Below are 72,089 nucleotides of genomic sequence, written 5' to 3'. Positions count from 1 at the left end.
CAGGCTTGCTACTTTTTCTGGCAACTTTATATGACTCCTCTTTGGATCTAATACTATCCTTAATTTCTTTTGTTAGTCATGGTTGGGCCGCTTTTCCTTTTGTGTTTTTGCGCCAGAAAGGAATGTATAACTGTTGCAATTCATGCATTCGTTCCTTAAATGTTAGCCATTGCCTATCCACCATCATGCCTTTTAATGAAGCTTCCCAATCTATCATAGCCAACTCCCTCCTCATACCTTCATAGTTTCCTTTGTTTAGATTTAGGACCCTAGTTTCAGATTGCACTACAGGAAACTTTGTGCTATCCGGAGGTTGAATTTCCGGCAACTTCGATCTAACGGCAGAAATCAGCAGCCGTTTTGGTCAGGTTTTTTTTCTTCTCCTAGCATTCTTTTCACAGGCAGGCTCTGGAAAGCGTCTCTGTATCTTAGCAACAGCTTCAGAGCCGCTTCCAAGCCACTGGCCGAGTGCGGACAAGCTGTTGCTAAGCAACAGTCTTTGTTGTCAGATACGGAGATGAAAAGCTCCTATCTGATAACATTGACGCTGGTCTATCCGGAAGTTTTGAGGCAACGGCAGCAGCTCGGTCCCATGGGTGCCGGATAGCACAAAGTTTCCTGTACTTCACTTTCCATCTTAATGAAGAATTCCATCATGTTATAGTCACGCTTCGCTAAAGGACCCCGCACAACAAGATTATTAATTAACCTTGGAAAATTGAGGCTCATGGGATAAAGGGGAAAGTTTTGGCGTGGATAGGGAACTGGCTGTCAGATAGAAAACAGAGAGTTGGAATAAACGGCTCATTTTCTGAATGGCAGGCAGTAACAAGTGGGGTACCACAGGGATCTGTCCTGGGCCCCCAGCTGTTCACAATTTACATTAATGACCTGGATCAGGGAGTCGGATGCAGCATTTCCAAATTTGCAGACGACACTAAACTAGGAGGGGGGGTGGGCTCAGAGGAAGAGACCAGGAAGCTCCAGAGCGATTTGGACAGACTGGGCGATTGGGCGGATAAATGGCAGATGCACTATAATGTGGACAAGTGCGAAGTTATCCACCTTGGGTGCAGGAACGGGAGGGCAAATTATTATTTAAATGGCAATAGATTGGGAGAGGGGGAAGTACAGAGAGACCTGGGTGTTCTTGTACACCAGTCACTGAAGGCGAGCATGCAGGTGCAACAGGCGGTCAAGAAGGCAAACGGTATGCTGGCCTTCATAGCAAAAGGGTTAGAATACAGGAACAGGGATACCTTGCTGCAGCTGTACAGGGCACTGGTGAGACCACACCTCGAGTACTGTGTACAGTTTTGGTCGCCTCATCTGAGGAAGGATGTTCTTGCCATGGAGGGGGTGCAGCGGCGATTCACCAGGCTGATACCAGGAATGGCGGGAATGACCTATGAGGAGAGACTATGTAGTTTAGGGATGTACACACTGGAGTTTAGAAGATTGAGAGGGGACCTCATAGAAGTGTATAAAATTCTGACAGGTCTAGACAGACTGGATGCAGAAGGAATGTTTCCCTTGGCGGGTGAGAACAGAACTAGAGGACATAATTTAAGGATAAGGGCTAAACCATTTAGGACAGAGATGAGGGGGAATTTCTTCACTCAGAGAGTGGTGAACCTGTGGAACTCATTGCCACAGAGGGCAGTGTACGCCAGCTCATTAAATATATTTAAGAGGGAATTAGATATATTTCTACGGGCAAAAGGGGTTAAGGGTTACGGAGAGAAGGCGGGGACGGGATACTGAATTAAAGGATCAGCCATGATCTCATCGAATGGCGGAGCAGGCACGAAGGGCCGAATGGCCTACTCCTGCTCCTATCTTCTATGTATCTATGTATCTAACCCCTTCTCATTGCTCAACACCCAATCTAGGATAGCCTGTTCCCCAGTTGGCTCCTCAACGTACTGGTCTAAAAAACCATCTCGTACACACTCCACGAATTCATCCTCCACAGTATTATTGCTAATTTGGTTTGGCCAGTCTATATGTAGATTAAAGTCACCCATGATTACTGTGGTACCCTTGTTACATGCATCTCTAATTTCCTGTTTGATGCCATCCCCTACCTTACCACTACTGTTTGGAGGCCTATAGACCACTCCCACCAACGTTTTCTGCCCCTTGGTGCTTCTTAGCTCCACCCAGACTGATTCTACATCTTGATTTTCTGAACCAATATCCTTTCTCACTATTGCTCTGATTTCATCCTTTACTAACAATGCCATCCCACCTCCTTTTCCTTTTTGCCTGTCCTTCCTAAATATCGAATATCCTTGGATATTCAGCTCCCAGCCTTGGTCACCCTGCAGCCATGTCTTCGTAATCGTAATTATATCGTACCCGTTTACATCTATTTGCGCTGTTAATTCATCTACCTTATTAAGAATGCTTTGTGCGTTCAGATACAGTGCCTTTAGATTTGTCTTTTTAACATTACTAGACATCTTAACATTTTTTGTACTATAGCCCTATTTGTCTTATTACCATTTTTTCTTACCCAGACCCTATTTGTTAGTGAACTCCTTTGTTTGTACGCTCTGTCCCTTCCTGACACAATCTGGTTATCCTTACCCCAATCACTTTCCTGCGCTGCATCCTTGTCTTTTCTCTTTAGCATTCTAGATTTCTCTCCACCGGGGCCCTCCCCTCCACCACCACCACCCCCCCCCGCCCTCCTTATTTAGTTTAAAGCCCTGTCTACCTCCCTAGTTATTCGATATTTGGCAGAAGATCGTCGGAAATCCTGGAGAAACGGCGTAAATAACTATTTCTCCAGGGTTATCACGAATCTAGCAATGTTACAACAGGAGATCGGAACAACTCAGTGGCAATTCAACCTCCTGTATTTTAATGTACGAGGTACTGATCTTTGCATGCAAGAATGGCAGAATGTCACATTTCAGGATTTTTGAACATTTTCCACAAAAAGAATTTGGGAAAAAGACTCAATATTTAAGTTCTGATGAAAGGTCATCGACCTGAAACGTTAACTCTGTTTTTCTCTCCACAGATGCTGCCTGACCTGCTGAGTATTTCCAGCATTTTCAGTTTTTATTTTATATTGAAGAGTGCATTTTAAAGCAAAATGTATTCACATGTTTAAAAGACAGATGAAAGTTGGTTAAAATGCTAATGAGCTAGGTTTTGAAATTATTTCCCCAAAGACTGTAAAGAATAAGCAATTAGTTAATCTGTCTTGGTAATTAATTAAACATCTCACACTCACTGCGTTGGGAAGTCCGTGGTGCCGGGCACTCAACAGGAGAATGTCTGTTTTCGGCCCTCCCCTCGGGTTATGACACGGAGATAAAACACAGAGACAGAAAGACACGGCCCGTGCAGTTTTTAAACAGGTGGCTGAGAGGGAAAACTTTCACCATACTCAGAAGATTAGGATACAAGTTGGTAGTTAGAAGCAATGCAATTCATTAATGTGGGGAAACACAGTAGCTTCATTACTTTGTATTGTTAAGTAGAGACCAGTTATACAGATTGAGTGAGTCGTGTTTGTCTATAGGAGGAGCAGGGGAAGTTCTCCCGATGTCCTAGCCAAAGTTGGTCCCGCTGTAGCATTGCTGGGATTTTGAGGATGGGCACTGGCAAGTTCCCTCTTGGCAGGGGAATCTTAAATGAAGCCCAACCCAAGAAAATGAGTCGGGATTTGGGCAGAGTTGGAGTGACGGACGGAAGCCCCGCCCTGCTACTCTGCCCCAAAGAGAAGAATCCAGCCCAGAGTGTCCGTTACCCTAAATGATCTTAGCAATCACACTTTAAGAAAAAGAAAGCCAGTCACTTATCATTGGCGGGGGGGGGGGGGGGGGGGGTTTGAATTGAAACCTAAAACCTCCCAGCATTTTCCAATCTGCACAATTCACTAACCATTTCCTCTGACTGACTTTCAAAGGAGGGCGGGCAGAAAATTGGCGCGAAAAAGCACACTTGTACGGTAGGAACACAAACAGGAGTGGATCATTTAGCCCACCTTGGGTAATACCATTTTGTTAGCCTTGACAGTTCAATCGTTTTAATCCCAACTCCCCCTCTTTCTCCATATCAATGTACTTAATTATTATGCTTGACAATTGTACCTTTGCAACAATTTGTTACATTGGCCTTTCCTGTCTATCAAACAGCATATCATCTGACTTACCACATGCAACACTGCGGGAGATCCGCTAATACTGTATTATAATGTAGATAATTGAAAATAAGAGGTCGGTAAGCAAGAACAAAGTTCCATCTTAAGCAAGTTTTAAGACAACGTGGACCACTTTCCATACCTCGGGAGCCTACTGTCAACAAGGGCAGACATCGACGAGGAAGTCCAACACCGCCTTACATAGAAGATAGGAGCAGGAGTAGGCCATTCGGCCCTTCGAGCCTGCTCCGCCATTCAACGAGATCATGGCTGATCATCCAAATTCAGTACCCTGTCCCTGCCTTCTCCCCATATCCCTTGAGCCTTAAGAAATATATCCAACTCCTTCTTGAATATATTTAAATAAACTGGCCTCCACCGCCCTCTGTGGCAGAGAATTCCACAGGTTCACCACTCTCTGGGTGAAGAAGTTCCTCCTCATTTCAGTCCGAAATGGCTTACCCCTTATCCTTAGACTATGACCCCTGGTTCTGGACTCCCCGGCCATTGGAAACATCCTTCCTGCATCTAGTCTGTCCAGGCCTGACAGAATTTTATAGGTTTCGATGAGATCCCCTCTCAATCTTCTAAACTCCAGTGAGTATAAGCCCAATCGACACAAACTGTCCTCATACATAGAAACATAGAAACATAGAGATAGGAACAGGAGTAGGCCATTCGGCCCTTCGAGCCTGCTCCGCCATTCAATGAGATCATGGCTGATCTTCGTCTGAGATCATAGCTGATCTTACCAGTTCAGTACCCCGTCCCTGCCTTTTCTCCGTAACCCTTAATCCCCTTAGCCTTCAGAAATATATCCAATTCTCTCTTGAAAATATTTATTGAATTAGCCTTCACAGCCCTCTGTGGCAGGGAATTCCACAGGCCCACCACTCTTTGAGTGAAGAAATTCTTCCTCATCTCTGTTTTAAATGATTTGCCTGCTATTTTTAGACTGTGGCCCCTGGTTCTGTGCTCCCCGGCCATTGGAAACATTCTCTCTGAATTCAGCCTGTCCAGGCCTGCCATAATTTTATATGTTTCGATGAGATCCCCTCTCAATCTTCTAAACTCCAGTGAGTACACGCCCAAACTATTTAATCTCTCTTCGTAGGTCATTCCCGCCATCAGCCTGGTGAATCGCCGTTGCACTCTTTCCATGGCAAGAACATCCTTCCGCAGATGGGGCGACCAAAACTGTACACAATACTCCAGATGCGGTCTCACCAGCACCTTGTACAGCTGTAGTAAGGTATCCCTATTCCTGTACTCAAACCCCCTTGATATGAAGGCCAACATACCATTTGCCTTCTTAATCGCCTGTTGCACCTGCATGCTCTCCTTCAGTGACTGGTGCACAAGAACACCCAGGTCCCTCTGCACTTCCCCATCTCCCAATCTATTGCCATTTAGATAATAATCTACCCTCCTGTTTTTACCCCCAAAGTGGATAACCTCGCATTTATCCACATTATAGTGCATCTGCCACGTATCCGCCCATTCCCCCAACCTGTCCAAATCGCACTGTAGCCTCCTGACATCCTCATCAGAGCCCACCCCTCCTCCTAGTTTAGTGCCGTCAGCGAATTTGGAAATATTGCATCCAATTCCCTGATCCAGATCATTTATATATATTGTGAACAGCTGGGGTCCCAGGACAGATCCTTGCGGCACCCCGCTGGTCACTGCCTGCCACTCCGAAAACGAGCCGTTTATTCCAACTCTCTGTTTTCTATCCGCCAGCCAGTTCTCTATCCACGTTAATACTTTGCCCCCAATCCCATGAGCCTTAATTTTGCATGATAATCTTTTGTGTGGAACCTTATCGAAGGCTTTCTGGAAGTCAAGGTACACCACATCCACTGGCTCTCCCCCATCTATTTTACCAGTTACTTCCTCAAAAAATTCCAGCAGATTAGTCAAACACGATTTACCCTTTGTAAATCCATGTTGACTCTGTCCGATCCTTTCCCCATTTGTCAAGTGCTCCGCTATTTTATCCTTAATAATGGACTCTAGCATTTTGCCCACAACCGATGTAAGGCTTACTGGTCTATAATTCCCTGCTTTCTCTCTACCCCCCTTTTTAAATATTGGGGTAACATTAGCTACCCTCCAATCCACGGGTACTGTTCCCGAGTCAATGGAGTTCCGGAAGATGATCCTTAGAGCATCTGCTATCTCCAGGGCCACCTCCTTAAGTACCCTAGGATGTAGTTTATCAGGCCCCGGGGATTTGTCGGCCTTCAGTCCCCTCAACTTACCCAACACCATATCCCTAGAGATACTAATTTCTGTCAGCTCCTCCCTCTCATTAGTCCCTATGTTTGCCGATATTCCTGGGAGGTTATTTGTGTCCTCCTTTGTGAATACAGAACCAAAGTATGAGTTTAATTGGTCTGCCATTTCCTTATTCTCCATTATATATTCTCCCGAATCGGACTGCAAGGGACCGACTTGGGATTTTACCAGTCTTTTCCTCCTGATATACCGATAAAAGCTTTTGCAGTCTGTCTTTATGTTTGCTGCAAGTTTACTTTCGTATTCTATTTTCCCCTTCCTGATTAATCCCTTTGTCCTCTTTTGCTGTATCCTGTACTGCCCCCAATCTTCCGGTCTGGTGCTTTTTTTTGCCAGTTGATATGCCCTTTTTTTTGATTTTATGCTGTCCCTAATTTCCCTCGTTATCCACGGTTGAGTCACCTTTTTAGGTTTATTTTTATGCCAAACCGGTATAAACATGTTCTGGAATTCTTCCATTCTATCTTTGAATGCTTGCCATTGTCTATCCACTGTCAATCCCCCCAGAAACACCACCCAATCAATCTTACCCAATTCCCGTCTCATACCCTCGTAATTCCCTTTATTTAAGTTCTGGACCTTAGTCTCTGATTCAATTTCCTCACTCTCCATCTCGACTGAGAGCTCGATCATATTATGATCGCTCTGACCCAAGGGGCCTCGTACAAGAAGATTGCTGATAAGTCCCTTCTCATTGCACAATACCCAGTCTAAAACGGCCTGATCTCGAGTCGGCTCCTCGACATATTGGTCCAGATAACCGTCCCGAAAACATTCCAGGAATTCCTCCTCCTCAGAATTTTTACTAATTTGGGTAGTCCAATCAATATGTAAATTAAAGTCACCCATGATGACAGCTGTGCTCTTATCGCACGCTTCTCTAATTTCCCTTTTTATGCCTTCCCTCACCTCCATATTACTATTTGGAGGCCTATATATCACACCCACTAACGTTTTCCTCCCCTTGCTATTTCTCATTTCTACCCATACAGATTCCGTTTCATCCGAGTTAATATCCTTCCTTTCCATTGCATTAATCCCCTCCTTTACCAGCAATGCTACCCCACCTCCCCTACCTTTTTGCCGATCCTTCCTAAATATTGTATATCCCTGGATGTTAAGTTCCCCGCCTTGCCCACCCTGCAGCCACGTTTCTGTAATCCCAATCAAATCATACTTGTTTACCTCTATTTCCACAACTAATTCATCCACCTTGTTCCTAATGCTTCTAGCATTAAGATACAAAGCCTTCAGGCTTGCTTTTTTCACACTCTCATTATGAATTAGTTTGGCCCTTTGTGTTTCTCTCCTTTGCTTATTGCTTCTCACCTTTCTACCATCTATTTCTGACTTCATATGACTTCCCTCTTTTCCACTACCTAGGTTCCCATCCCCCTGCCAAATTAGTTTAAATCCTCCCGAACCGCCCTAGAAAATATTACCCCGAGGACATCGGCTCCCTCACAGTTCAGGTGTAGACCGTCCCCTTGGTACAGGTCACTCCTCCCCAAGAACTGGTTCCAATGCCTCAAGAATTTAAATCCCTCTCCCTTGCACCACTGCTCAAGCCACGTATTTAGCTTATCTATCTTACTCTCTCTAAACTTATTAGCTCGTGGCACTGGTAGCAATCCAGAGATTACTACCTTTGAGGTCCTACTTTTCAATTTAGCTCCTAACTCCCTAAATTCAGCTTGTAGGACCTCCTCCCTCTTTTTACCTACATCGTTGGTACCTACATGTACCACGACAACTGGCTGATCCCCCTCCCCCTTCAGAATGCTCTGCACCCGCTCCGAGACATCCTTGACCCTTGCACCAGGGAGGCAACATACCATCTTGGAGTCTCGGTCTCGGCCACAGAAACTCCTATCTATCCCCCTTACAATTGAATCCCCTATCACTATAGCCCTATCCCTCTTTTTCCCGCCCTTCTGTGCAGCAGAGCCAGTCATGGTGCCCTGAACCTGGCTGCTGGTGCCTTCCCCTGATAAGTCATCTCCCCCAACAGTACCCAAAACGGTAAACCTGTTTTGGAGGGAGATGACCGCAGGTGACTCCTGCACTACCTTCCTGCCTTTACCCTGCCTTTTGGTCACCCATTTACTGTCTGAGCTAGCCTTTACCTGCGGTGTGACCAACTCACTGAATGTGCTATCCACAACATCCACATACATCATACGTCATTCCAGGTATCAGCCTGATGAATCTTCGCTGCACTCCTTCCATGGCAAGAACATCCTTCCTCAGATAAGGCGACCAAAACTGCACACAATACTCAAGGTGTGGCCTCACCAAGGCCCTGTGCAACTGCAGTAAGACATCCTTGTTCTTGTACTCGAACCCTCTCGCTATGAAGGCCAACATACCATTTGCCTTCTTAACCGCCTGCTGCACCTGCATGCTTACCTTCAGCGACTGGTACACAAGAGCACCCAGGTCTCTTTGCACTTCCCCTTCTCCCAATCTATTGCCATTCAAATAATAATCTGCCTTCCTGTTTTTGCCACCAAAGTGGATAACCTCACATTTATCCACATTATATAGTGCATTTGCCATGTTTCTGCCCAATCACCCAACCTGTCCAAATCGTACTGGAGTTTCACGACATCCTCCTCACAGCATACCCTCCCACCCAGCTTTGTGTCATCTGCAAATTTGGAGATGTTACATCCAATTCCCTCATCCAGATCATTAATATATATTGTGAACAGCTGGGGTCCTAGGACCGATCCTTGCGGTACCCCACTAGTCACTGCCTGCCACTCGGAAAACGACCCATTTATTCCAACTCTCTGCTTTCTATCCGCCAACCAGTTCTCTATCCAAGTCAATACCTTGCCCCCAATCCCATGTGCCTTAATTTTGCACGCTAATCTCTTATGCGGGACCTTATCGAAAGCCTTCTGAAAGTCCAAATACACTACATCCACTGGTTCTCCCTTATCTATTCTACCAGTTACATCCTCAAAAAATTCCAGTAGTCAAGCACAATTTAACTTTTGTAAATCCATGTTGACTTTGTCCAATCCTGTCGCTGCTTTCCAAGTGCTCTGCTATTACATCTTTTATAATGGACTCTAGCATTTTCCCCACTGCTGATGTCAGGCTTATAATTCCCCGCTTTTTCTCTACCACCTTTTTTGAATAGTGGGGTAACATTAGCTACCCTCCAATCCAGGGGTACTGTTCCAGAGTCTATCGAGTTCTGGAAGATGACCAGCAATGCATCTACTATTTCTAGGGCCACTTCCTTAAGTACCCTAGGATGTAGATTATCAGGCCCTGGGGATTTATCAGCCTTCAGTCCCATCAATTTTCCTAACACCATTTCCCTACAAATACTGATTTCTTTCAGTGTGCCAGTGCAGCCTTCGGTTGCCTGAGGAAAAGTGTGTTTGAAGACCAGGACCTCAAACCCGGCACTAAGCTCATGGTCTACAGGGCAGCTGTGATACCTGCCCTGCTGTATGCCTCAGAGACATGGACCATGTACAGCAGGCACCTCAAAGCACTGGAGAGGTACCACCAACGCTGCCTCCGCAAGATCCTGCAAATCCATTGGCAGGATATGCGCACCAATGTCAGGGTTCTTGCTTATGCCAACATCCCCAGCATCGAAGCTCTGACCACACTCAATCAGCTCCAATGGACGGGTCACATTGTCCGCATGCCCGATACGAGACTCCCAAAACAAGCGCTCTACTCGGAGTCCCGGCACGGCAAGAGAGCCCCAGGTGGGCAGAGGAAACACTTCAAGGACACCCTCAAAGCCTCCTTGAAAAAGTGCAACATCCCCACCGACACCTGGGAATCCCTGGCCCAAGACCGCACAAAGTGGAGGAGAAGCATCCGGGAAGGCGCCGAACACCTCGAGTCTCTTTGCCGGGAGCAAGCAGAAGCCAAGCGCAAGCAGCACACGTCAACCCAAGCACCCCACCCACCCACCCCTTCAACCACTGTCTGCCCCACCTGTGACAGAGACTGTAGGTCCCGCATTGGACTAATTAGTCACCTACGAGCTCATTTTTAATGTGGAAGCAAGTCATCCTCAGTTCTGAGGGATTGCCTAAGAAGACTTCCATCTTAAGCAAGTTTTAACCAAGGTAAATCACTGTCAATGTTTTCATGTGAATGTTTATTTTAATGAAGGTATTAACCTGAATATTTAAATGGATTGCTGTCTCTGTTAAACCAGTTAAGTAATTGCATGAAATATTTAAATCCTATCCCAGTGAAACCCTGTATCTTTCCCCAGCAGTAATATCTTTACTTCATGTGGGTGATATTTGTATAACATCATTTGCTGTATTACAGGGATGAACTCCTACTTCATACAATTTACACTTCATCTAGAGCCATCCTTTGTTTCTTAACCTGTTCCATTACCATCTCCGTTTGCCTTGAATGTCTCTTAATCTCTTCCGCCTTCCATCCTATCACAGACCTTCCCTTTTGATCTTTCATCCCCTTTCCCAGCCTCTTGCTTAAAAATCTGTTCCATTTCCTGCTTTTTTCCAGTTCTGACTAAAGGTCATCGACCTGAAACGTTAACTCTGTTTCTCTCTTCACAGATGCTGCCTGACCTGCTGAGTTTCTCCAGCATTTTGTTTTTATTCCTGCTGCATATAGTTTGCCACAAAACTCAATTGCCTTCTCAAAGGCAATTAGGGTTGAGCAATAAATGCTGGCCTTGCCAGCGACGCCCACTTCCCATGAACGAATATTAAAAGAATCAGGAACCACACACCTTGTCCAGACACATGGAGCAATGTCACAGGTATTACACCAGCACAACTATCTTGATCTGTGCCCTGCAGCAGCCTGCATCAATGACAATGTTAAGCCCCCTCCTTTGTGAATATAAACGAGTTACCTGAGACCAGCGGCTCCAGTGGGGCTCCGGCATTCGCAGGGTCTTTAACTCTCTCGATCCAGAAGTTACCAGAGGGCATCAGTTCCTGCAGCCTGGTCTTGAGTTCTTGGAGGAATAGATTGAATGTGTCTTCGCTCAGTGGGTTTCTTTCCTCAAACTCAACTACGGTGCTCCCTGGTTTTATTGCCCTCAAGAACAGACCAAAAGGTTCAGCCACTTTTGCGAGGACACCGGATAAAGCCATTGAGTGCAATTCCCTCAGACCAAGAACACTCGCTCCTGCAATAGCGATCGGGCAGATAATCCCGCCAACAGTCCGAGTGAAGCTATCGCTGATTCTGATAGATATGATCCCATTTCTTAAATTAATTGAAAAGTTAGAATGTGCGTCCTCGCCAAGCCTTACTCTTCTGGCAGGTGGTGAATCTGAAGCTGAACCCACCATCGCCATCTTCACCCAATACAATCGGGCAGATCAAGATTGGTGATTTACTGTCGGAACTCAACAACCAATTTACACTCTGCCTTTCTCCCAACCCAAGAGACTATTTCCTGATTTAATCACTGCAATGCAGGAAGTGGTTTTGCCGCCACACCTCATATCCCGGTGACTCAGAAAATATTTACCTTGATAACATCACCAAAGAGACAGCACCAGAGCCATGGATTTTTTGCCAAAAGTTAACACTAATCACTAATAATACAAAATATAAACATATACAATCCCCTAAAAAACTTTCTGCACACCAACTTGCCTTTGTAGTTAAACATCCCAAGGCGTTTCACAGGAGTGATTATCAAACAAAATTTGACACAGAGCCACATAAGGAGATATTAGGACAAATGAACAAAAGCTTGGTCAAAGAGGTAGGTTTTAAGGATCGTCTTAAAGGAGGAAAGAGAGGTAGAGAGATTTACTGAGCTTTAAGCCTAAACAGCTGGTTGAGCGATTAAAATCAGGGATGCGCAACAGACCAGAATTGGATGAACGCAGAGATCTCGAAGGGTTGGAGGGCAGGAAGGGGTGACAGAGATAGGGAGGGGCAAGGCCATGGAGGGATTTGAAAACAAGGATGAAAGTTTTAAAATTGAGATGTTGCCAGACCAAAGCCAATGTCGGTCAGCAAGCACAGGGGTGATGGGTGAACAGGACTCGGTACAAATTAGGACGAGTACAGGTCATAAACAAAGTTCAAGATTTTGAGGTAGATTATTTCAAATGGTGTTCGCATTGGTACATCTCATTATTACATGTCAAAGAATGCTGTATTTACATTAAGGCTTACAATTAATGTTGACATGGGTACATTCATTTTTTTCCCCACTTCATTACACTTGAAAGTATGTTGCATTTACATTTGAGTTAAACAGTTTCCATTGGTGTTGGCACTGCTACATTTGTTTCTATTCAAAGCAGGTACATTTGAAGTACACAATCTTCTGGGATCTTTGTTCCACTTAATATATTTGGTTCTTTTAAAACATTCAGACTGAGAGGATGTTGCATAGGATTCAACCTCTCAGTACACAAAGATAAACACAATGGCGGGAGGACCTTTGTGACCATTCCCCACTTAACTTTTGTTGCTGCACCAAGTTTAGTTCCACCCTCAACACGTATTCCTGGACCATGAAATGTGCCAGTCTGCAACACTCGGTCTCAGATAGCTCCATGCTCTGGAAAACCAGCAAGCTTTGGGCAGACCTAAGGACGTCTTTCACCGAGTTGATGGCCCTCCAACAGCAATTGATTTTGTCTTGGTGTGTGTCCTTGGGAGCAGTCGGTAGAGCACAGAGTCTTGTTTTCTTGAGCTGCTCGAGTTGAATCTTCACAAAAAACACTGCCTCTTTCAACAAGAAATTGCATTTTTATAGTGCCTTTAACATCATAAAACATCCCAGGTGCTTTCTCCAGACTTTCTTTGCAAATGCACATTCTAGAAGGGGATGGGCAATAGTTTCTTCCCTACCACAACCGTCCTGAGGACTGCATTCAGTGGCTGAGGCTCCAGGTGTTGATAAAAGATCTAACGGGAAGGGCCCTTCCTTGCTGCTTGTTTGACAGCTCTGGTGATGACGCATTCTGACAAATAACTTTGCCAGTCTGCTGGGTGAGACCTTCTGACAGGATCCACCATCTCCTTTTTCTGCTGGACCCTGAGGATGTTCCACATCCACACTGTCTGATCAATTTGTGGTAAAACTTGTTCTACTGTAAAGCTTTTCCACAAGGCAGAGGTGGTACAGTAGTGCAAATGAATGGAACGTCCCATGACAGTGTGGTCAGATCCATCTTTCACAACATCGGTAGCAGAGAGAACCTCAGTATATAGTGACACTTGCATACTGAGGGTCTCTGCACAGCTTGATTCAGCTGCACACAAAGGCCACCATCAGGATGAGAGTAACATTGGGTACGTTCTTTCTGCCTTTATCTGTAGATTTGTACATTGTCCTGGCAGAAATAGTCCATTTACAATCTCCACATAAAGTGGAAGATCGCAAGATGATCACCGCAGCACAGGGTATGGGCCAGACTTGTGCCATGAACAGCAACACCGAGAGCACCTCACACCTGATGACGAGATTCTTAGCTATGCCCCAGAGGAAGCACCGCACCTGCACTCCCAGCTTTCATTTTCCTCCCAGTTCTTGCTGCACAGTCCAGGTCCTCCTTCAAGAAAGGAGGGAGAGAGAAAACAGAACTACAGACCGGTTAGCCTGACCAGTCATTGGGAAAATGTTGGAATCCATTAAGGAAGTGGTAACAGGGCACTTAGAAAATCAAAATGTGATTAGGCAGAGTCAGCATGGATTTATGAAAGGGAAATTGTGCTTGGCAAATTTATTATAGTTTTTGAGGATGTAACTTGCAGGGTAGATAAAGGGGAACCAGTGGAGGTATTATATTTGGATTTCCAAAAAGCATTCGATAAGGTGCCACAAAAAAGGTTGCTATGCAAGATAAGGGCTCATGAGGTTGGGGGTAATATATTAGCATGGGTAGAGGATTAACAACAGAAAACAGAGAGTAGGGATAAACTGGTCATTTTCTGGTTGGCATGCTGTAACGAGTGGGGTGCCGCAAGGATCAGTGCTTGAGCCTCAACTATTTACACTCTATATTAATAACTTAAGATGAAGGGACGAGTGTAATGTATCCAAGTTTGCTGACGATACAAAGCTAGGTAGGAAATTAAGCTGTGAGGACACAAAGAGCCTGCAAAGGTATATAGACAGGTTAAAGAAAGACTTGCATTATGTGAGTGGGTAATAAGGTGGCAGATGGAGTATAATATGGGGAAATGCAAGGTTATTCATTTTGGTAGGTAGAAAAACTGAGTATGTTTTAAATGGTCAGACACTATTAAATGTTGGTATTGAGAGATTTGGGTGTCCTCGTACAGGAAAGTTAGTATGCAAGTACAGCAAGCAATTAGGATTCTTATGTTCTTATGAACCAGACGCCCACGCCTTCGGTAATGAGACAGGTTCGTAAAGAGGATGAAAGATCAGTCAATCCAATTCTCAAAAACGTGATTTCACTTTTGATACGATTCACTTTGGCTCCTGAGGCCAGTTCACACTGTAACCAGAGCATTCAAATATCTAAACCAGGCAGGTTCACAGTTGGCCAAGCTATTCTTAATGATTGACCAGACAGCCTAGTTCTTTGATGTTAGCATAGATCTATTACTAGGGACAAGAAGTGAATGTTTAAGTGGATAGGGTGCAAATCAAACGGGCTGCTTTGTCCTGGACGGTGTCAAGCTTCTTGAATGTTGTTGGAGCTGCACTCATCCAGGCAAGTGGAGAGTATTCCATCACACTCCTTACTTGTGCCTTGTAGATGGTGGAAAGGCTTTGGGGAGTCAGGAGGTGAGACACTCACTGCAGAATACCCAGCCTCTGACCTGTGCTTGTTGCCACAATATTTGTGTGGCTGGTCCAGTTAAGTTTTTGGTCAATGGTGACCCCCCCCCCCCCCAAGATGTTGATAGTGGGGGATTCGGCAATGGTAATGCCGTTGAATGTCAAGGGGAGGTGGTTAGACACTCGCTTGTTAGAGAAAGTGCCTGGCACTTCTGTGGCGTGAATGTTACCTGCCACTTATCAGCCCAAGCTTGAACGTCATCCGGCTCTTACTGTAAGCGGGCATGGACTGCTTCATTATCTGAGGAATTATGAATGGCACTGAACACTGTGCAGTTATCAGCGAATATCCCCATTTCTGACCATATGTTGGAGGGAAGGTCATTGGTGAAGCAGCTGAAGATGGTTAGGCCTCGGACACTGCCCTGAGGAACTCCTGCAGCGATGTCCTGGGGCTGTGATGATTGACCTTCAACCACCACAACTATCTTCCTTTGTGCTAGGTATGACTCCAACCACTGGAGTGTTTCCCCCTCGATTCCCATTGACTTCAGTTTTACTATGGCTCCTTGATGCCACACTCAGTCACATGCTGCATTGATGTCAAGGGCAGTCACTCTCACCTCACCTCTGGAATTCAGCTCCTTTGTCCATGTTTGGACCAAGGCTGTAATGAGGTCGGGAGCCGAGTGGTCTTGGCGCAACCCAAACTGGGTATCAGTGAGCAGGTTATTGGTGAGTAAGTGCTGCTTGATAGCACTGTCGATGACACCTTCCATCACTTTGCTGAAGATTGAGTAGACTGGTGGGGTGGTAATTGGCCGGGTTGGATTTGTCCTGCTTTTTGTGGACAGGACATACCTTGGCAGTTTTCCATTGTCGGATAGATGCCACTGTTGTAGCTGTACTGGAACAGCTTGGCTAGAGGCGTGGCTAGTTCTGGAGCACAAGTCTTCAGCACGATAGCCAGGATGTTGTCGGGGCCCATAGCCTTTGCCGTATCTAGTGCATTCAGCCATTTCTTGATATCACATGGAGTGAATCGAATTGGCTGAAGACTGGCTTCTGTGATGGTGGGGACCTCAGGAGTAGGCCGTTAAGGATCATCCACTCAGCACTTCTGGCTGAAGATGGTTGCAAACGCTTCAGCCGTCTTTTGCACTCACGTGCTGGGCTCCACCATCATTGAGGATGGGGATATTCATGGAGCCTCCTCCTCCAGTTCGCTGTTTAATGGTCCACCACCATTCACGACTGCATGTGGCAGGACTGCAGAGCTTTGATCTGATCTGTTGATTGTGGGATCGCTTCGCCCTGTCTATAGCATGCTGCTTCTGCTTTTTAGCATGCATGTGGTCCTGTGCTGCAACTTCCCCAGGTTGGCACCTCATTTTTAGGTACGGCTGGTGCTGCTCCTGGCATGCTGTTCTACATTCCTTATTGAAGCAGGGTTGGTCCCTTGGCTTGATGGTAATGGTAGAGTGAAGGGTATGCCGGGCCATGAAGTTACAGATTGTGGTGGCAAACAATTCTGCTGCTGCCGATTGCCCACAGCACCTCATGGATGCCCAGTTTTGAGCTGCGAGATCTGTTCTGAATCTGTCCCATTTAACATGGTGGTAGTGCCACACAACACGATGGAGGGTGTCCTCAGTGTGAAGACGGGTCAAGTAGGTTTTTCCCATCATGAGGGGAAAAACCTACTTGACTTCATCCTCACCAATCTACCTGTCGCAGATGCATCTGTCCATGACAGTATTGGTAGCAGTGACCACTGCACAGTCATTGTGGAGACGAAGTCCTGTCTTCACACTGAGGACACGAAGACCCGTCTTCACACTGAGGACACCCTCCATCGTGTTGTGTGGCACTACCACTGTGCTAAATGGGATAGATTTAGAACAGATCTCTCAGCTGAAAACTGGGCATCCATGAGGCGCTGTGGGCCATCACCAGCAGCAGAATTGTATTCCACCACAATCTGTAACCTCATGGCCCAGCATATCCCTCACTCTACCATTACCATCAAGCCAGGGGATTAACCCTGGTTCAATAAGGAGTGTAGAACAACATGCCAGGAGCTGCACCAGGCATACCTAAAAATGAGGTGCCAACCTGGGGAAGCTGCAACACAGGGATGGTGATGGAGGAGTTTGGGACATTGGCTGAAAGGTATGATTCTGTGAGTATGACTAACTGATAATAACTGATCTCAAGTAATTTATATGTTGCAGTCCCAAAGGTTGTAATTGCAAAGTGATTTAGTCATTGTACATAATACTCTTGGTACCATTCAAGAGATTAACTGGAACTGATTGTTCTACCCTCCGCCCACCCTCCAAAAAAGTTAAATTGAAATGCCCTGACACCTTGGGTTGTGTGTATAATTTTCACGTTTGCTTTAGTGGAGCTGGGATATTTGCAGATGCTTGTTCAAGATAGGCCAAAGGTCCTTGAGCTAGGTCTGCTGATTTTTTGGGCTGTACGTTAATATCTTCCAAGACTTGTTGCCAGTGGCGCAGCTTGCTTAGGTGCTTCTGGATCAAGACCTCCTTTCTCTGTAGCTCATTTTTCAATTCAGAAACATCCTGTAAAACAATGTAAATAAATATATATATATCTTTTTTCAAGAACCTTCCATAAAACACAGAGGTATTTAATGCTTAAACTTTAAAGAGGCACAACATGGGCAGGAATTTACAGGTAATACAATATACATTAAGGCAAAAGTTTCTGAAAAAAAACAGTTGAGCAGTGCAAAGCAGTGGATCTGACAGGCCCATGACACACTCATACTGTCTGTAATTGTTCAGTCAATAGTAGCATTTGGAAATATGAAGGTCACCCCACTGGGCAGGGGAAGGGGGTAAAATGGGTGATGTCAGAAACAGAGATACAACAGTCAACATACTTAAGTTACATTTTGTCTTTGAAAAGTGCATGAAAGTTTTGCAAGAAATACTTTTAAGAGAAAGAGGCAGAGGGGGAGCGGCGCGGGAGGGACGGGCGCAGGGCGCGGGAGGGACGGGCGCAGGGCGCGGGAGGGACAGACAAAGAGCCGGAGAGAAAGAAAAGGAGAATACACAAGGAGAGAAAACACAGGGCAAAGATAATATAAACAAGTGGTGTCCAAACTGCAATGTGGATGTTCTTGCAATCCAACCTCTTAAGTACTACTATCTACAGTAGTCAAATGGGTTCCAAAGACCATTAGCATCTCACTTTTCTCAACCTGTGCATGTTCACGCCACCAGTCTGCTACACATTTACTCTCCTCCAGTATTTGAAGTACTCTGTTGCCTGAAGAACCAGTGATGAAGTAGGATTTGGGCTCCAGAATTGATTAATGCAGGAACACGAGTTGGCCATTTAGCCCCTCGAGCCTGTTCTGCCATTCAATGAGATCACTGCTGATCTGTGACCTAACTCCATATATCCACCTTTGCCCCAACTGCCGTTTGCAGAAGAGAGTTCCAAACTTTTACTACCCTCTAAGTGTAGATGTATTTCCTAACTTCACTCCTGAAAGGCCTTGTTCTACCTTTTAGGCAATGTCCCCTAGTCCTAGACTCCCCAACCAGCGCTATTAGTTTTTCTCTCTAATCCCCTTAATATCTTTGATCAAATCACACTTAACCTTCTAAATTCCAGGGAATATAACCCTAATTTGTGTAATTCCTCCTTGTAATTTAATCCTTGGAGTCCAGGCATCATTCTGGTAAATCTACACTGCGCTCCCTCCAATGCTGATATATCCTTCTTAAGGTGTGGTTCCCAGGCACACTCCAACAGTTATTTCTCTTTCATAAAGATTACATAGGCTAAGAAAACCCAGCACTTCTGCCATCATCTTCATCCAGAAATATACTAACGCCATTCAGCTTTATTGTAGATCCGAGTAATAAAATACCCATTACTCATTCCACAATTAATTATTCCCTCTAGACAACTTATCCAGAAAGGAAACAAAAATATAAAACCACAGAAAATAAGCTCTCGTCACCTCTTTTATGACTTGTTCAGGTTTTTGTACAGCAAGCTGTAGCCTCTTCTGAAGAAAGAAACACTCAGTTTGTCTGGCGACATCCAAAAACTTTTGAATGCATTGCTCTACACCTGTGGCAAAAATAAATGAACACATTCATAGAAAAAATTCCATGTTGAATCCAAATATCTCTAAATCTGCATCAACTGTAGAACTAAAAGTTAAGTGAAAAATGCCATAAGATGGTAATAAGATAAACTTTTTAATAATTTAGTTATCTTTGAGGCTCACAGCCTTTTTGCTAATTGCCCTTAGCAGGTAAATCTCTTCCATATGCCTCCATTCAACGCCTGTCCTGCTGTGATAAATTGACCAAACGAGGATTCAGTGCTTTTCTTGCTCGAGGGGAAAAAATGGCAAGAACTGCTACTAGAAAGGGATAGGGCCAAATTAAAACAGAACTATTGGTTCTTCAGCTTTCCTCCCCCCCACCCTCCCCTCTTGTAACTGTTCATAGTGCCACAATTTTGAATCTGGAGCACACTGAATGGATAATCACATATGCAGACCAGCATTCCCATTACTCTGTGACAAAGCAGACTGCACTGATGCTGAAAATGTCCCAAGACAAAATGTTTGCAACACGAGGGTTTTAAATTACATCATTCAAAATTACCTAAGAAGGTTCCAGATCAGAGAATTTTCAGATGTGTAATTTCAAATTATGTCTATGCAAATATCAAATTACAGTTTTTATGACAAAAATTTACAGAAACAAAGATTTTGATTATGGTTTTAGTCAGGCCACAATAATAAAAGGGGCAATCAATATTTAGCTGCAGGCAGTTAGGGGAACATCTATGAAACAATGCCAAAATCAATCAGATTCAATATAAAATCCGAACAGGAAAGGGAACAGCAGTAATGGTAATTCTTGCAAATTAATCGCGAGACACGCTATTTTTAATAAAAATTTATGCCAACACGCAATCTCGCGAGTCGACAGTGAAAAGTCATGATTTTCCTCTTGGAGCAAATGGAGGATTGTGAACCGTGCTGCTGCACCGGAAACAGCTTCGGATTTGAATTTAACCCACCCCTCGAGCATTGAAACCATTAGGGCCAATAGGAGGAAGGTGCGGAAAAAGATAGCAAATCAAAAATAGACTTCTGGCGCTGACCAGGTCTCTGCGGTCTTGTGACAGTGCTGTGCATTGGTTGATGGTTTCGGGAAGGATTTTTTTGGTTGGTGGAGAATGCTACTTCAGTAAAAGACAGTTTTAAGTGAAAGCCGCTTTAAATATTTTAAACTGCCAGAGCCAACGAGGACAAGCTGCTAAATGAACAAGTGGAGGCTAAGGCCGGAATTTTGCCGGCGCTCAGAGGGCGGGTTTGGAGGCAGGTCCAGTCAAAATAGCAAAGATTGACAGCGGGTAGGAAACCCACCATCAACCTGCCTCCACGCGAGTCTCCCAGGTGTCGGGTCGGTCAGCGGAGAACTGACCCGACACCAAGCGACGGGGGATACAATTGAGCTTGTTAAATGGCTTGTTAAAGAGTCAATTCAACACTATTTTGAGGCTTCCTTCCAATTTTATATTCTCCCCCATGGGTTACCCGCTGCTCGGGGAATACACCAGCTCAACCTGTTGTGATTTGAGTCTGCTCTGATGTTTCTGATAAGCTGACAGCTGCAGAAGTGGTGTAAAGGATACCATGTTACAGATGGTTAGTTTCAGAGCTCAGAAACTGTTATTTACTGCATCTATATATATAAAGCGGCTCTTCTGTCTGTCTGTCCGCCTGGTCTCTATACGTTTGGAAGTTACAGAGCGTACCGACGCGCGCATCGCCTCAAAAGAAAGCTTGCGATTCCGGACCGGTCATCGGCGTATTTACGTTTCGGCCGGACAAAAATCCCGCCCGCGGTATCCCAAAAACGTTCAGCGTTCCGCTCATTAGCATCTCATTAGCGACCGTGTGACGTCGAGGTCTTCCTACAGTTGAGTGTCGAGTGACTAGACGATTGACCAATCCTACGCTTCGGTGACCTGACCGGTCGACCAATCGGTGCGTGTGTGGGCGGGCCTTATCCTTCTGAACCGAGGTGAGTGGCCGCCATCTTGATTTTCCACGATTTTTTCCCCCCACACTTTCTGTGTGTTAGGGAACTAAGGTAAATATTTCAATTATGTGTTAGGCAATTAATTAACAATTTATTTGAGTTTTATATTGTGTTTAGCAAACCCCCCCCCACTCCGCCTCCTCACCCTCGCGCAGGGGGGACTCGGGGCCTGAAGCTGAAAAAATTTCTCTCTCTCTCTCTCTCTCTTCCCTCTCTCTCTCTCCTTCTCCTCTTCCCTCTCTCTCCCTTCTCCTCTTCCCTCTCTCCTCTTCCCTCTCTCTCCTTCTCCTCTTCCCTCTCTACTTCCCCCTCTCAGGTGTCGCGGACGGAGCGCGGGCGCGCCGCCCGAAGTTTCCCGCTCGCTAACGGCCTTGCCGGCTCCCGCAGCCCGCCCGCACTCGCCGCGCACGCGCCGCCCTCACCGCGCACGCGCACGCGCCGCCCTCACCGCGCACGCGCACGCGCCGCCCGCACTCACCGCGCACGCGCCGCCCGCACTCACCGCGCACGCGCCGCCCGCACTCACCGCGCACGCGCCGCCCGCACTCACCGCGCACGCGCCGCCCGCACTCACCGCGCACGCGCCGCCCGCACTCACCGCGCACGCGCCGCCCGCACTCACCGCGCACGCGCCGCCCGCACTCACGCCGCACGCGCCGCCCGCACTCACCGCCCGCACTCACGCCGCCCGCACTCACCGCACACGCGCCGCCCGCACTCACCGCGCACGCGCCGCCCACCCACCCGCAGCGGCCGTCCGTCAGCCGCGCGATACGCGGGGGACCTCAGCAACGGCACCGGACCTCAGGCACTAGGCAGGGGGGAGGGGCCGGAGAGAGGGACAGAGGGGAGTGGGGGAGCGGGGTTTGGGGGGGGGGGGGGGGAGAGGGGGGAGGGGGGTTGGGGGGGGTGGGGAGGGGAGGGAGAGGGGGGGAGGGGAGGGAGAGCGGGGGAGGGGAGGGAGAGAGGGGAGGGGAGGGAGAGAGGGGAGGGGAGGGAGAGAGGGGAGGGGAGGGAGGGAGAGAGGGGAGGGGAGGGAGGGAGAGAGGGGAGGGGAGGGAGGGAGAGAGGGGAGGGTAGGGAGGGAGAGAGGGAGGGTAGGGAGGGAGAGAGGGGAGGGTAGGGAGGGAGAGAGGGGAGGGGAGGGAGGGAGAGAGGGAGGGAGGGAGAGAGGGGAGGGGAGGGAGGGAGAGAGGGGAGGGGAGGGGAGGGGAGGGGAGGGGAGGGAGGGGAGGGGAGGGGAGGGGAGGGGAGGGGAGGGGAGGGGAGGGGAGGGGAGGGGGGGAGAGAGGGAGAGAGGGGAGGGAGGGAGAGAGGGGAGGGAGGGAGAGAGGGGGAGGGAGGGAGAGAGGGGAGGGAGGAGAGAGGGGAGGGAGGGAGGAGAGGGAGGGAGGGAGGAGAGGGGAGGGAGGGAGAGAGGGGAGGGAGGGAGAGAGGGGAGGGAGGGAGAGGAGGGGAGGGAGGGAGAGAGGGGAGGGGAGGGAGAGAGGGGAGGGGAGGGAGGGAGAGAGGGGAGGGAGGGGGAGAGAGGGAGGTGAGAGAGGGGAGGAGGAGAGAGGGGAGGGGAGGGAGAGAGGGGAGGGGAGAGAGGGGAGGGAGGGAGAGAGGGGAGGGAGAGAGGGGAGGGAGAGAGGGGAGGGAGAGAGGGGAGGGAGAGAGGGGGAGGGAGAGGAGGGGAGGGAGAGAGGGGAGGGAGAGAGGGGAGGGGAGGGGGGAGGTGAGGGGAGGGAGGGGAGGGAGGGGGGAGGGAGGGGGGGAGGGAGGGGAGCGGGGTGGGGAGGGGAGGGAGAGGGGGGGAGGGGAGGGAGGAGGGGGGGAGGGGAGGGAGAGGGGGGGGAGGGGGAGGGAGAGGGGGGGAGGGGAGGGAGAGGGGGGGAGGGGAGGGAGAGGGGGGGAGGGGAGGGAGAGGGGGGGAGGGGAGGGAGAGGGGGGGAGGGGAGGGAGAGGGGGGGAGGGGAGGGATGAGAGGGGAGGGGAGGGAGGAGAGAGGGGAGGGGAGGGAGAGGGGGGGAGGGGAGGGAGAGAGGGGAGGGGAGGGAGGGAGGGGAGGGAGGGAGGGAGAGAGGGGAGGGGAGGGAGGGAGAGAGGGGAGGGGAGGGAGGGAGAGAGGGGAGGGGAGGGAGGGAGAGAGGGGGAGGGGAGGGAGGGAGAGAGGGGAGGGGAGGGAGGGAGAGAGGGAGAGGGGAGGGAGGGAGAGAGGGGAGGGGAGGGAGGGAGAGAGGGGAGGGGAGGGGAGGGAGAGAGGGGAGGGAGGGAGAGAGGGGAGGGAGGAGAGAGGGGAGGGAGGAGAGAGGGGAGGGAGGGAGTGAGGGGAGGGGAGGGAGGGAGGGAGAGAGGGGAGGGGAGGGGAGGGAGGGAGAGAGGGAGGGAGGGAGAGAGGGGAGGGGAGAGGGGAGGGGAGGGAGGGAGAGAGGGGAGGGTGGGAGGGAGAGAGGGGAGGGGGAGGGAGGGAGAGAGGGGAGGGGAGGAGGGAGAGAGGGGAGGGGAGGGAGGGAGAGGGGAGGGGAGGGAGGGAGAGAGGGGAGGGAGGGAGAGAGGGGAGGGGAGGGAGGGAGGGGAGGGGAGGGAGGGAGAGGGGGAGAGGGGAGGGAGGAGAGAGAGGGGAGGGGAGGGAGGGAGAGAGGGGAGGGGGAGGGAGGGAGAGAGGGGAGGGGAGGGAGGGAGAGAGGGGGAGGGGAGGGAGGGAGAGAGGGGAGGGGAGGGAGGGAGGGAGAGAGGGGAGGGGAGGGAGGGAGAGAGGGGAGGGGAGGGAGGAGAGAGGGGAGGGGAGGGAGGGAGAGAGGGGAGGGGAGGGGAGGGAGGGAGGGGAGGGAGGGAGGGAGAGAGGGGAGGGGAGGGAGGGAGGGGAGGGAAGGGAGGGAGAGAGGGGAGGGAGAGAGGGGAGGGAGAGAGTGGGAGGGAGAGAGGGGAGGGAGAGAGGGGAGGGAGAGAGGGGAGGGAGAGAGGGAGGGAGAGAGGGGAGGGAGAGAGGGGAGGGAGAGAGGGGAGGGAGAGAGGGGAGGGAGAGAGGGGAGGGAGAGAGGGGAGGGAGAGAGGGGAGGGAGAGAGGGGAGGGAGAGAGGGGAGGGAGAGAGGGGAGGAGAGAGGGGAGGAGAGAGGGGAGGGAGAGAGGGGAGGGAGAGAGGGGAGGGAGAGAGGGGAGGGAGAGAGGGGAGGGAGAGAGGGGAGGGAGAGAGGGGAGGGAGGAGGGAGGAGGGAGGGGAGGGAGGGAGGGGAGGGAGGGAGGGGAGGGAGGGAGGGAGGGGAGGGAGGGAGAGAGGGGAGGGAGGGAGGGAGAGAGGGGAGGGGAGGGAGGGAGAGAGGGGAGGGGAGGGAGGGAGAGAGGGGAGGGGAGGGGAGGAGAGAGGGGAGGGGAGGGAGGGAGAGAGGGGAGGGGAGGGAGGGAGAGAGGGGAGGGGAGGGAGGGAGAGAGGGGAGGGGAGGGAGGGAGAGAGGGGAGGGGAGGGAGGGAGAGAGGGGAGGGGAGGGAGGGAAGGGAGAGGGAGGGAGGGGAGGAGGGAGAGAGGGGAGGGAGGGAGGGAGGGAGAGAGGGAGAGAGGGAGAGAGGGGGAGAGGGGAGAGGGGGGGAGGGGAGGGAGGGAGAGAGGGGAGGAGGGAGGGGAGGGAGGGATAGGACAGGGAGAGGACATGACAGGGAGAGGGGGGACACACAGGGGCAGGGAGACCAAACGCCCCAAAATTGCCCTCGCGCCCCAAAATTGCCCTCGCAACGCGGGGCTCCCCAGCTAGTTTATAATATATAGACATTTCTTTAGCTTGCAAGTGTTGAGGCAACTGTATATTCAGTGCCACCGCATTGGAACAACCCCTCTCACCATTAACAGATCACTTCTGTCATCTCACCTGCAGCTGCCATCTATTCCAGCAACATCAGTGCCCTTGTAAAAATCAGACCTTGGTCCTCTGAATCTTTCCACGATCAGCCCCAACATCACCAGGCTCACCAACCTTCTCTGCCATCACCTGATGCTGCACAGGACATCAGCCCCTGACAACATTGCTGCCCAGGAGACCAGCGATGGCATCACCATGGCCAGATTTACTTCACTTCACGCTGTAAACCCTGGTTGCCACATGATGCGCCAGGTTGACACCATCCCACACCAGCACCGTGAAGCATCCCTTTAATGTCCAAGCCATTCCATGCACACTCATCACTATAGCGGGGGGGGAGGTTATGTCTGAACATTCACTGGAACTCACGAAGACTCTTCTCAAGGTGCGCTCAGTTCTGTCCAATAAGGGGCAATGTTGGAAAAAGAGATTTCACTGTTTGACAACACATTACCAGAAACTTCACATGGACATTGGCTGAATCTCTCAGGTGCCTACCCTTGTGTGTTGTTAGTTGGTATGCTTGCAGTAGGATGAATGTGAGGGGTGGCGAGTGAGATGGGGAAGTAATAAAGTGGATAGAGGGGGTTTGGTGGAGGTGCAAGGTAAGTTGGTGAGAGTAAGGATGTGCAGCAGAAGGGTATGGAAGGCAGAGTGATGGGCAGGTATTGAGTGGCACAGCAGAGTGAGTTGGAGTGTGGCTTTGCAGTAACATTTACAGATCCATTGAAAGATTGGCGCCACTGCAGCAAGGGACTCCCGACGACATCCCTGCTTTTGCCCTCCTGTACAATGTGCAACCAGGCTGCGCGGAGTCATGAGGAGGTGTCTTACACCCTTGGAAGGGAAGAGAACCTCCCTGCGTGCTGTGACTCTCTCCATAAGCATATGGAGGGAGTCATTTGAGCACCTTTGTGCAGTGCTTGTCAGTGTTTGCAGGACCTCAATGCTGTCAAACACTGACAGAACAAGTGTCAAACTGAATATGGCCATGGTCTCTTTAAGGAAACCGGCTGATGACGCGTCATCAAATGACGGCATCAGACCTGCTTCATGTTAATTGACCGGGAAGCTCGCAGGGTGGGCTTAATAAGGCCAATCAAGGGAAAATCCCTTTGACAGAGCGGCTGCAGCCAGGATTGTGACTAGAACCCAGCTCTCCCGCCACCATCCTGACACCGATGATAAAATCACGGCCTAAGTGTGCAGCAAAATTTGGCAATTTTATTATCAGCATGTAGAATTGTCTGGTGGTTGGTGGGGGGGGGGGGGGGGCGGGGAGGAGGAGGTTGGACAGAGAAGATCATGGACACACTGAAAATTTCACAGATAGCCACCGTTGTAACTACCAGTGAAGCACAGACCGACCACAGACCCAAAGCAAGAGAGCACGTACATGGTGCCGACCCGGCTCGCTGTCTGTCCCTCTCTCTGCACAAGCAGCCCATCCTGCATCTACCCTCTTCCCACTCCGCCACGTCGTGATTTAATTATTTTTTAATGAGTTATTTCTGATCAAAATTAGACACGCTGTAAAGCGAGACCGCAACAGTGAACAAGAGTGACATGACGACCAAAATAATGATTTCCTTTTCCAACTTGAACTCACTATTAAAGCTCACTAAAAGTTTGGCTGGTTCTTACAGTGCATCACTAATATGCCTGCAGGCACCCTCTCTCACTCCCACTCAAATGGAGATTGATGTGTGTATTTATTTTTTAACATTTCTTTTATCAATTATTCAATGGTAGTGGATGCATCTAAACCATAAAGATAGCCGAGGCACTTCTGGAGGCATACACGATTGTGGTAGGATTCTGAAATTTTATTTTGCCATGTACACATTACGGGGCTGTCACCATCAGGACGTGTTAAGAGCAGGATTTTTAATCAAAAGGAAGTGAAAGATTGCATGCTCATTTGAGTATATGGTGCTTTCTCCATGAGAATCATGTAAATGGTTCACACTTTTAAACCAACAGTGGGCACACCTCTCGTGGTTTTACTTTACACTTAGTGTCAGATCTGGAGCACTTTTGTCTTACTTAGCTGCAAACCTGGCCTGTGTCTGTTCTAAAAGTTCAAATTCAAGTAATTGCAGCTATTTATTACATAGAATATACAGTTCTCGCGAATTAATCACAAGACTCGCAATTTTTAATGAAAATTTACCCCACCTCACAAAGGGTGGTGATAACGGGGAGGATTCTTCAAAAGTTTTTTAAAAGCATTTTGAGATGCAGTAATTAATTTTTGTAAAAGAGCTGTGACCTGTTAAGAGATTAAATAAACATAAGAACATAAGTAGTAGGAGCAGGAGTAGGCCATACGGCCCCTCGGGCCTGCTCCGCCATTCAATAGGATCATGGCTGATCCGAACCTAGACTCACGTCCACTTCCCTGCCCGCTCTCCGTAATCCCTAATTCCCTTATCAGCTAGGAAACTGTCTATCTCCGCTTTAAATTTATTTAATGTCGCAGCTTCCACAGCTCTCTGAGGTAGCAAATTCCATAGATTTACTACCCTCTGAGTGAAGAAGTTTCTCCTCATCTCAGTTTTGAAAGGGCAGCTCCTTATTCCAAGATTATGCCCCCTAGTTCTAGTCTCACCCATCAGTGGAAACATCCTCCCCGCATCCACCCGATCAAGCCCCCTCACAATCTTATATGTTTCGATAAGATCGCCTCTCATTCTTCTGAATTCCAATGAGTAGAGGCCCAACCTACTCAACCTTTCCGCATAAGTCAACCCCCTCATCTCCGGAATCAACCGAGTGAACCTTCTCTGAACTGCCTCGAGAGCAAGTATATCTTTTCTTAAATATGGAAACCAAAACTATACGCAATATTCCAGGTGTGGCCTCACCAGTACCCTGTATAACTGAAGCAAGACTTCCCTGCTTTTATACTCCATCCCCCTTGCAATAAAAGCCAAGATTCCATTGGCCTTCCTGATCACCTGCTGTACCTGCATACTAACCTTCTGTGTTTCATGCACCAGGAGCCCCAGATCCCTTTGTACTGTAGCACTTTGCAGTTTCTCTCCATTTAGGTAATAACTTGCTCTTTGATTTTTTCTGCAAAAGTGCATAACCTCACACTTTCCAACATTATATTCCATCTGCCAAATTTCTGCCCACTCACTTAGCCTGTCTATGTCCTTTTGCAGGTTTTTTATGTCCTCCTCACTCACTGCTTTCCCTCCCATCTTTGTATCGTCGGCAAACTTGGATATGTTGCACTTGGTTCCCTCCTCCAAATCGTTAAGAGATTGTAAAGAGTTGGGGTCCCAGCACCGACCCCTGCGGAACACCACTAGTTACTGATTGCCAACCCGAGAAGGAACCATTTATCCCAACTCTCTGTTTTCTGTTAGATAGCCAATCTTCCAACCATGCCAGTATATTACCCCCAATCCCGTGATTTTTTATCTTGTGCAGTAATCTTTTATGTGGCACCTTGTCAAATGCCTTTTGGAAGTCCAAATACACCACATCCACTGGTTCCCCTTTATCCACCCTGTTTGTTACATCCTCAAAGAATTCGAGCAAATTTGTCAAACAGGACTTCCCCTTCATAAAACCATGCTGACTCTGTCAGATTAAATTATGCTTATCCAAATGTCCTGTTACTGCTTCCTTAATAATGGACTCCAACATTTTACCAACCACAGATGTTAGGCTAACTGGTCTATAGTTTCCAGCCTTTTGTCTACTTCCCTTTTTAAATAAGGGCGTTACAATAGCAGTTTTCCAATCTGCTGGGAAGCACTGGCCAAGTGAAGTCTGTCCCAACAGAACAGCTCTCTCCCGTCCCAGTACTGGTGCCAGTGTCTCAAGAAGCAAAACCCTTTTCTCCCACACCAGTCTTTGAGCCACGCATTTAACTCTCTGATTTTATTTACCCTAGCCAAATTTGCCCGTGGCTCAGGTAGTAATCCAGAGATTATTACCCTCGTGGTTCTGTTTTTTAATTTGGCCCCTAGTTGCTCATACTCCCTCAGCAGAACCTCTTTCCTTGTCGGATCTATGTCGTTAGTACCAACATGGACCACGACAACTGGATCCTCCCCCTCCCACTCCAAGTTTCGCTCCAGCCCAGAGGAGATGTCCTTAACCCTGGCACCGGGCAGGCAACACAGCCTTCAGGACTCTCGCTCTCGGCTGCAAAAAACCCTATCTATCCCCCTAATGATACTATCCTCTACCACTACAACATTTATTTTTACTCCCCCCACTTGAATGGCCCCTCGTTCCACGGTGCTGTGGCCAGGTTGCTCATCCTCCCTGCAGTCCCCGTTCCCGTCCTCACAGGGAGTAAGAGCCTCGAACCTGTTGGACAAGAGCAAGGGCTGCGGCTGACCTGGGAGTGGAGTGAGCAGCGACGCCCGACCAGAGCGGACCTGCGTGAGGTACAAGCAGCGCGGCAACTTTAAAAGGAGGGGCGAGGCGAGGCTTACCAATTCAACAGCAGGGGAAAGAGGTAAAAAGTAATCAAAGTGTGACGTCACCAGGAAGGAGGTAAGTGATTGGTTGGTGAGTATTTCCCTCTTTTTTTAAACTTTAACTCTGGTTTATAGTTTCTAAGGTCTCTCTAGTGTAGCAGGGACTGTTGGTAAACCAGTTAACTGTAGTGTAATTAGTGGGATTGATTGATTGATTTAATTTAAATTCAATTAATTAAAGGGTAAGTCATGGCAGGACAGCCGGGCCCCATGATCTGCTCCTCCTGCGAAATGTGGGAACTCGGACACTTCCTGTGTCCCTGACAACTACATGTGCAGGAAGTGCATCCAGCTGCAGCTACTGACAGACTGCATTGCGGCGCTGGAGCTGCGATTGGATACATACTGGAGCATTCACGATGCTCAGGACATCGTGAATAGCACATTTACGGAGTTGGACACACCACAGGTAGAGATTGGACAGGAAGAAAGGGAACAGGTGACCAACAGGCAGAGTACTAGGCGCAGGCAGGTAATGCAGGGGTCCCCTGTGGCCATCCCCCTCTCCAACAGATGCACCACTTTAAGTACTGTTGGGGGGATGGCTTATCAGAGGAAGGCAGCAGCAGCCAACTTCCTGGCACCAGGGGTGGCGCTGCTGCACAGAATGGGAGGAAAAAGAGGGGTAGAGCTATAGTAATAGGGGATTCAATTGTAAGGGGAATAGATAGGCGTTTCTGCGGCCGCAAACGAGACTCCAGGATGGTGTGTTGCCTCCCTGGTGCAAGGGTCAAGGATGTCTCCGAGCGTTTGCAGAACATCTTGGAAGGGGAGGATGAACAGCCAGTTGTCGTGGTGCATATAGGCACCAACGATATAGGTAAAAAGCGGGATGAGGTCCTAAAAGCGGAATATAGGGAGTTAGGAGATAAATTAAAAAACACGACCTCAAAGGTAGTAATCTCAGGATTGCTACCAGTGCCACGTGCTACTCAGAGTAGAAACAGAAGGATACTTCAGATGAATACGTGGCTAGAGGAATGGTGCCAGGGGGAGGGATTCAAGTTCCTGGGACATTGGAACCGGTTCTGGGGGAGGTGGGACCAGTTCAAACCGGACGGTTTGCACCTGGGCAGGGCTGGAACCGATGTCCTAGGGGGAGTGTTTGCTAGTGCTGTGGGGGAGGGTTTAAACTAAAATGGCAGGGGGTTGGGAACCTGAGCAGGGAGACAGAGGAAAGGGAAACAAGGAGAAAAACAAAAGTGGCAGTCAGAGAAATCAACGGTTTAAATCAAACATGGCCACAGTAAATAATAATTATAATAGGTCTAAGAGCGTTAAAAAAACAAGCCTGAAGGCTGTGTGTCTTAATGCGAGGAGCATTTGTAATAAGGTGGATGAATTGGCTGTGCAAATAGAAGTAAACAAATACGATTTGGTTGGGATTACGGAAACGTGGCTCAAGGAAGGCCAGGACTGGGAACTCAACATCCAGGGGTATTCGATATTCAGGAAAGATAGGCAAAAAGGAAAGGGAGGTGGGGTAGCATTACTGGTTAAAGAAGGGATTAACACAATTGTAATGAAGGATATTAGCTCTGATGAGGTGGAATCTGTATGGGTAGAATTGAGAAACACTAAGGGGAAAAAAACGTTAGTGGGAGTGGTTTATAGACCTCCAAACAGTAAGGCGGAGGTTGGGGATGGCATTAAAAGGGAAATTAAAGAAGCGTGCAATAAGGGCACAGCAGTAATCATGGGTGACTTTAATCTACATAGAGATTGGGCCAACCAAATTAGTAACAATACTGTGGAGGAGGAATTCCTGGAGTGTTTACAGGATGGTTTCCTGGGCCAATATGTCGAGGAACCAACCAGAGATCAGGCCATCTTAGACTGGGTATTATGTAACGAGAAAAGATTAATTAGCAATCTTGTTGTACGAGGCCCCTTGGGTCGGAGCGATCATAATATGATAGAATTCTTCATTAAGATGGAGAATGAAGTAGTTGACTCGGAGACTAGGGTCCTCAATTTAAATAAAGGAAACTACGATGGTCTGAGGAGCGAGTTGGGTAGGATTGATTGGGGAATGGCACTCAAAGGGCTGACGGTGGATAGGCAATGGCAAACATTCAAAGACCGAATGGATGAACTACAGAATTTGTTCATCCCAGTTTGGCATAAAAATAAAACAAAAAAGGTGACCCAACCGTGGCTAACAAGGGAAATTAGGGATAGCATAAGGTCCAAGGAGAGGGCATATAAATTGGCCAGAAAAAGCAATAATCCTGAGGATTGGGAGCAGTTTAGGATTCAACAAAGGAGGACAAAGGGATTAATTAAGAAAGGGAAAATAGAATATGAGAGTAAGCTGGCAGGGAACATAAAAACTGACTGTAAAAGCTTTTATAGATATGTGAAGAGAAAAAGATTGGTGAAGTCAAGCGTAGGTCCCTTGCAGTCAGAATCGGGGGAATTTATAATGGGGAACAAAGAAATGGCAGACCAGCTAAATACATATTTTGGTTCTGTCTTCACAAAGGAGGACACAAATAACCTCCCAGAGATGCCGGAGAACATAGGGTCTGATGAAAGGGTGGAACTGAAAGAAATCAGTATTTGTAGGGAAATGGTGTTAGGAAAATTGATGGGACTGAAGGCCGATAAATCCCCAGGGCCTGATAATCTACATCCCAGGGTACTTAAGGAAGTGGCCCTAGAAGTAGCAGATGCATTGCTGGTCATCTTCCAGAACTCGATAGACTCTGGAACGGTACCCATGGATTGGCGGGTAGCTAATGTTACCCCACTATTCAAAAAAGGTGGTAGAGAAAAGGCGGGGAATTATAGACTGGCAAGCTTGACATCGGTAGTGGGGAAAATGCTAGAGTCCATTATAAAAGATGTAATGGCAGAGCACTTGGAAAGCAGTGACTGGATCGGACAAAGTCAACATGGATTTACAAAAGGTAAATCCTGCTTGACTAATCTACTGGAATTTTTTGAGGATGTAACTGGTAAAATAGATAAGGGAGTGGATGTGGTGTATTTGGACTTTCAGAAGGCTTTCGATAAGGTCCCGCATAAGAGATTAGCGTGCAAAATTAAGGCACATGGGATTGGGGGCAAGGTATTGACTTGGATAGAGAACTGGTTGGCGGACAGAAAGCAAAGAGTTGGAATAAACGGGTTGTTTTCCGAGTGGCAGGCAGTGACTAGTGGGGTACCGCAAGGATCGGTCCTAGGACCCCAGCTGTTCACAATATATATTAATGATCTGGACGAGGGAATTGGATGTAATATCTCCAAATTTGCAGACGACACAAAGCTGGGTGGGAGGGTATGCTGTGAGGAGGATGTCGTGAAACTCCAGTACGATTTGGACAGGTTGGGTGATTGGGCAGAAACATGGCAAATGCACTATAATGTGGATGTATGTGAGGTTATCCACTTTGGTGGCAAAAACAGGAAGGCAGATTATTATTTGAATAGCAATAGATTGGGAGAAGGGGAAGTGCAGAAAGACCTGGGTGTTCTTGTGCACCAGTCGCTGAAGGTAAGCATGCAGGTGCAGCAGGCGGTTAAGAAGGCAAATGGTATGTTGGCCTTCGTAGCAAGAGGGTTCGAGTACAAGAACAAGGATGTCTTGCTGCAGTCATACAGGGCCTTGGTGAGACCACACCTTGAGTATTGTGTGCAGTTTTGGTCGCCTTACCTGAGGAAGGACGTTCTTGCCATGGAAGAAGTGCAGCGAAGATTCACCAGGCTGATACCTGGGATGGCAGGAATGACGTATGAGGAGAGATTGTGTCGATTGGGCTTATACTCACTGGAGTTTAGAAGATTGAGGGGATCTCATCGAAACCTATAAAATTGTCAGGCCTGGACAGACTAGATGCAGGAAGGATGTTTCTGATGGCTGGGGAGTCCAGAACCAGGGGTCATAGTCTAAGGATAAGGGGTAAGCCATTTAGGACTGAAATGAGGAGGAATTTCTTCACCCAGAGAGTGGTGAACCTGTGGAATTCTCTGCCACAGAAGGCGGTGGAGGCCAGTTCATTAAGTATATTCAAGAAAGAGTTGGATATATTTCTTAAGGCTAAAGGGATCAAGGGATATGGGGAGAAGGCAGGGACAGGGTACTGAATTTGGATGATCAGCCATGATCTCATCGAATGGTGGAGCAGGCTCAAAGGGCCGAATGGCCTACTCCTGCTCCTATCTTCTATGTTTCTATGGCTCCTCCAACACTACCTCCTGGATCCCCGTACCTGCCTCACTCATAGTCACACCCTCCTGTCCCTGACCACGGACAACATCTGAATTAGCTAATCTAATTGGTGTGACTACTTCCTGGAACACAGAGTCCAGGTAACTCTCCCCCTCCCTGATGTGTCGCAGTGTTTGAAGCTCGAACTCCAGCTCATCAACACGGAGCCGGAGTTCCTCGAGCAGCCAGCACTTACTGCACGTGATCACTGTGAACGTCAATGGTGTCCACCAGCTCCCACATATTGCAGCAGTAACACATCACCTGCTCTCCCATTCTATGTAATTAATTAAATTTATTAATATAAAGCCACTAGTGAGGTTTATAAACCAAAAACCAATACGATTTCTTACCAAATCTCATGATTTTTAAGAATTTGTCTCAACATCTATGAGGCGCTGGGGTTGGCATTACTGGAACAGTCAAATATAAAAGATACTAGACCTTGAAAAAAAAATCATCTCGATAAAAAGAGAACTGGACATGATAAACTCTAAAGCAAAACTGCCAAATGAGGCAGTGGACAAGCGACAGGTAACCTTTGAACAGGAGATTATTAGGGTACAGACTGATATATTCTCACTATTAAAAATAGAAAGAAAGAAATTGCATTTATATAGCACCCTTCACAGATTCAGGAATCCCAATGTGCTTTACAGCCAATTAAGTCCTTTTGAAGTGTAGTCACTGATCCAATGAAGGAAACAGGGCAGCTAATTTGCACACAGCAAAGTCCCACAAACATGATAAGATAAATGACCAGATAATCTGTTTTTTGTTTAGTGGTGTTGCTGGAGGGGTAAATATTGGCCAGCATATATCAGAACTCCCTGCTCTTAGAGTTATACAGAACAGAAAGAGGCCCTTCAGCCCATCGTGCCCACGCCAGCCGTCAAGCCCTGTCTATTCTAATCCCATTTTCCAGCACTTGGTCCGTAGCCTTGTATGCTATGGCGTCTCAAGTGCTCATCTGAATGCTTCTTGAATGTTGTGAGGGTTCCTGCCTCTACCACCCTTTCAGGCAGTGAGTTCCAGATTCCAAAATCTGGGTAAAAAAGTTTTTCCTCAAATCCCCTCTAAACCTCCTGCCCCTTACCATGAAACTATGCCCCCTGGTTATTGACCCCTCTACTAAGGGGAAAGTTCCTTTCCATCTACCCCCCTCATAATTTTGTACACGTCAATCAGGTCCCCCCTCAGCCTTCTCTGCTGTAAGGAAAACAACCCCAGCCTGTCCAGTCTCTCTTCATAGCTGAAGCACTCCAGCCCAGGTAACATCCTGGTGAATCTCCTCTGCATCCTCTCCAATGCAATCACATCCGTCCTATAGTGTGGCGACCAGAACCGCGCACAGTATTCCAGCTGTGGCCTAACTAGCGTTTTGTACAGCTCCATCATAACCTCCCTGCTCTTATATTCTATGCCTCAGCCAATGAAGGCAAATATCCCATATGCCTTTTTAACCACTTATCTACCTGTCCTGCTGCCTTCAGGGATCTAAGTACATGCACACCAAGGTCCCTCTGATCCTCTGTCCTTCCTAGTGTCCTACCATTCATTGTGTATTCCCTTGCCTTGTTAGTCCTCCCAAAATGCATCACTTCACACTTTTCAGGGTTAAATTCCATTTGCCACTGTTCTGTCCATCTAACCAACCCGTCTATATCGTCCTGTAGCCTGAGGCTTCCCTCCTCGCTATTTACCAATCCACCAATTTTCATGTCATCTGTGAACTTACTGATCATACCTCCTATATTCATATCTAAATCATTAATGTATTCTACAAACAGCAAAGGACCCAACACCGATCCCTGCGGTACACCACTGGACACAGGCGTCCAGTCACAAAAACAACCTTCGACCATCACCCTCTGCCTCCTGCCACTAAGCCAATTTTGGATCCATTGTGCCAAATTACCCTGGATCCCATGGGCTCTTACCTTCTTGACCAGTCTCCCATGTGGGACTTTGCCAAAAGCCTTACTGAAGTCCATGCAGACTACATCAACTGCAGCACCCTCACCCAAGTCACCCCCTTGAAAAATTCAATCAAACTGGTCAGACACGATCTCCCCCTGACAAAGCCATGCTGACTATCCTTGATTAATCCTTGCCTCTCCAAGTGGAGACTAATTCTGTCCCTCAGAATTTTTTCCAATAATTTCCCTACCACTGATGTTAGGCTCACTGGCCTGTAATTCCCTGGTTTATCCCTACTACCCTTCTTGAACAATGATACTATGTTAGCTGTTCTCCAGTCCTCTGGCACCTCCCCTGTGGCCAGAGAGGTTCTGAAAATGTGTGTCAGAGCCTCTGCAATCTCCTCCCTTGCCTCACACATCTCGTCAGGCCTTGGGGATTTATCCACTTTTAAGCCCGCTAAAACCGCTAGTACTTCCTCCCTCTCAATACTAATTTGTTCAAGTATATCACAATCCCCCTGCCTGATTTCTATGCCTACATCACCCTTCTCCATAGTGAACACAGATGCAAAATATTCATTTAAAACCTCACCTACATCTTCTGGCTCTACACACAGATGGCCACTTTGGTCCCTAATGGACCCTACTTTTTCCCTGGTTTTCCTCTCGCCCTCACTATACTTATAAAACACCTTGGGATTTTCTTTTATTTTGCCCGCCAGTGTTTTTTCATGCCCCCTCTTCGCTCTCCTAATTTCTTTAAGTACCCCCCTGCACTTTCTATGCTCCTCTAGGGCTTCCACTGTTTTTACTCCTTTGTATCTGCCAAAAGCCTCCCTTGACCTTTACGAGAACATGTTAGAAACATAGAAGATAGGAGTAGGCCATTCGGCCCCTCGAGCCTGCTCCACCATTCAATGTGTTAATGCTGATCATCCAAATTCAGTACCCGGTCCCTGCTTTCTCCCCATACCCCTTGATCCCTTTAGCCTTAAGAAATATATCCAACTCCTTCTTGAATATATTTAATGAATTGGCCTCAACTGCCTTCTGTGGTAGAGAATTCCACAGGTTCACCACTCTCTCGGTGAAGAAATTCCTCCTCATTTCAGTCCTAAATGGCATACCCTTTATCCTTAGACTGTGACCCCTGGTTCTGGACTCCTCGACCATCGGGAACATCCTTCCTGCATCTAGTCTGTCCAGTCCTGTCAGAATTTTATAAGTTTCAATGAGATCCCCTCTCATTCTTCTAAACTCCAGCGAGTACAAGCCCAATCGACACAATCTCTCCTCATACGTCATTCCTGCCATCCCAGGTATCAGCCTGGTGAATCTTTGCTGCACTCCTTCCATGGCAAAAGCATCCTTCCTCAGATAAGGCGACCAAAACTGCACACAATACTCAAGGTGCGGTCTCACCAAGGCCCTGTACAACTGCAGCAAGACATCCTTGTTCCTGTACTCAAACCTTCTTGCTACGAAGGCCAACATACCATTTGCCTTCTTAACCGCCTGCTGCACCTGCATGCTTACACCTTCAGCGACTGGTGCACAAATCAAATCAAATCAACTTTTATTGTCATTGTTAGTGCACAAGTGTAGTACAACGAAATGTAGGCTTGCGGCTCCCGAGTGTGTACATTTGGATTAAGACATTTAAACATTCAACATACATTTGGCTTGTAGTATATTAACATAAATATGACCCTAATAAAGTGCATTGGCAGATGTGCAGGCTTTAGAGTTTATTTGTGGAGTTCAGTAGGATGACAGCCCTGGGAAAGCTGTTCCTAAATCTGGTCGTACGAGAACACCCAGGTCTCTTTGCACGTCCCCTTCTCCCAATCTATTGCCATTCAAATAATAATCTGCCTTCCTGTTTTTGTCACCAAAGTGGATAACCTCACATTTATCCACATTATAGTGCATTTGCCATGTTTCTGCCCAATTACCCAACTTGTCCAAATCGTACTGGAGTTTCACAACATCCTCCTCACAGCATACCCTCCCACCCAGCTTTGTGTCGTCTGCAAATTTGGAGATATTACATCCAATTCCCTCATCCAGATCATTAATATATATTGTGAACAGCTGGGGTCCTAGGACCGATCCTTGCGGTACCCCACTAGTCACTGCCTGCCACTCGGAAAACAACCCATTTATTCCAACTCTCTGCTTTCTATCTGCCAACCAGTTCTCTATCCAAGTCAATACAATAGAATCCCCCATCACTATTGCTCTCCCACTCTTTTTCCTCCCCTCCTGTGCAGCTGAGCCACTCGTAGTGCCACGGACCTGGCTCTTGTTGCATGCCCCTGAGAAACCATCTTCCCCATCAGTATCCAAAACGGAAAATCTGTTGGAGAGGGAGATGGACCCAGGGGACTCCTGCACTACCTTCCTAGTTCTTTTACTATGTCTGGCAGTCACCCATTTCCTGTGTGCCTGTGCACTCTTTACCTGCGGTGTGACCACTTCGTTAAACATACTATCCACGAAGGTCTCAGCTTCACGGATGCTCCACAGTGACTCCAGCCGCAGCTCCAGCTCCGAAACGTGGATTTCGAGTAGCTGCAGCTGGAGACACTTCCTGCACAGGTGTTCGCCCTGGACACCTAAAGTGTCGCTGACTTCCCACATAGCAAAGGAGGAGCGCTCCACGCTGCCGAGCTGCCCTGCCATGTCCTACCCTTAATTTACTCCCTTTACGTCCTTTAAATTAAAGAACATTAAATACACTAGGGACCTTACTTCCCTTTAAACACTACTTACTCTAAACTAGAGACCTTACTTTTACTTTAACGACTGGACTGTAGAAATACTCACCAGGTCCTACTTACCAATCAACTCCTTCCCTGGTTGTGACGTCACTTTAGCGGTTTTGCAGTTGTTGTTTGACTGCTCCCGCTCTCGGACTCTTTCCTTGGTGTAAAGTAAGAACCAATTCCTACAGGGTGAAAAGTTAGGAAAAACAAAGGCGAAGCAAGGGAGCTCCTCCTTCCACTCCTCACCTAACTCCCTGACTCGCCCAACTCGCAGCACTCTGTTCAAACCACGCTCAGTGCAAATCGCACTGCAAAACCTGTTTTTATAGGTCCTGAAACAAAGGAACTTGCTGGGTTCTGCTACAGAACCGGTTTAATCTAGTTTCCCTAGTTAACTGCCTTCTGTTGTTCTGAATTGTAGGCCTTGCATATCCCTTTATAACCCTGCTTAAAGCTGGGAAATTTAGATTTTAAACAGTAGACAGTCACAGTAAATGTGAAACAAAAGTTTGATTTTAGCAAACAGTTAAGACTCCCTGACTCACACAACTCGCAGCACTCTGTTTAAACCACACTTCTTTGAATACTGCCATGGGAGCTATTATTACCTTCCACCACAGATGGAGCCTTGGTTTAACATCTCATCCGAAAGAGCAAATAATCTAGGCTGACAATTCAGTGCAGTAGTGAGCACATCCAGCAACAGTACAGCACAGCCTCATTAAGTGTCAGACTAGATTATGTGCTCTATTGCACGAGTCTCGAGGCTGGGCTTGAACCATGCTATCTGACTCGAGGGAAGAATGCTACCACTGAGCCAAGGCTGTCATCACCCTGATAAAAGTTCCAGTTCTTTAATTGAAGAGAAATGACAAATCTACAGCAAGTAATACAAAAAAAAGCACAGTACAGAAGAGAGGAAGCAGAAAGGAAGACTGACAGAGACCAAAGGGAAACAGTAAAGGATTTTATAAACATACAAGTGAAAGAATGGATAAAGCAAGCTTAGGGCTAATAAGAGGTGAAAAAGGATAACCTTGTATGGAGGCGAAGGCACAAGAGAAATATTAAATGAGTACGATAGCAAAATACTGCAGATGTTGGAAATCCGAAATAACAACAGAAAATGCTGGAAAAACTCAGCAGGTCAGGCAACATCCGTGGAGAGAAATTTGAGTTGACTCAAATTTCTCTCCACGGATGTTGCCTGACCTGCTGAGTTTTTCCAGCATTTTCTGTTGTTATTTTTTATTAAATGAGTACTTTGCCTTGTTTTTTTTTTTAACAACAAAAGTGCAACAGTGGAATGAAATGATAAGTGGGGGAGGTGGAGCAATTGGATAGGATAACTATAGATAAGGAAGTAGCACTGAAAAAGCTGGAATTCAAAGTGGAAGAGGCACTGGACCTTGATGGCAGGCAGTTGAGAATGCTGAGGAAAGTCAGAGAAAATAGCAGAGGCCCTGACCACAATCTTAGATATGGAAAGACTGGGGTGAGGTTGTCAATGCAACACCTCGGTTTAAAAATGGAGAAAGAAGTAAACTGGTAACTATAGATCAGTCTGCCCAACATCAATACTGCGTTAGCACCTAGGGCCGTAATATGGGATTAAAGTACAGGAAACTTTGGTTTAATCGGAGGTTGTATGTCCGGAATACTCGATCTAACGGCAAAAATCAGGAGCCGTTTTCTGTAAGTTTTTTTTAGATCTTGTTCTTTTTTTTCCCCAGTCAGCCACTGCAAGGTCTGTAGCTATAGCAACAGCTTCAGCTAGAGATGCTTGCAGCTGCAGCCGATTCTTTAGAAGCTGTTGCTAAGCAACAGTGTTTGTTGTCAGAAACAGAGATGAAAACCTCCGTATGCTTCAACATTAACTGTGTGTGTCCGGCAGTTTTGATAGATCGGCAACACGCCGGTCCCGTCGGTGCCGGATATCACAGTTTCCTGTAATACTCACTTAGAAAGACATGGGTTTAATTACGGACAACCAACAGATGCGGGTAAAAGACAAGTCATATCTCATAAATGTAATAAGGTTCTTTGAGGAAATAATTGATAAAGAAAATGTAGTGAATATTCAGTAAGGTGCTATAAAGTAAGCTTGTTGATAAAATTAAGGTTTAGATAAATAAATCTTTAAAAGTCTCTAAGAAAAGGGTTAATCAGAATGATTTGAAGTCTGCTAATGTTATACTGCTATTGATTTTTCTTTACACTATTATCCTTTAGCTGTTAAATGAGGAAGCACAAGTCAATTTAGATGCAGTGACCACTGAACTGTTGAAATAAGACTGACCTTGAAGCAATGGTCAGTTTAGGCAATAAATATGATTGAAAGACATTCCAGTGATCTAATACAGGCAGAGAAGCTTCATCTGTTCATTCATTAGAAGGCCTTGAAGGGACAAGCTCATTAAAATTACAGAGTTGTCTTAGGTAATCCTATGAAACATGCAAATTGCCACATAGAAGGGGGTAAGGAAAAAGGTATAAAAAGTGGGTGTTGGAACACATATTTTACAATTCGATTAAGGTCTGATCAACCTGAAAAACCTGGCTCAGAATTGTAACGTGTTTGAATTCTCTGGCTAAAACTCGCAAGTTTGGCCTTAAGTGCTACCATTAAGTGTAAGTTTCATTATTATATGCTTAATAAATCTGTGACATCTAACATTTAATGTTGCTAACATATTATTTTGAACAGTAAATTATAAGTACAAGCAGGAACACCCACTCCTCAATCAAGTGTGAGGACAGTTGATTGAGATGTAAAAATATGAATGACATTCTAGGTTTTATAAATGGTGATATAGAATACAAAAACAAAGAGGTAATGCTAAAGCTGTACAAATCATTAGTTAGGCTGCAGTTAGAATATTGGGGGTAATTTTCAAATTTGTCACTTGCATGGTAACCTGTCATATTTCATGTCATATCTCCCTTTGCCAATCATTAGGTCACTGTTACCATCAAATAATAACTGTCCAAAAGTAGATGTTGGCCCCTGTATATGATTCTGAGTAGCATATTCAGCATTATGTTGCAAAAGGATCATTTAAGGTAATCGTTACAATAGATCATGCCATCTTTGTAACAATGCAAGAATGCTTTGAAAAGAGTTTCTTCCACAGAATGTAACACATTCGGGCAGATTTTGCAGTTGGTATCACGGCATACTCGAAGTACGCCGTCATACTGCCTTTGAAATTGACCACAAGTTCAGGATTTTTGCATTCTAAATTCCACCAGGACCACTCGGCTCCAGACCTCATTACAGCCTTGGTTCAGACATGCATAAAAGAGCTCAATTCCAGAGGGGAGGTGAGAGCAACTGTCCTTGACATCAAGGCAGCATTTGACCGAGTGTGGCATCAAGTGGCCCGAGTAAAATTGAGGTCAATGGGAATCAGGGGGAAAACTCTCCACTGGCTGGAGTCATACCGAGCACAAAGGAAGGTGGTGGTGGTTGTGGTTGTTGTAGAGGTCAATCATCTCAGCCCCAAGACATTGTTGCAGGAGTTCCACAGGGCAGTGTCCTCATCAATAATCTTCCCTCCATCATAACGTCAAAAGTCAGGATGTTCACTGATGATTGCAGTGTTCAATTCCATTTGCAACTCCTCAGATAATGAAGCAATCCATGCCTTCATGCAGCAAGACCTGGATGAGAGTCAGGCTTGTGCTGATAAGTGGCAAGTCACATCCTGGTGTCACCATTGACCAGAAATTTAACTGGACCAGCCACATAAATACTGTGGCTACAAGAGCAAGTCAGATGCTGGGTATTCTGCAGCAAGTGTCTCACCTCCTGACTTCCCAAAGCCTTTCCACCATCTACAAGGCACAGGTCAGGAGTATGAATGCTCTCCACTTGCCTGGATGAGTGCAGCTCCAACAACACTCAAAGAAGCTCGACACTATCCAGGGCAAAAAGAGTCCACTTGATTGGAACCCCATCTACCACCTTAAACATTCACTCTCTCTACCACCGGCGTACTGTGGCTGCAGTGTGTACCATCTACAAGATGCACTGCAGCAACTCGCCAAGGCTTCTTCGGCAGCACCTCCAAAACCCACAACCTCTGCCATCTAGAAGGACAAGGGCAGCAGGCGAAGGGAACACCATCACCTGCAAGTTCCCCTCCAAGTTACACACCATCCTGACTTGGAAATATATTGCCGTTCCTTCATCGTCGCTGGGTCAAAATCCTGGAACACTCTTCCTAACAGGACTGTGGGAGTACCTTCACCACACAGACTGCAGCGGTTCAAGGCAGCAGCTCAACACCACCTGCTCAAGGGCAATTTGGGATGGGCAATAAATGCTGGCCTTGCCAGTGACGTCCACATCCCAGGAACGAATAAAAAATTACCGGAGTCGTCATGATACTTAATCATTGCATTACCTGTACAAATCTAACTTTCCCCACACTATTTAAATCTAAAGCTTCAGTGGGTGACATCAAGTTGGCATGTGCGTTACTGTTTAAATCTTCGTTATGTTTCCATATTTCCAAATGCAGCAAAATTCACATCACGTCTGATCCTGATATCAGAGAATTGGTGGCATTGCAAATAATGGCCTCGCTTTCCTGTTATGTGCTATTATGGTTGCAAATAACATTTCAATTGCTGCCTACTGGATTTATTTATTAACGATGTACATTCACCTGTTTTCACTAATTATAGCAGTGCAAGTTACATTCATGCTCCGTTACAAAGAATTTGAGAATTCATATTTCAAATAAAAATATAGGAACTTTTAAAATTTGTGTCAGGGAAATGCTGATAAAGAAAATTTAAAGGCAAAGGTGTTGATATTGTCTGTGAAACATGATTGTGTAAAAGACTCAATAAAGAACAAAGGGTTTCTATACAGATATTGATTTTTGAAATGCAGTATGTTGGTATTTTGTCACAAGTATAGCAAAATGCTGATATATTAAACAAAACCAAGTACTCGTTTTGGTAACTGTGTAGTTCTACATATTTTGCCAACAATTCTATCTTCTCTATTTGTTTTCGTTTAATGCATTCAGTAACTGTCTCACAATGAAATATGTAACGTGAATGTTCTCTAAAATACTTGCATCTAAATTTATTAAGGAACAATATGTCGTTTAATTAAAAGTTGTTAAAATAATTCAAAAGTTGTTAAAATGATTCAAAATTCTTTAAAAGGTAATTTCATTGCTACAGGCTGAAAGAAGTTTCTGTGGGCGTGGTTTAATTTTGACAGACTTTGTGGTCGTGTCTTCGCTTACACATAGGCTGTACACTGCACTCCTGGTCTCTGATTTTTTTTAATTCATTCATGGGATGTGGGCATCGCTAGCAAGGCCAGCATTTATTGCCCATCCCTAGTTGCCCTCGAGAATGTGGTGGTGAGCCGCCATATTGAACTACTGCAGTCCGTGTGGTGAAGGTACTCCTACAGTGCTGTTAGGTAGGGAGTTCCAGGATTTTGACACATCGACGATGAAGGATCAGCGATATACTTCCAAGTCAGGATGGTGTGACTTGGAGGGGAACTTGGGAGTGGTGGTGTTCCCATGCGCCTGCTGCCCTTGTCCTTCTAGGTGGTAGAGGTCGTTGGGTTTGGGAGGTGCTGCTGAAGAAGCCCTGGCGAGTTGCTGCAGTGCATCTTGTAGATGGTACACACTGCAGCCACGGTACACTGGTGGTGGAGGGAGTGTATGTTTAAGGTGGTGGATGGGGTGCCAATCAAGCGGGCTGCTTTGTCCTGGATGGTGTCGAGCTTCTTGTGTTGTTGGAGCTGCACTCATCCAGGCAAGTGGGGCAATGCGCTGCGCACAACTCTGCAGCATTGAACAGCAAATCTATATGTGGGGCATCAAGCGCACAAAGCAAGTGCTATGCCACCGACTGCAATTTTTGGGCCTTTATATTAAGAGCTTTCATAATCAATCCAACTGCTGCATCTCAGGTCTGAATACAAGTTATTTTTAAAAATAACATGCCTTGATTCAAACACAGAATTTAACACACATCCCTTAAACTATGCAAAGTAACACCTATGAAGTGCATAGACAAGTCTAATTTTGTTAACTGAACAAAAGATTCATGTTGTGCAAACATATTTTATATTACATGCATTCTTTCAGGGAGTCTCACCTGTTCGAATTTCTTCTTGATCAGTACCATTCACATAGTCTTGACTGACCAGTGATGCAAAGCATGCCTACAAGAAATTCACAATTAATGCTTCCAATTTTCCAACATTTAGTCAACAGAAACAATCTAATGGAAGGGTACTTTTATATCCGATTACAACTGCAGTCATCAGACTCAAGGAGTCTGCGGAAATCAAGCAACAAAAGGCGTCAGGAAATATTTGTAAACTAGATTACTGAATACATCAGCAGTAGATCATTTAATAGATATGTTAGAACAGCAGCCAGCGGACACTTGGAAGTGTGACAAAATTGGCAAATGAAGTTCAACACAGATAAATGTGAGGTATTACATTTTGGCAGGAAGAATAGGGAGGTAATTTATTACTTGTAGGGTGCGAGTCTAGGTGGGGTAAAAGAACAAAGGGATCTCCGAGTACAGATACACAAATCACAAAGTTGCGACACAGGTTAGCAAGGCCATAAAAAAATCAAACCAAGCACTAGCGTTTATTTCTAGAGGTATAGAATTGAAAAGTAGGGAAGTTATGCTAAACCTGTATCGAACCTGAGTTAGATCACACTTAAGAGTACTGCGTACAGTTCTGGTCGCCATATTATAAAAAGGATAGAGAGGCACTGGAGAGGATGCAGAGATCTACAAGGATGATACCAGAAATGCGAGGCTATACATATCAGGAAAAGATGAACAGGCTGGGTCTCTTTTCCCTTGAAAAAAGGCTGAGGGGTGACCCAAGAGGTCTTTAAAATTATGAAAGGTTTTGAGAGTGGATAGAGAGAATGCTTCTACTTGTGGGGAAGAGCATAACTAGAGGCCATCAATATAAGATAGTTGTCAAGAAATCCAACAGGGAATTCAGAAGGAACTTCTTTAGATTATCTGGTCATTATCACATTGCTGTTTGTGGGAGCTTGCTGTGCACAAATTGGCTGCTGCGTTTCCCACATGACAACAGTGACTACACTCCAAAAGTACTTCATTGGCTGTAAAGCACTTTGAGACGTCCGGTGGTCGTGAAAGACGCTATATAAATGCAAGTCTTTCTTTCTTTACCCAAAGAGTGGTGAGAATGTGGAACTCGCTACCTCAGGGACTTGAAGTAAATAGTATAGATGCATGTAAGGGGAGGCTAGACAAGCATATGAGGGAGAAGGGAATAGAGGGTTATGTTGGTAGATTTAGATGAAGAAAGATGGGAGGAGGCTCGAGTGGAGCATAAATGACGGCATGGACTGGTTGGGCCGAATGGCCTGTTTCTGTGCCATATATCCGATGTAAAAAAAAATCTGGACCTGTAAAGAAGCAGATGGAATCAACAAGGAATTCTTCCAGGTTTTAAATCCAATATGTACTGGGTAGCCTAGACTTCAAGCAGAAAGCAACAAAACTGGCCGAAGACAGTGCATAGATAAAAGAATCTGAGAGTTTAGATAATGAATAAAAGAACATAGTAATACAGCATTGAATTATACAACATAAAAACAGGCCATTCGGCCCAACAGGTCTATGCTGATGTTTATGCGCCACATGAGCCTCCTCCCACCTTGCTTCATCTTTCCCGATAAACATACCTTTCTTTTCCGTTCTCCCTCATGTACTTGTCTAGCCTCCCCTTAAATGCATCTATGCTAATCTCCTCAACCACTTCATGTGGTAGTGAGTTCCACATTCTTACAACTGAGTACAGAAGTTTCTCCTGAATTCCTTATTGGATTTATTAGTGATTATCTTATATTCATGACCCCTAGTTTTGGACTCCCCCACAAGTGGAAACATCTTTTCTACATCTACCCTTATCAAACTCCTTCATAATTTTAAAAGACCTCTCTCAGTGTCACCTTTCAGTCTTCGCGTTTCTAGAGAAAAGAGCCCCAGCCTGTTCATTCTTTCCTAATAGTTATATCCTCTCAGTTCTTGTATCATCCTTGTAAATCTATTTTGCACTTCGCCAATGCTTCTATATCCTTTTTGTAATATGGAGACTAGAACTGAGCACAGCGCAGTTCGTTCGCCATTGAAAGCAAACTCAGGATGTCTGGTACCTCCTCTGACCACGGTCCATACCCACATCCTGCTCCTGACATCCGATACCTTGGATTTTATCAACGCTCTGCATACCCAAGTCAAGAACATACACAATGTATCCTATACCAGGGGTCTGCAGCCCCATTTCAAGGGCTCCGCCAAGGGGTATGGGATTAAAAAGAAATCAGAATTAAAAAAAGAAGAAAAAAGTCACGTAATGTTGGGATCGAGTTGAGCAAACTGGCAGCTCTGGTTCCGACTCAGACCTCGGTTTTCCCCCTCCCAAACATCCGTGCGAGGATGGCGATAGCTGCCACTGAGCCCAGGTCCCCTCGCTGAGAAGGGAGAGGGGCAGCGGTCGCTGGTCACTAAGCACAGATCCCCCGGCTCGAGCTCTCCATTCTCCACTCTCCTCTCACCAGGTACGCACGCGCATACATCGGTTCCATTGAAGATTTGATTTTTTTGGTCCTATTTTTGTTATTCGTGCGGTCGTGATTGCCAATCAAACGACAATGAGGCAAGAAAATAGGCAGCAGCTACGAGGAGGAAAGGGGCTGCTGGGAGTCGCTGTTATCATGGAGGAAGAAGAGCGGAATATGTCAACATTAGGATTGATACTTATTACCAGCAAAAACTGAGAGTTTGCAAACTCCTTTAAATATTCTGCACTGTCTAATATTTCCCCCCATTTTCTCTCCTGCTGTCTTCAAAGTGTTGACTCACACTAGTATACGTAGTTACAAGGGTGCTGGCTGCCCTTTGGTGCCTAGCCTCATTCATTCGTCACCTGCGAGCCGATACCGAGTGTTAGCAGTCTTGCTCTACCAAGGAGGGAATCACGAGAAGACCTGATTGCTCACACCCAATGTTGGCCTCCAGCTAGGATTTCAACCTTCCAGGATTGTCCTGGAGTCACCAGGAACAAACCATTAATCTAGTAAGTGCGAGCAATTTGGGAGAAAAATCATACGGGTTTTAAAAATTGTGATTTTTCATTTTTATTGTACACTTTTGTTTATTAGTTATAAAAATATTGGAGATAGGGAGGGGAAAAAGACTTGACTGACAATCAAGCAGAGAACCGGGACCGGCTGATGTGCCAAGAGGTCAGTGAGGGAGTTGGGGATTGAGGAGAAAAGAGGGAGACTGGGGGTCAGGTGATTGGGGCTCAGGTGGAGGGAAAGCGGGAGTGTGATGGGTGCGAGGACCAGTATTTTCTGCAGTGCTGGGATAGCAGCAGCAGTTACATGCTGAGTGGGAGCAGCACCGAGAGAATTTTTAGCAGAAAAAATACTCATGTTGTTACAGGGGGTCTATGGAATTTTGTTAACACAGCAGGGGGTGGAGGGGGGGGGGGGGGCCTCAGAAGCAAAAAAGGTCGAGAACCCCTGCCCTATACAAGATCAGTAACTACTATATACACCAGAGTCAATGCCTGCTCACTACCTAATACTCAACAAACTGCCACAATGCAACCCATATGCGAGGATTCAATTAGTGCCCACCGAGTATCCACCTAATCAAAATTCAATCAATGCGTGTTACACACCCAACTTAAGATACAATCAATACCCAGCACCTAGAATCAGCAGAGGAGGTGACCATTTAGCCCATCGCATTTGTGAAAGAGATTACTGATTCTCTTTACCACTGTAAAGTTTCTGTTGTCTCTAACTTTGTTCTTTTAGCAATTTTAAATTTATGACCTCTAGTTACTGACTAACCAAACCCTGGAAACAAATTTTCTTCATCTGCTTTATCAAAGTTCTATAATTTTGAACATTTAAATGAGTTCCCCACTTAATCTTCTCTATCCTACTCTTTTCAGAGCCCCACTTTTTAATGTCTCTTCAATAACTCTCTTCATTTCATGGCCTTGATACTGTTCCTAAATTATGGGTGCCCAATACAGCGTACCAGGTGCCTCCCCCTGACCCCAGTGCCTCCCCTCTTAGAAACATAGAATGATAAAGCACAGAAGGAGGCCATTCGACCCATTGTGCCTGTGCCAGCTCTTTGGTAGAGCTATCCAATTAATCCCACTCCCCTGCTCTTTCCCCATAGCCCTGTAAATATTTTCCCCCTTCAAATATTTATCCAATTCTCTTTTGAATGTTACAATTGAATTTTCAGGCAGTGCATTCCATCGCTGTGTAAAAAAATGTTTCAAGTCCCCTTTGGTTCTTTTGCCAATCACCTTAAATCCGTGTCCTCTGGTTACCGACTCTTCTGCCACTGGAAACAGTTTCTTATTTACTCTATCAAAACCGTTCATGATTTTGAACAAATCTCTTCACCTTTTCTACTCTAAGGAGAACAACCCCATCTTCTGGAGTCTCTCCACATAAATGAAGTCCCTCACCCCTGGTACCATTCTAGTAAATCTCTTCTGCACCCTCTCCAAGGCCTTGACATCCTTCTTAAACTGTGGTGCCCAAAATTGAACACAATACTCCAGCTGAGGCCTTACATATGTTTTATTAATGTTTAGCATAATTTCCTTGCTTTTGTACTCTATTCCTCTATTAATTAAGCCAAGAATCAAATATGCTTTTTTAACAGCTTTCTCAACTTGTCCTGCCACATTCATTTGTGTATGTACACCCCCAGGTCTCTCTGTTCCTGCACCCCTTTTAAAATTGTACCATTTAGTTCATATTGCCTCTCCTCATTCTTCCTACCAAAATGTATGACTTCACATTTCTCTGCATTAAATTTCATGTCTGTCTGTCCATTTTATGTCCTCCTGAAGTCTATTACTATCCTCCTCATTGTTTACTACATTTCTGAGTTTCATACCATCTGCAAACTTTGAAATGATGCCTTGTATACCCAAGTCCAGGTCATGAATATATATTAAAGAGCAGTGGTCGCAACACGCACCCCTGGGGAACACGGTATACTTCCCTCCAGTCTGGAAAAAACACCATTTACCACTACTCTCTGCTTTCTGTCCCTTAGCCAATTTTGTATCAATGCTGCACTGTCCCTTTAATCCCATGGGTTTTAATTTTGCGTACTAGTCTATTATGTGGTACTTTGTCAAACTCCTTTTGAAAGTCCATATACACAACATCAACCACACTACCCTCATCAACCCTCTCCGTTACTTCATCAAAGAACTCGATCAAGTTAGTCAAACATGATTTTCCTTGTATCCAAACCATCTCCACTTTGAAGGGCTTCCATTGCTCAATTACTATTTTACCAACCAATTTTTGATTCCAATCCATCTGGGTCAGATCCCTTTTCAACTCACTGAAATTAGCCCTCCTCCATTTAAGTATTTTTACACTTGATTGTACCATGTTCTTTTCTACAACTATTCTAAACCTGATGATATTATGATCATGGTTCCCCAGATTCTCTCCCACTGAAACATGCTCTACTTGCCCCGCTTCATTTCCCAGAACTAAATCCAGCACTGCTTCCTTTCTCATTGGGCTGGTAAAATAATGATTGAGAAATTCCAGGAATTCTGGAAATCCTCCACCTTTGCCCTTTAAACTAAGTAGTCTCTGTACTTGGCCCCTCAACTACATCATTCCTCTCGAGTGCCATATTAGTTCTCCCAACCTCAGCCCTGACCCCAGCACTGCCCACCCCCCTGACCCTAACGTATAACTAAATTTTAAAAACTAAACTTAATTTAATAAACTAAACAAGGTAAATACAGTAATTTGATAAACACTAAACTAATTAATTAAATTAATTAAATAATGGGATAACAGCACGGTGGCATAGTGGTTAGCACTGTTGCCTCACAGCGCCAGGGACCCGGGTTCAAATCCAGCCTCGGGTGACTGTCTGTGTGGAGTTTGCACATTCTCCCCGTGTTTGCGTGGGTTTCCTCCGGGTGCTCCGGTTTCCTCCCACAGTCCAAAGATGTGCGGGTTAGGTTGATTGGCCATGATAAAAAAAATTGGCCCTTAGTGTTAGGGGGGATTAAATACGTGGGGTTACGGGGATAGGGCTTGGGTGGGATGGCTGTCGGTGTAGGGACCGGGTGCTAGGGTTTGGATGATCAGCCATGATCATATTGAATGGCGGAGCAGGCTCGAAGGGCTGAATGGCCTACTCCTGCTCCTATCTTCTATGTTTCGATGTAACAGGAGATGTGTTGTTGCTGCAATATGTGGGAGCTTGTGGACATTTTTGTCCAAGGTGACTACATCTGTGGTAAGTGTCGGCGGCTCGAGGAACTTCGGCTCCGAGTTGAGGAGCTGGAGTCCGAGCTGCAGACATTGCGAGACACCAGGAAGGGAGAACGTTACCTGGACCTTTTGCTCCAGGAGGCAGCCACACCCCTTAGATTAAATACTTGAATTGACACGTGGTCAGGGACAGGAGGGTGTGACTGCGAGTGAGGCAGGTACAGGGATCCAGGAGGTAGTATTGCAGGAGCCTCAGTCCCTACACTTGTCCGATAGATTCGAAGTTCTTGCAACCCTTGTGGACAAGTGCGGGGACTGTGGGGAGGACGAGCAAACTGACCACGGCACCGTGGTACAGGAAGCCGTTCAAGTGGGGGCTGTAAAAAGGAAATTGGTTGTATTAGGCGACAGTATAATGAGGGGAATAGACACTGTTCTCTGTAGCCAGGAGCGTGAGTCCCGAAGGCTATGTTGTCTACCCGGTGCCAGGGTAATGGACATCTCCTCCAGGCTGCAGAAGAACTTGGAGCGGGAGGGGGAGGAGCCAGTTGTCATGGTCCACGTATGTACCAACGACATAGGTAGGACAAGGAAAGAGGTTCTGCTGAGAGTTTGAGCAGCTAGGGACTATATTAAAAAGCAGAACCACAAAGGTCATAATCTCTGGATTATTACCAGAGCCACAAGCAAATTGGCATAGGGTCAACAGGATTAGGGAGATGAATGCGTGGCTCAAAGATTGGTGTGGGAGAAGTGGGTTTCGATTAGTGGGGCACTGGCACCAGTACTGGGGAAAGAAAGCTGTTCCGTTGGGACAGATTACATCTGAACCATGCTGGGACCAGAGTTCCAGCGAATTGAATAACTAGGGAGGTAGATAGGGCTTTAAACTAAATAAGGGTTTTGGGGGGGGGGGGGAAGGTCCCATTGGGGAGAAATCTAGAATGCTAAAGAGAAAAAACAAGGAAGCAGTGCAGGAAAATTGTGTCAGGAAGGGACAGAGCATACAAACAAAAGAGTGCACTAACAAATAGGGTCTGGGTAAGAAAAAATGGTAAGACAAATAGGGCCATAGTACAAAAAATGATAAGATGTCTAAAAATGTTAAAAAGACAAATCTAAAGGCACTGTATCTGAATGCACGAAGCATTCGGAATAAGGTAAACGTATTAACAGTGCAAATAGATAGAGACATGGCTGCAGGGTGGCCAAGGCTGGGAGCTGAATATCCAAGGATATTCGATATTTAGGAAGGACAGGCAAAAAGGAAAAGGAGGTGGGGTGGCGCTGTTAGTAAAGGATGAAATCAGAGCAATAGTGAGAAAGGATATTGGCTCAGAAAATAAAGATGTCGAACCAGTCTGGGTGGAGCTAAGAAGCACCAAGGGGCAGAAAACATTGGTGGGAGTTGTCAATAGGCCTCCAAACAGTACTGGTAATGTAGGGGATGGCATCAAACCGGAAATTAGAGATGCATGTAGCAAGGGTACTACAGTAATCATGGGTGACTTTAATCTACATATAGACTGGCCAAACCAAATTAACAATAATACTGTGGAGGGTGAATTCCTGGAGTTTGTACGAGATGGTTTTTTAAACCAGTATGTTGAGGAGCAGACTAGGGAACAGGCTATCCTAGATTGGGTATTATGCAATGAGAAGGGGTTAATTAATAATCTTCTTGTGCGTGGTCCTTTAGGGAAGAGTGACCATAACATGATAGAATTCTTCATTAAAGTGGAAAGTGAAGAAGTCCAATCCGATACTGAGGATTGGGAGCGGTTTAGAGTTCAGCAAAAAAGGACCAAGAGATTGATTAAAAGGGGAAAAATAGAGTGAGAGTAAACTTGCAACGAACATAAAAGCTGATTGTAAAAACTTCTACAAGTATGTAAAAAGAAAAAGATTAGTGAAGACAAATGTAGGTCCCTTACAGTCAGAAACAGGAGAAATAATAATGGGGAACAAGGAAATGGCGGTGCAATTAAGCAAATACTTTGGTTCTGTCTTCACGGAAGAGGACACAAATAACTTCCCAGAAATGCTAGGGAACCAAAGGTCTAGTGAGAAGGAGGAATTAAACGAAACTGGTATTAGTAAAAAAAAAAGTGCTGGAGAAATTAATGGGACTGAAAGCCAATAAATCCCCAGGGCCTGATAATCCGCATCCCAGAGTACTAAAAGAGGTAGCCATGGAAATAGTGGATGCATTGGTTGTCATCCTCCAAAATTCTATAGATTATGGAACAGTTGACACTTAGAAAATATCAACGGGATTAGGCAAAGTCAACATGGATTTATAAAAGGGAAATTGAGTTTGACAAACCTACTGGAGTTTTTTGAGGATGTAACTGGTAGAATACATAAAGGAGAACCAGTGGATTTGTTGTATTTGGAATTTCAGAAGGCCTTTAATAAAGTCCAACATAAGAGGTTAGTGTGCAAAATTAAAGCACATGGGATTGGGGGTAATATACTGGCATGGATTGAAAATTGGTTAACAGATAGGAAACAGAGTAGGAATAAATGGGTCTTTTTCGGGGTGGCAGCCGGTGACTAGTGGGGAACCACAGGGATCAGTGCTTGGGCCCCAGCTATTCACAATATATGTCAATGATTTGGATGAGGGTAAAATGTACTATTTCCAAGTTCGCTGACGACACAAACTACGTGGGATTGTGAGTTGTGAGGAGGAGGCTTCAAGGCGATTTAGACAAGTTGAGTGAGTGGGCAAATATATGGCAGATGCAATATAACGTGGATAAATGGGAAGTTATCTACTTCGGTTGGAAAAACAGAAAGGTTGAGTATTATTTAAATAGTGATTGATTGGGAAATGTTGATGTACAGAGGGACCTGGGTGTCTTTGTACACCAGTCACTGAAAGCAAACATGCATGTGCAGCAAGCAGTCAGGATGGGAAATAGTATGTTGGCCTTCATTGCAAAAGGATTTGAGTACAGGAGCAAGGATGTCTTACTACAGTTGTACAGGGCCTTGGTGAGACCACACCTGGAGTACTGTGTGCAATTTTGGTCTCCTTACCCAAGAAAGGGTATACTTGCCATAGAGGGAGTGCAGTGAAGGTTCACCAAACTGATTTCTGGGATGGCAGGACTGTCCTATGAGGAGAGATTGGGTCGACTATGCCTGTATTCACTGGAGTTTAGAAGAATGTGAGGGGATCTCACTGAAACGTATAAAATTGACAGGGCTAGACAGACTGGATGCAAGGAGGATGTTTGCCCTGGCTGGGAGGTCTAGAACGAGGGGTCACAATCTCAGGACATGGGGTATGACATTTAGGACTGAGATGAGGAGAAATGTCTTCACTCAGAGGGTGGTGAACCTGTGGAATTCCCTACCACAGAAGGCTGTGGAGGCCAAGTCACTGAATATATTTAAGTAGATAGATTTCTAGACACAAAAGGCATCAACGGGTATGGGGACAGAGCAGGAATATGATATCGAGATAGAGGATCAGCCATGATCATATTGAATGGCGGAGTAGGGTCGAAGGGCCTACTCCTATTTTTCTACGACCCTCCCCACTTCCACCACCCAGCCCCTTCCCCACTAACTCACCCGAACCGCTGAACGCCCTGACCCCACCAACCTGCCCCTCTCCTCCCCTTCACCCTGCCCCCCGCGCTCCCCTTTCGCCCTGCCGCTCCCCTTTCGCCCTGCCGCCCCCCCCTTTCGCACCCCCCTCCCCTTTCACCCCCCCTCGCCCCCCGCCCCCCCCGCTCCCCTTTCGACCCCCGCTCCCCTTTCGCCCGCCCGCTCCCCTTTCGCCCCCCGCCCGACTCCCCTTTCGCCCCCCGCCCGCCTCCCGCCTCCCCTTTCACCCCCCGCCCGCCTCCCCTTTCGCCCCCCGCCCGACTCCCCTTTCGCCCCCCGCCCGACTCCCCTTTCGCCCCCCCGCCCGACTCCCCTTTCGCCCCCCCGCTCTCCCCCTGCCCCCCCCGCGCCCCTCTCCTCCTGCCCCGCGCCCCTCTCCTCCTGCCCCCCCCGCGCCCCTCTCCTCCTGCCCCCCCCGCGCCCCTCTCCTCCTGCCCCCCCCCCCGCCCCTCTCCTCCTGCCCCCCCCGCGCCCCTCTCCTCCTGCCCCGCCCCCGCGCCCCTCTCCTCCTTGCCCCCCCCCGCGCCCCTCTCCTCCTGCCCCCCCCCGCGCCCCTCTCCTCCTGCCGCCCCCCCCCGCGCCCCTCTCCTCCTGCCCCCCCGCGCCCCTCTCCTCCTGCCCACCCCGCGCCCCTCTCCTCCTGCCCCCCCCGCGCCCCTCTCCTCCTGCCCCCCCCGCGCCCCTCTCCTCCTGCCCACCCCGCGCCCCTCTCCTCCTGCCCCCCCCGCGCCCCTCTCCTCCTGCCCCCCCGCGCCCCTCTCCTCCTGCCCCCCCCGCGCCCCTCTCCTCCTGCCCCGCCCCCCCCGCGCCCCTCTCCTCCTGCCCCGCCCCCCCCGCGCCCCTCTCCTCCTGCCCCGCCCCGCCCCGCGCCCCTCTCCTCCTGCACCCCCCCCGCACCCCTCTCCTCCTGCCCCCCCCCGCGCCCCTCTCCTCCTGCCCCCCCCGCGCCCCTCTCCTCCTGCCCCCCCCGCGCCCCTCTCCTCCTGCCTCCCCCCCGCACCCCTCTCCTCCTGCCCCCCCCGCACCCCTCTCCTCCTGCCCCCCCCCTCCTCCTGCCCCCCCCGCGCCCCTCTCCTCCTGCCCCCCCGCGCCCCTCTCCTCCTGCCCCACCCCCCCCGCGCCCCTCTCCTCCTGCCCCCCCCGCGCCCCTCTCCTCCTGCCCCCCCCCGCGCCCCTCTCCTCCTGCCCCCCCCGCGCCCCTCTCCTCCTGCCCCGCGCCCCTCTCCTCCTGCCCCCCCCGCGCCCCTCTCCCCCGGCGCCCCTCTCCTCCTGCCCCCCCCCCCGCGCCCCTCTCCTCCTGCCCCCCCGCGCCCCTCTCCTCCTGCACCCCCCCCGCGCCCCTCTCCTCCTGCCGCACCCCCCCGCGCCCCTCTCCTCCTGCCGCCCCCCCCCGCGCCCCTCTCCTCCTGCCACCCCCCCCGCGCCCCTCTCCTCCTGCCCCCCCCGCGCCCCTCTCCTCCTGCCCCCCCCGCGCCCCTCTCCTCCTGCCCCCCCCGCGCTCCTCTCCTCCTGCCCCCCCGCGCCCCTCTCCTCCTGTCCCTCCCCCGCCCCTCTCCTCCTGCCCCCCCCGCGCCCCCCTCCTCTCGCCCCTCTCCTCCTGCCCCCCCCCCGCGCCCCTCTCCTGTCCCTCCCCCGCCCCTCTCCTCCTGCCCCCCCCGCGCCCCCCTCCTCTCGCCCCCCCCGCGCCCCCCTCCTCTCGCGCCCCCTCCCCCCGCGCCCCCCTCCCCTCGCGCCCCCCCCCCCGCGCCCCCCTCCTCTCGCCCCCCGCGCCCCCCTCCTCTCGCCCCCGCGCCCCCCCTCCTCTCGCCCCCCTCCTCTCGCCCGCGCCCCCCTCCTCTCGCCCCCCCCGCGCCCCCTCCTCTCGCCCCCCCCGCGCCCCCCTCCTCTCGCCCGCGCCCCCCTCCTCTCGCCCCGCCCCCCTCCTCTCGCCCCCCCCCGCGCCCCCTCCTCTCGCCCCCCCCGCGCCCCCCTCCTCTCGCGCCCCCTCCCCCCGGCGCCCCCCTCCTCTCGCCCCCCGCGCCCCCCTCCTCTCGCCCCCGCGCCCCCCCTCCTCTCGCCCCCGCGCCCCCCCTCCTCTCGCCCCCCTCCTCTCGCCCGCGCCCCCCTCCTCTCGCCCCCCCCCGCGCCCCCTCCTCTCGCCCACCCCCCGCGCCCCCCTCCTCTCGCCCCCCCCCCGCGCCCCCCTCCTCTCGCCCCCCCCCCCCGCGCCCCCCTCCTCTCGCCCCCCCCCCGCGCCCCCCTCCTTTCGCCCCCCCCCCCGCGCCCCCCTCCTCTCGCCCCCCCCCCGCGCCCCCCTCCTCTCGCCCGCGCCCCCATCGCGCCCCCCTCCTCTCGCCCGCGCCCCCCCGCGCCCCCCTCCTCTCGCCCGCGCCCCCCCCGCGCCCCCCTCCTCTCGCCCCCGCGCCCCCTCCTCTCGCCCGCGCCCCCCTCCTCTCGCGCCCCCCTCCTCTCGCCGCGCCCCCCTCTCCTCTCGCCCCTCTCCTCTCCTCCTGCCCCCCCACTCCCCTTCCCCCATACTTGCCCCCCCACTCCCCTTCCCCCATACTTGCCCCCCCACTCCCCTTCCCCCATACTTGCCCCCCCACTCCCCTTCCCCCATACTTGCCCCCCCACTCCCCTTCCCCCATACTTGCCCCCCCACTCCCCTTCCCCCATACTTGCCCCCCCACTCCCCTTCCCCCATACTTGCCCCCCCACTCCCCTTCCCCCATACTTGCCCCCCCACTCCCCTTCCCCCATACTTGCCCCCCCACTCCCCTTCCCCCATACTTGCCCCCCCACTCCCCTTCCCCCATACTTGCCCCCCCACTCCCCTTCCCCCATACTTGCCCCCCCACTCCCCTTCCCCCATACTTGCCCCCCCACTCCCCTTCCCCCATACTTGCCCCCCCACTCCCCTTCCCCCATACTTGCCCCCCCACTCCCCTTCCCCCATACTTGCCCCCCCACTCCCCTTCCCCCATACTTGCCCCCCCACTCCCCTTCCCCCATACTTGCCCCCCCACTCCCCTTCCCCCATACTTGCCCCCCCACTCCCCTTCCCCCATACTTGCCCCCCCACTCCCCTTCCCCCATACTTGCCCCCCCACTCCCCTTCCCCCATACTTGCCCCTTCCGCCCCCTCTCTCCTCTGCTCCCTCCTCTTCAGTCGGTCGCTGCCATTACCTCAAATGAAGCCTCGAGCTCGTCCACCAGGGTGCTGGGAGGCCGAGGCGGGGCTGCGGTGGGGCCGAGGCTGGGCCCGGCGGCTGCGGGGGGCCCGGCTCCAGGCCCGGCCCCGGGAGGCGGAGGCGGGGGCGGCGGCGGATTCTGCGGCGGGTGCGGGAACATCCCCGAGAGCGCGGCGGCCATCTTGTTAGCCTCACTGCGCAGGCGCGGCCCGTTGCAGCCGGTGGCTGTATTTGCTCCAAATTACTCATCATGTGGAAAATACTGCTCAGCTTCAGCATATAATTCATAACGTTTCAAAAAAAGATATTACTTACAAGCATATGAATTTACTCATTGCAACTTTTCAATGAGAAACTCGTTTTCAAAGGCTCTTGCTTTAGGATGAAAATGCCAGCAGTGCTTTTATCCTAGTGACATATTGTACAACTAACACAACTAGAAGTTCCAATGTGATTAACATTATTACACTGTGCGTTGGTTTAATCTCATTTTCATGAACATAGTAGTCCTTTATTCTGAATGGTGGCAAAACCTTCCCATTTCATCTACTTTTTCTGCGGGTAGAGCAGTTAGGCTTTAAACTAAAAAGGAGGGAGGGGTCAGGTAAGGGGAAAAGTCAAGGCAATGCAGCAGTGTGGCGATTTGGGTAATGATAAGCATTACCCAAATCGCCTACTCATTTCTCTTATCTGGAAGGAGGAGAGCATGCCAGGGGATCTCAGAAGCCGTAATTGTGAGCATCTTCAAGAAAGGTGACAAGTCCGATTGCGGTAATTACAGAGGAGTTTCCCTGCTATCTGCCACAGGGAAAGTCATCGCAAGAATCCTCCTCAAACGCCTTTTCCCAGTGGCCGAAGAGCTCCTCCCAGAGTCGCAATGCAGATTCTGCCCACTAAGGGGCACAATGGACATGATCTTCACCACACGTCAACTACAAGAGAAATGCAGGGAACAGCACCAACCACTATACATGGCCTTCTTTGATCTCACAAAGGCCTTCGACACTGTCAACCGTGAGGGATTATGGAGTGTCCTCCTCAAATTCGGCTGCCCTCAAAAGTTTGTCACTATCCTCCGCCTGCTTCACGACGACATGCAAGCCGTGATCCTGACCAACGGTTCCACCACAGACCCAATTCACGTACAAACCGGGGTCAAGCAAGGCTGTGTCATCGCACCAACGCTCTTCTCAATCTTCCTTGCTGCAATGCTCCATCTCACCCTCAGTAAGCTCCCCACTGGAGTGGAGCTAATTTACAGAACAGACGGGAAAGTGTTCAACCTCCGTCGCCTCCAGTCCAGATCCAAGGTCATCCCATCCTTTGTCGTCGAATTACAGTATGCAGACGATGCTTGCGTCTGCGCTCACTCAGAGGTCGAACTCCAAACCATCGTAAACACCTTCACCGAAGCATACGAGAGCATAGGCCTTACACTAAACATCCGTAAGACAAAGGTCCTCTACCAACCTGCCCCTGCCACACAGTGCTGCCACCCGATTATCAAAATCCACGACAAGGCCTTAGACAACGTGGACCACTTTCCATACCTCGGAGGCCTACTGTCAACAAGGGCAGACGTCGACGATGAAGTCCAACACCGCCTTCAGTGTGCCAGTGCAGCCTTCGGTCGCCTGAGGAAGAGAGTGTTTGAAGACCAGGACCTCAAACCCGGCACTAAGCTCATGGTCTACAGGGCAGCAGTGATACCTGCCCTGCTGTATGCCTCAGAGACATGGACCATGTACAGCAGGCACCTCAGAGCACTGGAGAGGTACCACCAACGCTGCCTCCGCAAGATCCTGCAAATCCAATGTCAGTGTTCTTGCTCAGGCCAACATCCCCAGCATCGAAGCTCTGACCACGCTCAATCAGCTCCGATGGACGGGTCACATTGTCCGTATGCCCGATACGAGACGGAGCTCCGGCACGGCAAGAGAGCCCCAGGTGGGCAGAGGAAACGTTTCAAGGACACCCTCAAAGCCTCCTTGAAAAAGTGTAACATCCCCACCAACACCTGGGAATCCCTGGCCCAAGACCGCACAAAGTGGAGGAGAAGCATCCAGGAAGGCTCCGAACACCTCGAGTCTCTTCGCCAGGAGCAAGCAGAAGCCAAGCGCAGGCAGCGCAAGGAGCGCACGTCAACCCAACCCAAGATGTTCTTGCCATAGAAGGAGTTCAGCGAAGATTCACCAGGCTGATACCTGGGATGGCAGGAATGACGTATGAGGAGAGATTGGGTCGATTGGACTTGTACTCGCTGGAGTTTAGAAGAATGAGAGGTGATCTCATTGAAACTTATAAAATTCTGACAGGACTGGACAGACTAAATGCAGGAAGGATGTTCCCGATGGTCGGGGAGTCCAGAACCAGGGGACACAGTCTAAGGATAAAGAGTAGGCCATTTAAGACAGAAATTAGGAGGAATTTCTTCACCCAGAGAGTGGTGAACCTGTGGAACTCTCTACCACAGAAGGCAGTGGAGGCCAGTTCATTAAACATATTCAAGAAGGAGTTGGATATATTTCTTAAGGCTAAAGAGATCAAGGGGTATGGGGAGAAAGCAGGGACCGGGTACTGAATTTGGATGATCAGTCATGATCGCATTGAATGGCGGAGCAGGCTCGAGGGGCCGAATGGCCTACTCCTGCTCCTACCTTCTATGTTTCTATTTGACATAAAAGGTTGCCACCTAAGATAAGGGCTCATGGGGTTGGGGGTAATATAGTTGCATGGATAGAGGATTGGTTAATGGATAGAAAACAGAGAGTAGGGATAAATGGGTCATTTTCCAGTTGGCAGGCTGTAACAAGTGGGGTACCGCAAGGATCAGTGCTTGGGCGTTAGCTATTTACAATCTATATGAATTACTTAGATGATGGGACCAAGTGCATTGTATCCAAATTTGCTGATGATACAAAGCTAGGTGGGAGGTAAGCTCTGAGGAGGACACAGAGCCTGCCAAGGGATATAGACAAACCTGACAAAGTGAGTTGGCAGTAAGGTGGCAGATAGAGTATAATGTGAGGTTATTCACTTTGGTAGGAAGAATAGAAAAACAGAATATTTTTTAAATGATCAGAAACTATTAAATATTGGTGTTCAAAGAGATTTAGGTGCCCTTGTACAGGAAACGTAGAAAGATAGCATGCAGGTACAGCAATCAATTAGGAAGGCAAATGGCATGTTGTCCTTTATTGCAAGGGGGTTGGAGTACAAGAGTAAAGAAGTCTTACTACAATTGTACAGGGCTTTGGTGAGACCCTATCTGGAGTACTGTGCACAGTTTTGGTCACCTTATCTGAGGAAGGACATACATGGCTTAGAGGCAGTGCAACGAAGGTTCACTAGATTGACCCCTGAGATGAGAGGGTTGCCCTATGAGTAGCGATTGAGTAGATTGGGCCTGTACGCTCTGGAGTTTAGAAGAATGAGAGGTGATCTCATTGAAACATATAAGATTCTGAGTGGGATTGACAGGGTAGACGCTGAGAGGTTGTTTCCCCTGGCTGGTGTAAGATTCGCAAAATGTCTGCATTTCCCCGAAGGCTGTTATTAATAAACGGGACCCTGCGTGGACATTTTAAATCAAAAAGGGTACCCAAGATGGCGTCTGTGCCTCGTGGCAGAAAGCCTGTGGGATTTTAAAATGGATTCTGCAACGCAGGCAGCTTGGAGAAATCGAAACCAAAGCTGCAGTGTCTGCGAAGAGAAACTTTGTATTTTGAAACCAGACAGGACTCTGAATTATGCATTAGACCGAATTGCAGACAAAATCTAAATTCAGTTTAGGCCTATAGTTAAGGCCATCAAACAGTCTACATATATAATCGGAAACAGATTAACACAGCCATCGAGGCTGGACAAGCCCATCAAGGAACTTTCATGACAATACAAGTCAATTATCGGGCCGGTAGATGTGATTACCGGCCATCTAAAAACAGTTAGCATGGATTGCTACCATTATTTAAACTAGCCCGCCAAAAATAAAACAAAGAACTAACCTGATTTGGCGCGCAGGTAAGGGTTTTCGACGAAGGTATAATTGAAGGCCCCGGGTAGCATTGAGAGGTAGATCGTCAGGTGTGTTCGTTGGTTGGTGTGCTTGGTGCTGCTCTTCGGCTCCTCGCCCTCGTGGCTGCCGCTCTCTCCCCGTCCCGCGCTTACCCCCTGGCCTTTGCCCGTGCCCTTTTCCCACTCCATCTGGAATGGCCCCGGCACCGGGTCGGGTGGACACGGACAATTCAGGCCAGGCGAGGCGGGACGCAACGAGGGGAGGAGGGAAGACCACCGGAGGGAAGGCCACCTGAGGAAGACCGGCTGAAGAAGACCAACTGAGGAGACGAACTGAGGGGAGGCTTCGAATTATCTGCACACCAACTCAAACTGGCGGCTATCGACGAAGAATCATCCCTGCAAGGTAAAGTACACAAACAGAGACTTTAACTTTGGGGTATGCAAACATAGACAACGCCCTTGCAGCGCCCGGAGACCACGTGACGACGGCAGGCTCCAGAGAGCACCAAGAGTGAACCCCAAACTCAACCGCTGTTTTGAGTCTAACAAACCCTTTTGATTGGTGAACATGAAGTTCTGACCCCTCATAGCTTAATCTAGTTAGGTATAAGGGGTGGGATAAGGATAAGGTTAAGGGGATTGTTAAGATAGTTGTTTTCCCTCGATGTGCCGTGTGTTCCCCATTCTCTGTATAAGTATAGTTTATTATTCTTCTTTTGTATTTTTTGCCTGTAGAAGTGTACACTAGTAATTTTTCCATAAGATTGTATCAAGTTTTCCTCTTCAATAAAATCTTGGTTTTGTTTACATCCAACCACCTGTCTACTCGAGTCTTCTCTGCACCGCCGCCTTGTACCTAAGTCCGGTGTCTAGAACCCAGGGGCGTGGGAGTGATTTGAACCGCTCACAAAACAGTCAGAGGCATAACTGACTGGGCGTACGTATGCGCCAAACACCACCACACGCCACCCCCTACACTGGAGAGTCTAGAACTAGGGGGCATAGTCTCAGGGTAAGGGGTAAGCCATTTAAAATTGAGATGAAGAGGAATTTCTTCATTCAGAGGGTTGTGAATCTTTGGAATTCTCTGCCCCAGAGGGCTGTGAATGCCGAGTCTTTGAGTATATTCAAGGCTGAGATAGATAGATTTTTGGACTCCAGAGGAATTAAAGGATATGGGGTTCGGGCGGGAAATTGGTGTTGAGGTCAAAGATTAGCCATGTTCTTATTGAATGTCGGAGCAGGCTCGAGGGACCATATAGCCTACTCCTACTCCTAATTCTTATGTTCTTATGACTTTGGTGTTCAAAATAACCAGCAACAAGTTGTAAAAAAGTTTAAATCTCACTGTTGAAAGAAAAGTGACTTCCTAAATCTAACTGCGGTTCCTAATGATTTGAAGTACAGTTCACAAGACTAAGAAAGAATACACACTAATGTTGACCAAGATGAGCAGGAGGCAAAATATTCCTCAACTGTAAGAATCAAACACAAACTACAGAAAGTGTGTCCAGCTTCACACAATATTGCAAAATAACATTGTTTGACACATGGTCTATTTTGTTTATGGGCAAGTTTACACTTTACTATCCACCTGATATTTTTGATTGAGCCAGTGAAGTGCAGATCCAGAACCATCTGAATATTTATGGATTTCAGGCTGGGCTCAGAACAGAATAGTCTATTGAATGGACATCACAAGTTGTGCATTTTGTACTCTGTTGCCAGTCTCTTATGCATGATGGTTGATATCTGCAATCATGGTTATTTGATAGGATACAACGTCAATTATACCAGCATGGAAGACCTTCAAGTGCTTTAGGATTCCCGTCTCTTTAAACTAATCTCAGGGTTTTAATTATTTGCGAACCTTATACAAATCAAATTTCATCCCAGTTTTTCAGCCGCCAAAGAGGATTTGGTCTAATGTAAGTCATTACCATTCTCTAGGTAGGGCCAGCATGCTTACAATTAATATTCTTTCATATCTGTTAAAAGTTTTTTCAGATGCTGATTCACACACTGACAGTGTGAAACTTGTATTTAATTCATAGTTTTGATAGAGCGAGAGTTAAAGTGAAAACGGTCTACCCTTAACAAATGTCAAAATGAAGGAAGGGAGACAAATTATTTACAGGACCAGACCATATTTATTGATCTGGGCTTTGTTCTAGGTGCAAATGGCTTTGTACTTTGTCATTCATTAGCAGGTACTCAGAACTCAGTCGTTAAGTGAGGATCATGCTCATTTGTATTCAATGCAATAATTCTAACCATTAATGGATGATTTTGCCATGCACCATCATCCCTTTTGTCATTTAATCTCTCCTGCCTTCCACCTTATCACAGACCTTCCCTTTTGTTCTTTCCTCCCCGCCCCCCCACCCCTTTTCTGCCTTTGCACTTGCTTAAAACCTGTTGCATTGCTACTATTTTCGAGTTCTGATGAAAGGTCATCAACTTGAAATGGTAACTTTTTTTCTTTCTCCACAGATGCTGGCTGACCTGCTGAGTATTTCCGGCATGTTCTGTTTTTATTTCAGATTTCCAGAATCCACAGTATTTTACTTTGATGTAATGTATGATTGATGGCTAATCTCAGAGGTCCTTGGACTGGATAAATTCTATGGAATTTCCCTATTACTTTTGACAGGAAATCTAATATCCATGAATGAAGTAAGATTTGCATAGTCTAGGTATATTACATCTGGGATAAACACAGAAAATGTTGGAAATACTCAGCAGGTCAGGCAGCATCTGTGGAGAAAGAAACAGAGTTAACATTTCAGGTCTATGACCTTTCATCAGAACTGGAATCTGAGATGTAACAGGTTTTAAGCAAGTACAGAGGCAAGGAAAGGGGAGGGAAGAACAAAAGGGAAGGTCTGTGATAGGCTGGAAGGCAGGAGTGATTAAATGACAAAAGGGATGATGGTGCAAGGCAAAAGTGGGTGGTAATAGGACAAGAAACAAAAGAGGAGTTGTAAATGGCAACAGCAGAACCATTACCAGCACCTGCTGTCTGAACAAATGGGAGCAGTAGTTATGATATAATTACATCTGGAAGGTCTACTAAGAGACAACATAATTCATCCAATAGTCTGGTTGCTTGTCAGATTGTAAAAATAAATTCAAAAGATGATTTAATCGAATTTCATTGTTTAAAATATCATGTTGATTCAATACCATGTTGTATCATTTGACTTCTCTGTATTAGTTAACCTATGAGTGAATCTAAGTTTCAGTTTCTACACATTATTTCAATGTGATATTTTAGGACATGCCAACTATCGCAAGTTTATCGCGGGAGATACAATTTCTAAATAAAATTAAACTTCACTCATGATCTCGCGAAAGAACTCTCAAATCTCACAATTTTTTTTCTACTGGCGTGATTCGCATGAAGCTTCTCATTACCATATTCATTGGTCCACTGAAACATTAATCTTCGTCTGGAGTGATTATTTCCACGGCGTTTCGACTCTCACTGCGTATGCGCACTCGCTCCGGCTGAGCATGTGCCGACACTGCCACGCTTTCCCTGGCTCCGTGCGGAGAAGGTCAGGAGATTGGATGGGAGGGAAGAGGAGGGGGGAAGTCAGGAATGGGGATCGATGGGGCGCGGAGAGGGGATCGATGGGGGGAAAAGAGGCAATCAATGGGGGGGAAGAGAGGGGATCAAGGGGGCAAGGAGGAGGGGATTAAGGGGGGAAGGAGGAGGGGATCAAGGGGGGAAGGAGGAGGGGATCAAGAGGAGAGGGAATCACAGGGGGAGGGAGAAGAGGGGATCGAAGGGGGAGGACAGGATCGAAGGGGAGGACAGAGGATTGAAGGGGAGATGAGAGTGGATCAAAGTGGGAGGGGAGCAGATCAAGGGGGAGGAAAAGGGATCAAAGCGGGGAGGAGAGGGGATCAAAGATCGAAGGCAGGTACGAGAGTAGATCAAAGGGGGGAGGAGAGGGAATCGAAGGGGGGAGGAGAGGGAATCGAAGGGGGGAGGAGAGGGAATCAAAGGGGGGAGGAGAGAGAATCAAAGGGGGGAGGAAGCAGATGGAAGTGGGGAGGAGAGAGGATCGAAAGTGGGGAAAGATGGTTGGAGAGGGGGGAGAAGGCCAGGAACTTGTTGGGGGGAGAACAGTGGGGAGGGGAAAGAATGTGATCCAGATCTAAAGGAGGGTAGGGGGGGAATGAGAGCGAGAATGTGATCCAGATGGGAAGATAGATCACATTCTCCCACCCTCTGTTAGGCCTGGATCATGTTCTTCCACCCCCACCCCCACCCCCTCTACACCTGGACCACGTTCGCCCTCGCTTCCCTGCCTCCCAGTCTGCAACAGTTCAAAAAGGCAACTCACTGCCACCCTCTCGAGGGCAACTAGGGATGGGCAATAAATAAATACATTTTAAAACTGGGAGCGTATACTGTGTTGGTCCTACTACATGCATAACATTACATTTATGTGTTATTTGCCGGATTTGACGATTCCAATGTTCTCCTGCCCAGCCTCCCATCTTCCACCATCAATGAACATGAGCTCATCCAAAACTCTGCTGTACATATCCTAACACGCAGCAAGTCGCATTCACCCATCACCCCTGTGCTCGCTGACCTACATTGGCTCATGGACCACCAACAATGTTCCCACTAAGCTGCATGGCCACAAAGCTGCCTGGAGGTGCCATGCAGGCTGTTTACCGACTTTTGAATGGGAGATTTTGCACATATGCAAAATTTTGAATGGGCTGCGCAGCCCGTTAAAGGGATCGCACACCTAAAAAAAATTAGGGGGAACATTGTCCACTAACACCTTGATTTTAAAATTCTCATCCCTATGTTAAAATCCCAATGAACTCAACAGCGAGTGCTCCTAACCCGGGAGGGTGAGCCCTGTCTGTTCTCCGAAAGCAGTAGTATTAGCACTGTGACCTCTGGAGCCTGGTTGTCACAATGAATGGATCAAATTAGACATTGCAAAGCTCTTGCAGGCAGAATCAAAATTACACATTCCAAACTGTTGGGTGTGCCTTGTCCTCCAAGGGGACCAAACAGAAATCTGGTGTTGCAAATAGACACGACCATCTTTGTCATGCCTCAGATCTTCTAGACCAATCAGAGCACGGCATTCATTTGTCAGGGCGATGCCTTCCTGGGATTGGCTGCTGCTGACGACATAGGTAGAACACATGGGTTAGGTTTCATCCTATAAGGAGGCAGCTGTTTCAGCCAATAGTGACTGGTGGGAGGGCAGATCCTTTAACATGCACGGGAAAAAACAATTGGAGGAGAAGGCGAGGGAGAACTGGTGGGTGACTGGATTTACTATTTTAGTAATGGATTGAAAAGGGCGAGGCAGAGAGCGGAGCATTGTAAAGGGCTGAATATAGAAAGTTCAGAGGGGAAGTGAAAAAGGAAATAAGAGAGGCAAAGAGAGAGTATGAGAATAGATTGGCAGCTAACATAAAAGGGAATCAAAAAGACTTCTATAGGCATATAATTAGTAAATGGGTATTAAGAGGAGGGGTGGGGCCAATTAGGGACCAAAAAGGAGACCTACGCATGGAGGCAGAGGGCATGGCTGAGGTACTAAATGAGTACTTTGCATCTGTCTTTACCAAGGAAGAAGATGCTGCCAAAGTCATAGTGAAAGAGGAGGTAATTGAAATACTGTGTGGGATAAAACTTGAAAAATAGGAGGTACTAGAAAGGCTGGCTGTACTTAAAGTAGATAAATCACCAGGATTAGATGGTAAAGGTGAAAATTGCTGAGATACTGGTCATAATCTTCCAATCCTCCTTGGATACGGGGGTGGTGCCAGAGGACTGGAGAATTGCAAATCTTACACCCTTGCTCAAAAAAAGGGTGTAAGGATGAACCCAACAACGACAGGCCAGTCAGTTTAACCTCGGTAGTGGTGAAGCTTTTCAAAACAATAATCCGGGACAAAATTAACAGTCACTTGGACAAGTATGGATTAATTAAGGAAAGCCAGCACGGCTTTGTTAAAGGCAAATTGTGTTTATCTAACTTGAGTACATTTTTTGATGAGGTAGCAGATGAGGGCAATGCGGTTGATGTGGTGTGCATGGACTTCCAACAGGTGTTTGATAAAGTGCCACATAATAGACTTGCCAGCAAAGTTGAAGCCCATGGAATAAAAGGGACAGTGGCAGCATGGATACGAAATTGGCTAAGTGACAGGGAATAGAGAGTAGTGGTGAATGGTTGTTTTTCGGACTGGAGGAAGGTATACAGTGGTGTTCCCCAGGGGTCGGTTACAGGACCACTGCTTTTCTTCATATATATTAATGACTTGGATGTGGGTGTACAGGGTACAATTTCAAAATTTGCAGATGACACAAAACTTGGGAGTATAGTGATCAGTGAGGAGGGTAGTGATTGACTTCAAGAGGACATAGACAGGCTGGTGAAATGTGGGACACAAGGCAGATGAAATTTAATGCAAAAAAGTGCAAAGTGATACATTTTGGTAGGAAGAACGAGGAGAGGCAATATAAACTAAAGAGTACAATGCTAAAGAGGGTGCATGAACAGAGAGAGCTTGGGGTATATGTGCACAAATTATTGAAAGTGGCAGGGCAGGTTGAGAAAGTGGTTAAAAAAAGCATACGAGATCCTGGGCTTCATAAATAGAGGCATAGAGTACAAAAGCAAGTAAGTTATGATGAACTTGCTGCAGTTGTACAGGGCCTTGGTGAGACCACATCTTGAGTATTGTGTGCAGTTTTGGTCGCCTTATCTGAGGAAGGATGTTCTTGCCATGGAAGGAGTTCAGCGAAGATTCACCAGGCTGATACCTGGGATGGCAGGAATGACGTATGAGGAGAGATTGGGACGATTGGGCTTATACTCGCTGGAGTTTAGAAGAATGAGAGGGGATCTCATTGAAACTTATAAAATTCTGGCAGGACTGGACAGACTAGATGCAGGGAGGATGTTCCCAATGGTCGGGGAATCCAGAACCAGGGGTCATTTCTTCACCCAGAGAGTGGTGAACCTGTGGAATTCTCTACCACAGAGGGCGGTGGAGGCCAGTTCATTAAATATATTCAAGAAGGAGTTGGATATATTTCTTAAGGCTAAAGGGATCAAGGGGTATGGGGAGAAAGCAGGGACCGGGTACTGAACTTGGATGATCAGCCATGATCTCATTGAATGGCGGAGCAGGCTAGAGGGGCCGAATGTCCTACTCCTGCTCCTATCTTCTATGTTTCTATGTTTCTATGAACCTTTAAAAAACATTGGTTCGGCCTCAACTGGAGTATTGTGTCCAATTCTGGGCACCGCACTTTCGGAAGGATGTGAAGGCCTTAGAGAGTGTACAGAAAAGATTTACAAGAATGGTTCCAGGGATGAGGGACATCAGTTACGTGGATAGACTGGAGAAGCTGGGATTATTCTCCTTAGAGCAGAGAAGGTTGAGAGGAGATTTGATAGAGGTGTTCAAAATCATGAGGGGTCTAGACAGAATAGATAGAGAGAAACTGTTCCCATTGGCGGAAGGGTTGAGAACCAGAGGACACAGATTTAAGGTGATTGGCAGAAGAACCAAAGGCGCCATGAGGAAAAACTTTTTATGCAGCAAGTGGTTATGATTTCAAATGCACTGCCTGAAAGGGTGGTGGAGGCAGATTCATTCATGGCTTTCAAAAGGGAATTGGATAATTACCTGAAGGAAAAAAAAATGCAGGGGTACGGGGAAAGGGCGGGGGAGTGGGACTAGCTGAAGTGCTCTTGCAGAGAGCCAGCATGAGCTTGACAGGCCAAATGGCCTCCTTCTCTACTATAACCATTCTATGATTCTATTCTAGGACGAGGCTGAGAGCGGAGCATTGAAAAGAGCGAAGCCCAAGAGTGGAGCATTGAAAAGGGCGAGGGCGAGGTCGAGAGCGGAGCATTGAAAGGACGAGGCAGAGAGCAGAGCATTTTGCATTCAGCAGGCTTTCAAGCTCAGTTGACTTCTGTTTTTCCAGTTCAGTGTAACCTCCATTGGATCACGGAACCCAGGGATTTGTTAATATTTTCTTGTAGAGCATTTTTTTTTTATTATTGCCTAGATTTACACATTACTATGGTATTTTTCCTAGAGGGCAATGGAGTCATTAGTTCCTATGCCACTATTTGACAGGAGATTACAAGGAAATATGTTTTCCTTTTTGACAATTGTATCTGTCTTTTAGTTATGTTGAAAAAGGAATTAAAAAGCAGAACCACAAGGGTAATAATCTCTGGATTATTACCTGAGCCACGAGCGAATTTGGCTAGGACAAATAAAATTAGAGAGTTAAATGCGTGGCTCAAAGACTGGTGTGGGAGAAATGGGTTTTGCTTCCTGGGACACTGGCACCAGTACTGGGGCAGGAGGGAGCTGTTCCGTTGGGACGGGCTTCACTTGGCCAGTGCTGGGACTAGAGTCCTGGCGGATCATATAACTAGGGCTGTAGAGAGGGCTTTAAACTAACTAGTGGGGGGGGGGTTCCTAGAGAGCAAATAATAAAAATGACAACAGAGAAGGTCATAGACTTAGGTAGCAGTGGGGAAATTAAAAACCAGAGCATGTCAGGAAGGGGCAGAAGGTATGGAGTAAAAGGTAAAGTAATAAAAAGGGCAAAAGCAGGAACTAAGTGTCACAAAACATATTTGAAAGTTCTCTATCCGAATGCATGTAGCATTCATAACAAAATAGACGAGTTAATGGCACAAATAGCTACATATGGGTATGATCTTGTGGCCATTACAGAAACATGGCTGCAGGGTGACAATGCCTGGGAATTAAACATACCAGGTTATTTAATGATCAGGAAGGACAGGCAGGAAGGAAGGGGAGGTGGGGTGGCTATGTTAATAAAGGAAGGAATCACTGTAATACAGAGAAATGATATTGGGTCAAAAGATTAGGATAATGAAACAGTTTGGGTGGAGGTAAGGAATAATAAGGGGAAAAAAACACTAGTGGGCGTAGTCTATAGGCCTCCGAACAGTGGCAACTCTGTTGGACGGAGTATCAATCAGGAAATAGTTGAGGCTTGTAATAAGGGAACATCTATAATTATGGGGGATTTCAACTATCATATTAATTGGACAAATCAAATTGGGCAGAGCAGCCTTGAGGATGAGTTCATTGAGTGTATTAGGGATGGGTTTCTTGAGCAGTATGTAACTGAACCGACCAGGGGGCAAGCAACCTTAGATCTGGTCCTGTGTAACGAGACAGGATTAATTAAAAATGTCCTAGTAAAGGATCACCTTGGAATGAGTGACCATAACATGGTTGAATTCCATATTCAATTAGAGGGTGAGAAGGTTGGATCTCAAACAAGCGTGCTAAGCTTGAATAAAGGAGACTATGAAGGTATGAGAGCGGAATTGAGTAGAGTGGATTGGGAAAATAGATTAAAGGGTAAGACGATACATGATCAGTGGTGTACATTCAAGGAGTTATTTTACAACTTCCAAAAAATATATATTCCACTGAGAAGAAAAGGGTGTAAAAGAAAAGACAGCCATCCGTGGCTAAGTAAAGAAATTAAGGATAGTATTCGACTAAAAACAAGGGCATATAAGGTAGCCAAATCTAGTGGGAGGATAGAGGATTGGGAAAACTTTAAAAGACAGCAAAAAATAACAAAAAGATTGATTAAGAAAGGGAAGATAGATTATGAAAGTAAATTAGCAAAAAATATAAAAACAGATAGTAAGAGTTTTTATAGTTATATGAAAAGAAAAAGGGTGGCTAAAGTAAATGTTGGTCCCTTAGAGGATGAGACTGGGAAATTAATGGTGGGAAATATGGAGATGGCAAAAACACTGAATGAATATTTTACATCAGTCTTTACAGTAGAAGACACTAAGAATATCCCAACACTGGACAAACAGGGGGCTAAAGGGGGGGGAGGAGCTAAACACGATCAAAATCACTAAGGAAGTGGTACTCGGTAAAATAATGGGACTCAAGGCGGATAAATCACCTGGACCTGATGGCTTACATCCTAGGGTCTTGAGGGAAGTGGCGGTAGGGATTGTGGATGCATTGGTAATAATTTTCCAAAACTCCCTGGACTCGGCAAAGGTCCCGGCAGACTGGAAAACTGCTAATGTAACACCCTTATTTAAAAAGGGCAGCAGACAGAAGGCTGGAAACTATAGACCGGTTAGCCTAACATCTGTGGTAGGTAAAATTTTGGAGTCCATTATTAAGGAGACAGTAACAGGACATTTGGATAATCATAATTTAATAGGACAAAGTCAGCATGGTTTTATGAAGGGGAAGTCATGTTTGACAAATTTGCTGGAGTTCTTTGAGGAAGTAACGTATAGGGTGGATAAAGGGGAACCAGTGGACGTAGTGTATTTAGACTT

General features: G+C 47.7%; 1 protein-coding gene across 1 annotated transcript; it reads right to left on the bottom strand.

The window, feature by feature from the left end:
• Nucleotides 1-17,429: 17,429 nt before the first annotated feature.
• med28 (mediator complex subunit 28) lies at nt 17,430-57,904 on the bottom strand. The gene is made up of 4 exons (XM_085966738.1): nt 57,689-57,904; nt 44,700-44,766; nt 19,213-19,325; nt 17,430-17,797 (listed from the first exon to the last, which is right to left on the bottom strand). The coding sequence occupies exons 1-4, from the start codon at nt 57,872-57,874 to the stop codon at nt 17,600-17,602; spliced, it is 564 nt and encodes a 187-aa protein (XP_085822864.1). The 5' UTR covers nt 57,875-57,904; the 3' UTR covers nt 17,430-17,599.
• Nucleotides 57,905-72,089: the final 14,185 nt, after the last annotated feature.

The sequence above is a fragment of the Somniosus microcephalus genome, chromosome 2 (assembly GCF_052327205.1).
Source record: "Somniosus microcephalus isolate GS21.2 chromosome 2, FLI_Smic_1.0, whole genome shotgun sequence".
In the NCBI taxonomy this organism is placed as follows: domain Eukaryota; kingdom Metazoa; phylum Chordata; class Chondrichthyes; order Squaliformes; family Somniosidae; genus Somniosus; species Somniosus microcephalus.
Note: the sequence above shows the minus strand (reverse complement) of the source record. Positions and strands in the feature narration are given on the sequence as shown.

Excerpts from the sequence above, each read along its gene's own strand:
- med28 (XM_085966738.1), bottom strand. The coding sequence starts at position 57,874 with ATGGCCGCCGCGCTCTCGGGGATGTTCCCGCACCCGCCGCAGAATCCG. Across the intron at positions 44,767-57,688 it reads AGCTCGAGGCTTCATTTGAG|GCATGCTTTGCATCACTGGT; the intron begins GTAATGGCAGCG and ends AATTTCTTGTAG. Across the intron at positions 19,326-44,699 it reads TCAAGAAGAAATTCGAACAG|GTGTAGAGCAATGCATTCAA; the intron begins GTGAGACTCCCT and ends TTTTTGCCACAG.